The 60,948-nt window shown below is 45.1% G+C and overlaps 2 protein-coding genes across 4 annotated transcripts; one reads left to right on the forward strand and one right to left on the reverse strand.

Moving 5' to 3' along the window:
- The first annotated feature begins 955 nt into the window (after positions 1-955).
- PAIP2B (poly(A) binding protein interacting protein 2B) lies at positions 956-41,393 on the forward strand. Of its 3 annotated transcripts, XM_045979250.1 has the most exons (5): positions 26,319-26,418; positions 28,106-28,172; positions 28,589-28,765; positions 29,662-29,745; positions 41,099-41,393. In XM_045979250.1, the coding sequence occupies exons 1-4, from the start codon at positions 26,345-26,347 to the stop codon at positions 29,716-29,718; spliced, it is 375 nt and encodes a 124-aa protein (XP_045835206.1). In that variant the 5' UTR covers positions 26,319-26,344; the 3' UTR covers positions 29,719-29,745; positions 41,099-41,393. The 3 variants fall into 3 exon arrangements, with proteins under 3 accessions (XP_045835207.1, XP_045835206.1, XP_045835204.1); XM_045979251.1 differs by lacking the exons at positions 28,106-28,172; positions 41,099-41,393 and adding an exon at positions 956-1,124 and having other exon boundaries at positions 26,270-26,418; positions 29,662-31,372; XM_045979248.1 differs by lacking the exon at positions 41,099-41,393 and having other exon boundaries at positions 29,662-31,372.
- On the reverse strand, positions 38,827-48,423 carry NAGK (N-acetylglucosamine kinase). Its single transcript, XM_045979241.1, has 10 exons — positions 48,037-48,423; positions 45,951-46,035; positions 45,698-45,796; positions 44,759-44,900; positions 43,864-43,974; positions 42,844-42,956; positions 41,400-41,487; positions 40,366-40,463; positions 39,807-39,885; positions 38,827-39,152 (listed from the first exon to the last, which is right to left on the reverse strand). Exons 1-10 carry the CDS (start codon positions 48,063-48,065, stop codon positions 38,962-38,964), a joined length of 1,035 nt encoding a protein of 344 aa, XP_045835197.1. The 5' UTR covers positions 48,066-48,423; the 3' UTR covers positions 38,827-38,961.
- Between the last annotated feature and the right edge of the window lie 12,525 nt (positions 48,424-60,948).

A 60,948-nucleotide genomic window follows, 5' to 3' on the forward strand; every position in this document is an offset into this window, starting at 1 on the left:
AGGAGACGCCCAATAAGATTTGTTGAATGAATGAATTTATTTATGTATTTGCTTTATTATTTATATTAAATATATATTTAACATTGTTATTTAATCTGAGACTTTATTTCACTCTCCTCATTTTTATCATTTATCCACTCATTGTGTAATCACTTACAAAGCCTCTACTTTGTGTTATGTGTGCAGTTCGCATGAGAGGTGGGGAGAGACAAAGATGTATAAAGATATCCATAAAGAAATCCCCACTTCTGAGGGATACGATTCAAAACCCTTAGCAAACAAAAATGGGATACCCTTAATTTAGGGGGAAATTTAAGAGCCCTCAAGAAGTTAGGTTTGTTTCTACAGGTGCGAGAGAGTCCTCTGCTTCTTTCCAGCCCTTCCAAGTAGCCCAGCTCCCCAACTTCCTTATTGTGAAGCACAGCGAGTCCTATCCAGTTTAGCTCAAAACTCCTCCCTTGCTAATGGACAGTTAGGGAAATCCCATTGAGGCCCGCCCCCATGCTCCTCCTTCTTAGATTGAATGGCGCAACCCAGTGGGAGGGGCCGCTGGCCCAGCCAATAGAAGGAAGCGCCAGCAAGATCCTGTGTAAACAAACCCAGAGGTGCGGCGCCTAGGGCTCCTCCCCCACGTGGGGGCTGGACTCATCGTTGGCTCCATGCCTATCCAGGACCAGCGTCATATCCTTTCAGCCAATCAGAGCCGATGTCTCCCGAAAGGGGACGCTCCACCCTGAGAGAAAGAACGAAGGGAGCGAAAAGACAGATGTTTATGCCAATCGGAAGCTGGAACTTCTGAGGGAGTGGGCGGGAACTGATTCACATTTAGACCAATAAGCAACACACATGCCCTTCTAGGTGACTGAACGGCATCATCTTCGGTCCAATAGGCGAATGGGGCGGTGCCCAGCAACCAATGGCTTGGGTTCGGAGGCGGAGTAAGGAGCCAGTGTGCTGTAAGAGGTAACCTGGCGAGTGCCAGCGGCTCTTCTCCCGTGCTGTGGCTCACGCTTTGGTACTGGAGGCCAAGACTGTCCTGGCGACCGCGACCTCTGCGGCGACGGCTAAGACTCTTGGAGGAGCAGAGGAGTACAACCTGGAGGAAGGGCTTCTGGTCAGCCCAGGTGGGCTCGGGGACCCGGGCTGCCGGGGAGGGGACCCGCGGGAAACGCCGCTCTCCAGTCTCTGGGGGCGCCCTGCGCCTCCCTTTCCGCAGCCGTCGGGGCTGTGAGGGGCGACGCGCGCCTGTCCGAGCTCCAGTGGTGAGGGTAAGCCGGCGGGTCCCACGTCGTGGCCATTGGCGAGAAGGGGCGTCCGCTGGTGTTACCCTCTGCCTGCCGCTGGTGTTGGGGGATCTTAGTCCCTTTTTCCCTGCACAGGCGCGCAATTCTTCCCCGCCCCTCAACTTCCCAGAGCCCCCTCAGCCTCCTTCAGACTGAAACCTCTGGCTTGCGAGTCCCCTCACTACCCCAGCGCAACACGGCGAGGCAAACTGACCGGTGTTGCATCCCCGGGTCCCCTCCCCAGGCGAGTAGGGGGAGGAGTTGCGCATTTTCACCCCTCTCCCTTTCGCGGGCCGGGGTGCGTTATCTGCGTTTCTTTTACTCCCTCCACCTCCCACTTTACTCCAGCTTTCGTTCTTGATACCTAATTTGAATTAGTCCCGGTCACTTCTCTGCTGCCTTCCATTCTGCCAGTGAGCCCCATTACCCCACCCACCCCTTAAATTTCATCCACATTTCTCATGGAAACTAACATTTTCCGCTTGGTCCTTCCAAGCAGCTGGAAGGTGAACGCAAGAGACGCAGAATACACAGTACAGGGAGCTTTGCAAGGTTGGAAAGTTTAATCGGTTTTGTTAATGGTAAACTATTCTTGCCTTCCTTAAAGTGGCATTTGATCATAATATTCTCTCTGAAATCTTTGTCCCAGTACATTTGTTTTGGTGATAGTTCCTGAAAGTGCAGGTGGGAAGGGTTCACTGGCCACAGGAAATTTAAAGTGTATTATTTTAAGTAGGCAGTTTTCATTATAGTTTTTTTTCTTCCTTTTTTGCTTCATTATGTTTTAAATAGCCTAACTTCAGTGGCACAGAGTTTGCAGTGTAAAGGCCTGTCAGTTATCATAAAATATCCAACATAGTTTAGCTGTGTAGCCCAATGCCATTTGCCCACACCAAGACTATGGATAATGTAGCATTGAATCTGTTTAAAAACAATATTCTCTTTTCCCCATTCACGGAGGGTTTGTATTCACATTTATAGTATATCAGTTTGTGTTTTAATGGTGATGTTTCTGGATAATAGTGCAAACTATGTTGTGCCTAAATGAAATTATGCCAAGAAATTTATGGGGAAGAGTCACTTTAGAGTTTTGAAAATATTTATTTAGATATTGGACTGTAGAGGGTGTTTTTGAGAAAATGGAAGTATTGGATTAAGTGTGATGGGCCCCTTAGGCTGCGTGTGTTTGAGAAAGAGTGTGCAAGAGAAAATACTCATGTACAAAACTTTGTAGGTTCTCAAAGTACTTAGTTTTGTGACTTCATATAAATTGGAATTGTTTTTTTAAGTTTACAGAGGTGAAATGTAAGTAGTGAATTTAATATGTACACTGTGTTTTGGCCCAAATTTTGCAAGTTTTTGTGAAAAATTCTCATTGTTTTCTTTAGTTGTTATATTTATATATATATATACATACACATATATATATATATATATATTGTATTTTACTATGGTTTAAGACTATACCTTGTATATAGAGAAATAAGTCTAGTAGAGTGAATTAAGAGGAATCTTTACTCTAAGGAGCCAGCACATTGCATTGTCTATAGACCATATGTTTGAACCCTGTTAATAAATCATGTGAAAAGAGGAAGATCTTAAAGCCATTCTAACAAATGCCTAGGTACTAAGAAAAATAAAAGTATTAATTACAGAATTATTAATAGTCATCAAAGAAAAGTCCCGGAAAAACTGTAAATCTCTGAGTTGGTTGCTATTTTGAGTTGGTATAGGCTGTGGTTGAAAACCAAAGTTATTTTTTTTACAATCTTTTCAGGTGTATTTGTGCTTAGTAATTACTTGTTTGCAGATTTAAAAGATCATAACTGTGATTTTTCCCTAGAGATCTTGTCTTTAAGGAGCCCACAGTTTAAAGGGAGAGAGACCTGTAAACCAAGAATTAAATGCAGAGGGAGAGGTTCTGCAGTGCAGGATTGTATGGAAGGCACAAAGAAGCACTGTGACCCCCTGTTCTGGCCTCATCACACGCTCCAGACTTTCTGCAGGGCCATTTCCTAAACCTACCTGTTTGTGTTACACACTTGGGTTTCTCTCTGTTTGTGCTGTTCTCTCTTCTTAAAAGCCTTTTCCATACCTTATATGCCTGGTGAGGTTCTATTTCAGAATCTCTTGAACCCTAACACTGGCCTGAACTCCATCCAAATAATTGTGTTCTGTATCTTTCTGTTATTTCATTGCAAATGATTGTTTTTGGTTCTCATTACTTTCAGCAATTTTGGTCTATAAAATCACCGAGAACACTAAATTAGTAAATACTGAACCACTGTTTCTAGGGAAAATATGTCCATATATACATCTTACATAGATTATAATCTTATATAAATACAGTTCATCCGGGTAAATTCTATTTTCTTTTTTAAGATTTTATTTATTTATTTGACAGACTGAGATCATAAGTAGGCAGAGAGGCAGGCAGAAAGAGAGAGAGGAGGAAGCAGGCTCTCTGCTGAGCAGAGAGCCCAATGCGGGACTCGATCCCAGGACCCTGAGATCATGACCTGAGCTGAAGGCAGAGGCTTAACCCACTGAGCCACCCAAGCGCCCTCTATTTTCTTTATTTTACAAAAGAGAAAAGAGGTTCCAAAGTGTTGAGTGACTCCCTGAGGCTGCCCTCTAACAAGTGCCAGCGTTAGGCTTCAACCCTGTCTGATTGATTGGCCGCAGAGCCAGAGTTCTTTGCACTGCACCGCACTGCCCCCTACCATCTGTGTCCTCTAGTTATCCCTGTATGAGGCTGGAAACACAAATGCAGAGCCCTGCCTTGTTCTACTTAGCTTGGAATGTGTTGGAGAAGTGACTCAATTTTTTTGCACTTTGGGCATGTCTGTGGATGACTGAGAAAGCACGGAGAGTGTTGATTTTGTGGTTACAAAGACATTTTAGCAAGGAGGAGAACTCGCAAATACAGGATCCATAAAAAAAGTGAGGAGGGGCACCTGGGTGGCTCAGTGGGTTAAGCCTCTGCCTTCAGCTCAGGTCATGATCTCAGGGTCCTGGGATCGAGCCCCACATCGGGCTCTCTGCTCAGCGGGGAGCCTGCTTCCTCCTCTCTCTCTGCCCGCCTCTTTGCTTACTCGCGATCTCTCTCTGTCAAATAAATAAATATTAAAAAAAAAAAAGTGAGGATCAACTATACCTATAAATGACCTCTGGAGTCTATTTCATGATAACCCTTCTTGGAGTCCACTGTAGAATGTTCCTATAGCTTCTTTGAGAATTTGTTCACTTACTAAAATATTTATTAAGCATTTACTGTAAGCTAGGCTTTGTTTTAGACTCTGGTGAACAGACAGATTAAGCTCTTGCCCTTACTGATATTATATTTGAGTAAGAGAAACAGACAGCTAACAGCTCAGGGGAGAGGGCCAGGTTGGAATGAGAAACTAACTTGACCAAAGTAAAATCTGATGTGCCCCCTCTCACTTCACATTTCCTAGCATATTGACTTCCAGAACATTTCTGTTTTACTCTGTGCATAAACTCTTCCTTTTAAGCCTCTCTCCAGGGGCGCCTGGGTGGCTCAGTGGTTTAAGCCGCTGCCTTCGGCTCAGGTCATGATCTCAGGGTCCTGGGATCGAGTCCCGCATTGGGCTCTCTGCTCGGCAGTGAGCCTGCTTCCCTCTCACTCTCTCTGCCTGCCTTTCTGCCTACTTGTGATCTCTCTCTGTCAAATAAATAAATAAAATCGTAAAAAAAAAAAAAAAAAAAGCCTCTCTCCATTAACCTTCGTCAACTTGTTAAGTGTCCTCAGTTGATTTTGAGGCCATTTACCTAGCAGTTTTTTCAAGAAGAATCAGTCAAATTTGGTCTTTGATTTCTGGCTTTGCCACTTACCAACTGAGGGACTGTGGTCAAGTTGTAGAACTTTTTTTTTTTTTTTAAGGTTTTATTTATTTATTTATTTGACAGAGAGAGATCACAAGTAAGCAGAGAGAGAGAGGGAGAAGCAGTCTCCCCACCAAGTGGAGAGCCCGATGCGGGCCTCGATCCCAGGACCCTGAGATCATGACCTGAGCTGAAGGCAGAAGCTTAACCCACTGAGCCACCCAGGCACCCAAGTTGTAGAACTTTTAAGCCTGTTTCCTAATTTCAAGCATAGTGATATGGTATGTTAAGCCTTTGTCAACTGAAAGGAAGAGGCATGCATGTAAACCTGATGATGAGGGTTTAATGTAAATTTAAATAGGAAATCATCTCAGTAGCCATATTGTCCCTTGGCCCTATTGCTTTCAAACCCTTAAAAAAAACAGTAACTAAGCATTATTTAGAATAGGATTTGGACCTGGAAGTCTGCCTTCTTTTACTTTGCTCACCTAACATTTGTATTTCCCAAGGGGAACTTCATTGGGTTGGTTTGTCAACTGAAATAGAGGACCCCTATTGGGCAGAATTTTGAGCCAAGACATGTCCTAGGTGTTCTCTCTCAAGTTCAGCTTGTAGATTGTCTTTAGTTAGGGCTCTAAGTGCTAGTCTGTTTGCTTGTGGCCCAAGAAGCAGGGCTGGTTTCACGCATTATCTATTGTATAGATCTTAGCATATATAAAAAGAACCGCTTGGAGACAGTTTCTTCAGAAGACAGTTGAGAGTACAGCAGTCCTTAGAGCTTTAATGTCTAATGAAGACTTCCATAAGTCTTCCTTTCGATATTACATTTAGTATTATTACAGTGTGGTTATTTGTTTATATGGCTATCTTCTTTCTTACTAGACTGTGAGCTCCATGAATGTGAGGTCCACATCTTCATTTTCTTTTTCTTTCTTTTTTTTTTGAAGACTATTTGTTTGACAAAGCAAGAGAGTGAGGGCGCAAACAAGGGAAGAAGCAGAGGGAGAGGGATAAGTCCACACTGAGAGCAGAGCCCAACATGAGACTTAATCCCAGGATCCTGAGATCATGACCCAAGCTAAAATCGAGAGTTGGATGCTTAACTGACTGAGCCACCCAGGTGCTGCTCCACATCTTCATCTTTCTGTCCATGGTGCATATGTAGTAATAGATGCATAAATGTCTGACTTGAGAAATTTCCTTACTCTTCCTGGAAGGATGGGAAGATATGAAGGCTTTCCCAAAGAAGGTATTGTTTAACCTGATTCTTAAAGGATGAGTAAGAATGTTTTCGAGTTGCATAAAACTTTGAGACAGCATTCTGAGCAGGGACCAGTGGGTACAAAGGCACAGAGATATAAACAAACAAAAATCACCTCAGGAAAAAACTGAATGGGCTTGACTAGAGGACATGTCACAACTGAGTTAACGCTGACCACTGCTGCTCAGTAATGGATGCAAGTTTTAGGGAGAGAGCATAATATTCTCACGCTGTTGGCAAGGTTTCGCTAACGGTATAGAAATACAAGAATTGAATTCTGGGGAACTGTTACACCTGAAGAAGTGACTTTACTTGCTTATCATGAAGCTTGTATGTGCCCTACAGTGTTCAAGGTGCTGAAAATACAATCAAACTTATTCTCAAAGAACTCACCATCTAGCAAGGAGACAGATGAACTGATTTATCATGTGTTAAGTGAGATAATAGAGATATAAATAAATGCTGCATAAACCAGGAGGAAGGAGCAGTTAGTAATAAGTGAACACGGGGGAAGATTTCTCAAATGAGATATTTGAGCAAGGCTTTGGTGGGTGATGAAGAAGGAGTTCACTAGATTGAACCTAGGAACTTTTTAAAGAATTAAGACTTCTGTTGGGAAAGATTTAAGAACTACCCATTTTTGGTATTGACATTTGGATGTCTGTTGCAGGTGTTCAATTAATAGCTACTTTTATTCAAGCAGTTAGTCTAAACATGAGATGTAAATAGTTACGCACAGTAGAAAAATTCTGTGTCAAAATAAACTGGGTTAAACAGGTTTCTGTGACACAGGACTTCTCTAGTACCTTTATTATATTAATGTCCACTGTGTACTGTGGATCTCCAAAAGGGGTGCATTGTATTTAACTATGGTCTTTCCTTTCCACCTTTCTGAAACATATCTAATCATATTTTGGAAAAGAATTATATGAGACATAGTTTGAGGAATGATGAATTAAATATATTTTGGGGTGCCTGGGTGGCTCAGTCACTCAGGCATCCAACTTTGATTTTGGCTCAGGTCGTGATCTCAGGGTTGTGAGATTGAGCCCTGAGTTGGGCTGGGCTCTGTGCTGAGTGTGGAGCCTGCTTAAGATTCTCTCTCCCCGGGGTGCCTGGGTGGCTTAGTGGGTTAAATCTCTGCCTTCAGCTAAGGTCATCATCCCAGAGGGCTGGGATGGAGCCCTGCATTGGGCTCTCTGCTCAGCAGAGAGCCTGCTTCCCCCCTCTCTGTCTCTGCCTGCTTCTCTGCCTACTTGTGATCTCTGTCTATCAAATAAATAAATAAACTCTTTAAAAAAAAAAAGATTTTCTCTCCCCTATCTCTCTTGCCCCTCCCCCACTCCCTCTATTAAAAATAAAGGAAAATAAAAAAATAAAACCTTTCAAAATGTACTTTAACAAACTAAGATTTATCAGTGGTCTCCATGTATATTATAAAATAACCTGTATAATTTTTTTAAAGTATTTTATTTATTTATTTATTTGACAGAGAGAGAGCACAAGCAAGGGGAGTGGGAGAGGGAGAAACAGATTCCCTGCCAAGCAGGGGGCCCATCGTGGGACTCCATCCCAGAACCCTGCAATCATGACCTGAGCCAAAGGCAGACACTTAACTGATGGAGCCACCCAGGTGCCCCTACACTTATGATTTTATAGGAAAGAAGCAGAGACAATGAGGAGAAAGAGTACATCCTAGTCAACTTATTATCATCTTGGTCAATAAGTCCCAAGCTTGAAAATATGTATATTTTATAATCACCATCTTGAAAATACGGCTTACTCATATTTTGAAATTCCATGAGGGATTTGGAGACCAGACTAGAGCAGGAGTCAAAGACAAAGGTTGTCTTGAAGGTGAGAATCTTCCAGCTTAAAAGGATGTTACTTTTATTAGGCATTTATTTGGGGCCATATTAGACATACACTTTGCCAGTTAGGTAATTTATTTATAAACATCCCTCTCCTAACTCTGGAGTTTTGGGAGTTGTACGCTAACATTCTTCCTTAAATAAGATCTGATTATATGATCTTTAGGAACTGAGGCCTTATACTGTATAATTTTAATTCATCTGTCAAATTCTGATTATGTGAGTAACTCCTGAAGTATTATTAAAATTAAGGAAGCAACAGTTATGTTTTTAAAAGTACACTGAATCTGCATTCCGAAGATCTAGGTTTGAAATTTGTCTCTGCCAGGCTTTCTATTTGAATGACCTTCAGCACAACTGCCTAACCATTTGTTGCCTCCTTTTCCATTTTGATAGAATGAAAATACATAGGGTTAGTGTAAGAATTAAATGAGGCACATAAACATACTTCAGGAACTCTGAAGCACTCGCTGTACAAATATAAGACAGATCAAAGAAATGTATCCAGATTAATTTGAATTAACATTTTACTTAACATTTTAAATTTTATATTACAGAACTAGTACATTACTTTTATAAAATTAGAAAGCACTGATGGGCAAAGAGGTGGGGGGGGTGAGCTACAAAGCACTCTAGATCTACCATACTAAGGCAGTGGTTCACATTTTGATGGGTATATTTTACACTTTTTATGTACATTCATTGTTTCTTATAGAAATGTGTTCATTTGCATGTTTTAGTCATTTTATTTTTATGAGATGAATCCCCTTAGAGTACAATTGCTTGATTCATGGAATCGTTTCATCTTTTGCTACATAATGCTATGTATAATGAGAACTAGAAAAGGGGCTAACTTCTCAGCCTGGTGAACGGGTGACCTTGTAATCATCTAATATCTTGAACCATTCCAGAAGCTTCATCAAGGCACTTTCATGAACAAATTTGATGTACACATGTGATTATGGTTGGTATTGTTTGTAATAGCATGGTAGGGATGACCCCAGTGTTTGTCAGCCGGGTGCTGGTTAAGTCAACTGTGGCCCATGTAAACCATGGACTATTGCATAGTTGTAGAAAAGAATGAGGAAGCCTATGGACTGATGGGATGGAAAAGAGCTCTAAGATATATTGTGATTTTTTTAAAAAGAGGCACAGCATGCAACCGTGCATTTCATATGCTACTTTCTGTGTTGAGAGAGAAAGAAGGGTGGAATAAGAATATACACTTATTTATATTTGCTTATAATTGCAAAAAGAAGTTCTGAAACTATAATATAAGAAACCAATGGGAGATAGAGAGCGGAGATAGGATTTCTCCATATGGCTTTATATATATTAGAACATTTTGGGGGGCACCTGTGTGGCTCATTCGCTGGATGTCTACCTTCTGCTCAGGTCATGATCCCGGGGTCCTGGGATTGAGCCCCGCATAGGAGTCCCTGCTCAACGAGGAGCCTGCTTCTTTCTCTGCCTGCCCCTCCCCTATCTTGTGCTCTCGCTCTCAAATAAATAAATAAAAATCTTTCCAAAAATTTTTTTAATAACAGTTTTTTGAATCATGTGCTTGTGTTTGTTACCTTTTCAAGAAATGTGTGAATGAATGAATGAAATGGGGTTATGAGAAAGAAGAAAGGGTCTGAGGGGCTGCCCATTTTCTTGATATCAGGTGAATACATAGCAACGGTAGCAAAGATTGAAAGAGTGGCCCCAAGTAACAAGGGTTTGGCAGGGGTTTTTTTTTTCCTTACTTTACTCCTTTGTATATTTAAAAAATACTTTGAACACAATAAAACAACTGAAAACAGTGTTTCCAGATGGTCACCCCATGGCTTCAGTAGCTGCTTTCTTTTTCATGTTCACTTGTAGTATTTTTTAATGCATACATATTCTTTTCAATTGTAATCACACTTTTCGTATTTTGTAACTTACCTAATTTTTTTTCCTGTGTTGCTACTAGAGGAACTTTAAAAATAATGAAGATAAGGGTGCCTGGGTGGCTCAGTTGGTTAAGCATCTGCCTTCAGCTCAGGTCATGGTCCCAGAGTCCTAGGATCACATCAGGGCTCCCTGCTCAGTGGGGAGTCTGCTTCTCCCTCTCCGTCTCCCCCCACTCTTTCTCTCTCTGTCTCTCTCGCAAATAAATAAATAAATAAATAAATTAATAAGACTAATGAAGATAGGGCAACTTTGTCCTGCGCACATCCCAGAAGTTTGCTGTTTAACCTCAAGAGGCAGGAATTCAAGCCCTGTTGTCTATGTGTGACACACATACATGAGGAAAATAATAAAGAGATTTAAATGTGTATAAATGAAAACATTTTTCCCTAACTGTAAAAGAAGCCATACTCTTCTTTATAATAATTAGGAAACAAAATATAAAAAAAAAAAGATCTGTAATTTTGCTACCCAAAACATTCTAGTTTTTTGCTTTTTAGTCCTTTATTTAAGCATAGAAACATCTTTGAAGGTAGACTTGGGATATATATATTTCTGGCAACTACTGAGATTCTCATGTAGATTTTTTTTTCCCTTGCCTGTTAATATGAAAAAATACATTTTTATATTTGGTCATTTTAGACTATCCTTGCATTTCTGGGCTGAACCCTATTGATCAGTGTTATTGTTTTGTTTTAAAATAAATTGCTAGACTTTATTTGCTCTTGTTTTATTTGAAAGTGTATGTCTATAGCATGGAAATTGGTCTGTGGTTTATCTTTTGTGCTGTTTTTGTTTCTGTTTAATGTATTGAGCTGTAAACTAATCATTACAAGGCTCACTTCACTTGTTCTCTGAAACGGTTGCATGGGAACTGTCCGCTTTTTGAAAGTTGGTGCTTTGTGGACTATAGACTGTGTTGCCCCCTTCTTTAAAATGCAATAATATTAGGGCAAGTGAAGTTTTAACATAGTGGCTTTAATATCAACAAGAGCAAAACAGGATGTAATTGGATTTGTGCTATAGTGGTATTCTTGGTGTCTTTTTATTACCTAGGCAAGTGCCGAGGTATTAACACTCACTATCTGAGTGTTTACGGGACCTTTATTTCAGTATGGAACAGATGTGACTGTTTTATTCTGCAACCTTGCAGATATGCAAAATGGCCCTCCCAGACTCTGCTTTATCCCCACTGAAAGCAAGAAGTAATGCTGTGAAACTTTGCCTAGCTAGAACCTTTTAAAGAATGGGGTGTTCTGGGGCGCCTGGGTGGCTCAGTAGGTTAAGCCTCTGCCTTCGGCTCAGGTCATGATCCCAGGGTTCTGGGATCGAGCCCCTCATCAGGCTCTCTGCTCGGCAGGAAGCCTGCTTCCCCCTCTCTCTCTCTGCCTGCCTCTCTGCCTACTTGTGTCAAATAAATAAATAAAATCTTAAAAAAAAAAAAAAGAATGGGGTGTTCTGGTTTAATTGTGTTAACTTGGAAGTATAAAAGTGAAAAGAAATCCCCCAATTCCCTGTTGAATACAGTTCTGAGATGTTGCAAATAATTCCACTTTTTTTCTCTAATAAGTTTGATATATTCAGACCTAGTTGATGTTTTATTATACAAATCCTGAAGTGTCAGAGGCTTACATTATGAAGATCCTTTTTTGGAACTTTAGATGTAAGAAGATGTAAATGGCATTGTGTGAAATCAAGCTGGAAGGGAACTGATGCCTGTTAAGTATATGTTTTTTACTAAATCTCAGATTGCGGCGTGTTTTCTTATTTAGCTCACAAAAATAAAATATTCAAATGAGGATAGGAGTTGTGGGGAGAGTGTGTCTTTTAATTGGATGTCTTTATTTCCTACCAAGATAGAATACGCCGCACCTCTGGCTTTGGACCAACAGAAGGAATCACATGTTTTTTACTTGTTGTCTATCACTGGTTCTCAAACTTGAACATGCTTCAAAAGCACCTGAGGGCTTATTTCAACACAGACTGCTGGGCCCCACCCAGAGTTTCTGATTCTGATTCAACAGGTGTGGGGTGGGGCCTGAGAATTTGCATTTTAGCAAGTACTGGTGCTGCTGGGCTGGGATTAAATTTTGAGAACCACTGCCGTAAACTAACTCAGTATTAGAATTCTGGCTCTAGAAGAAGGCTGAATTTGGTCTGGGAGTATAAGAAGTAAACTGGTTATGGAGCAAATCATGAAAGATTCACCTCTCTTGCTGCCAGCATAGTGTTGAATTTAGGTAATCAGCAATACACAGTGACATAAAACAATTCTTGTTTTGTGATTGGAAGTCCCTGATGAGTATCAAATGAGAGATGCTGTTTCATTTGCAAAGTTTAGAGACCAAGGGATTCTGGTCAAATAGGGCTTAGTGATTAATCCCATCACAATAGGAGTTCTTTATACGTCCTGTCACCGACCATTTAGCCTTACTTTAGAAGGTTCCACTAATTTTTTTAGCTGGGACAGAAGCTTGATAGCTTATTGAAAGTTTTGTGTGTTTTTCAAGGTATTGTAATAGCTATGTGTGTTCTTAAGAATTTTTAAAAACAATAGCGAGAGAGTAAAACTTCTTGCTAAAAAAAGAAGATATTATTGGAATTAGCTTTACATTTTTGAAGTTTTTTTGTGTTTTGTTTTGTTTTGTTTTGTTTTAGAGAGAGAGAGACACAGCAGAGGGGGAACACAAGTAGGGGAAGTGGGAGAGGGAGAAACAGCCTTCCTGCAGAGCAGGGTGCCCAGTGTGGGGCTTGATCCCAGGACCCTGAGATCATGACCCAAGCGGAAGGCAGATGCTTAACGACTGAGCCACACAGGCGCCCAACTTTTATCTTTTTGGAATGTTAGAGAATGTAGCCTGCTGCATCAAACATCAAGCATGCTGTGGATTTTCAGTTGTTTTTATGATTTGTCATTGTGTTGTTTGAGGTAATAGTGATTTTTGTAATCCCTCTAAAAATGAAAATTGAAAGTCAAAATCATAGACCTGGCACAGCAGCTGGACACAGAAGACAGCGATGAAGGATTAGATAGATACAGACATACACATACATGTATAAATACATATTCATACACACATATATTTTTTAAATTATTATTTTTTCCAGCAAAGACAAATACACCTGTGCTGAATTTAGGCATCATACAGGATCTTTGAGTTAAAGAGAAAGAAACTCTGGAACCCACACTTTTTCAAAGAGAAGTTTTGCTTCAGCAGGCTTTTCTTGCTTGTCTACTACCTAATTTCTGTTGTTCTCTGCTAACAACCTCAGTTTGCAAGTTGACGAGCTGGTCCAGCATTGACTATTGGAGGAATAACTGGTATTATAAAAAATAGGTTGGGCAGACTCCCTACTTGGAAACATTTCTGTTTTCCTCTGCTTACTCCCTCAGAAAAGAATTGAGGAGGTGCGGGGGGAGGGGGAAAGGTGGAACTAGATCCTACAGACCAGACCAGTGATTCTGAAGCTTGGCTGCACATCAGAGACAACACACAGGCTTTCTAAAACACAATATAGTTGCGGCCTAGACTTTCTCGTAGGATAGATCTGCAGGGATTGCACTCTTGACCATTTCCTGAAGCAATTTTTTTTGTAGTCAACTGGGCTCTATGCCTCTAACCAAAACGGTGCTGGTCTCCCATGAATTTTCCCCAGCCTGTGGTGAAATAAGAAAAATTAAGACCACAGAGTGTTTTCCATCAAGTTAAATTTATTCAATTTAAAGAATTGTCTTTTGCATTGAATTGAGGCCTACCTGTGTTTTTTGGTGTTGAAAATATCCTTTTATAATCGATGAAAATATCCTTTTATAAAACGATGTTGATAGGATATTTTTTATCATCCTTACTTAGTTTTTAAAAATTGTAACTCTGTGTTATCTTCAAAATAGTTATAAAATTTACTGGCCTGTGAAATCCTGAAGATCAAGTACCTCTGATCTAATCATTCTGAGAAATTGTTTTTAAAATGCTTTGGAATACAAGTTTTAGAAGGTCTAAAACCTTTGCCTATATGAATTTCAGAATTTAGAATTGTTCAATTTTTAGAGAGATGCTTTCTGTGTGTGTTATGTAATGCCCCCATGGTCTGTTGCAGCAGCCTTAGTCACACACATTAGTATTTCTGAGCAAAACGGGAGTATTCATGCTAAGTGGGATAAATGCAGGCTATATCTAGCTTCACATCAATTCAAGTTTTAATGTCATCTGAGTTTTGACATAAAGCATATGGAAAATTTTTAGTTTTTAAAGCTTTGTAGATGCTTGGAATTGTGCATAAGGGATTATATACATGTTTGGGGATCTGCTTCCTCATCCTAAAAGGACTAGCAAGCTTCAAATTAAATGGAGCTTTGTATGTTTATGGTAGAGAACACAATTTATTTTTATTTAAATGCACCAGCATGTGGTATGACCTTGTTCATAGTTTCCTTCCAAAGACCTAGTCCTTTTGTAGAATAGAATTTTTCTTCAGCCTGGTTCCCCCACTTCCATTAGCAATATCTGAGAAAATTTCGAGTTTTATATCGTAAGCATTCTGGGGCTAAAGTGGGAAGTATAAGAGGGTAAGGTAGTAGCTAAGAGCCTGAGCTTTAGGAACAGAAGACCTAAACTTAAGCCCCAATTCTGGCTCTTACTACATTATCCCTTAGGCAAGGTATCTAATAAATTTCTGAATGGTGGAGAATCCATTTGAAAAGCAGGGATAATGTCAGCACCTACCTCATAGAATCTTGTGAATATTGAAGAGAGAAAGTGAAGTACTTAGAAAAGCTGTTATTTTATTCTTATCTTTTCCCCTTGTATTTGGGTAGACTACCTGTTTCCTCTTTGTAACTTAATTGTCCTATGGTGCCCTTTTTCTCCCTTAGACATCTGGGTAAACTTTTTTCAAGTACTTTCCCAGTTCACAACTGACTTCTGTTCTGCCTCTGTAATTTAGGCATCAAATCCTACCTCTTCAATTGTTCCCACACCAAAAAATCCATCAGCTCCTAAGCTTTATATGGCCCTAGAAGTTTGCTGAACATTGAAAGTCTTAGAGTGGAGACCACATTATGCAGGGTAAGGCCTCCCACTCTCTGAAATGTACCACTCTTGACTCATTTTTTTCTTCTTTGTTGTGTTCCAGCACTGTGTCCCCCTTAGTCCCCCTAGGGAAACATTCCCCTCTCTCCTGTGGAGCAATTCTCTTACTCTGGTCCTTCAAGGACTCTCCTTCTACCCCAAATTAATTTTCAAGGACTTTCCTCACCCAAAATGATACCATTCCTGAAAAGTCTTGTAGTAAAGACAGTTTTCTTAATCTCATTACATATGTATTTAGAGTGGTTGGCTCCTTTCTTCCCACTTTGCTGGGGCAGACAATCCTTTTTTCCAAAAATATATCAGATTAAATGAGCACGTGGTCCCTTTTGGTGATACCTATTGAGAATCCATGATATGGATTTCTTCCAGTTTAGATAATTGCACTGTGGCAAGCTTTTATGCCTACTCATGAGGAGACTATTATAGCCACCTGGTGTTACTAAATGCTAAAATAGTAAACAAGAACGTATAAAAATACTTCCTAGAATAGAAATAAGAATTTTTTCCACCTCAGGAGTAATTTAACCTGTCAAAAACAGATTCCTGAGTTATGTTGTCACTGGCTATGGGGAATATCTGTAACACTCAAGGAAGAATGCTCAACCATGGATCATAGTGCCTAAGGGCTTCTCCTAAGGTAGCCCTTCCTAGGAAATGAGATTTAGAATACAGCACTCTGAAAATGGCACTTAGTCAACAAATTATGTATTGAGGAACTGGTGGGCACACAGCATGCTAAAAGCTGTAAAGACTTGATGATTCTTGCCCTCAAGAAACTTCTGAGGTTATAAATAGATTGGTCTCAAAACAGATGAATAATAATCACTCAAGTATAGGTATAATCAAATGTGAAATGGTGGAGGTACGGAGAGACTGTAGGCAGAGATTGTATTCAGGTTTCTACAGTGGCATGTCTGTATTACTATGCAGTTAAAAGTCAAGTAAAAGTGGCATCAGATTAGTCTAAGACATTTAAAGTCCTTTATCTTGGGGGCGCCTGGGTGGCTCAGTGGGTTAAAGCCTCAGCCTTCAGCTCAGATCATGATCCCAGGGTCCTGGGATCGAGCCCCGCTTGGAGCTCTCTGCTCAGCAGGGAGCCTGCTTCCTCCTCTCTCTCTGCCTGCCTCTCTGCCTACTTGTGATCTCTGTCTGTCAAATAAATAAATAAAATAAATAAATAAAGTCCTTTATTTTGTGATTGGGAAAAGTTACACCTATTTCATTTGTAATAATTTGCCCATAATAATGTTTTCAATTAGCGTAATCTGCTAAAGTCTTCAGTTTGCATTGTTTCTGCTATTAATAGCATATATCCCTCTGGAGCTGGTTATGGAGAAGTCAGCGTCCCTGTGATGACCACCATTTGATGTTATTCTGGGAAGAAAATTGATGGCCTTTACCCGGGGAAGGAGAACTTGAGGGTAGACCTCTGGGGTACAGAGAGCTTACCACTGATGTAGGCAAGTAGGTAGGCAAGTCTGTTGATTCTACCTTAGAAGTGAGTTTAAATGTTTTATGGAGTGCATTTTATATCTGTTTCATACATTTCTAGTAGGATAATATCACAGGCATCCTTGAGGCATTGTTTCTAGAAGTTAGTGGGTCATTAATAGGTGCCAGATTAAAAATGTAATAAATGAATAATAAAGGCAATTAATTGATTAGGGAAATGCTTGGTAGTTAAAAAATGGGTCTTCTCAGAGAAATGAATTCACTTGACTGTGTTTTGGGGCTCTTCGTTTGTTTTTTTGAAGAGCATTCACTAATTTGGGAGCTGCTGATGTAGGAATTAGGGTATTGGGATTTGGATTATTCCATATAGAATTTGCAACTTTATTGGAGGAATTATTCTTAGTCTTTAGTCTTTCTATACTTGTAATAACCTATGGCAGTTAACAGGCAAAAATACAAATGTTGGGTGTTTGCTTGGACCTAACAAATTGTAATGTCTGAAACGTATGATGCAGAAAAGCTTCCAGGTGAGTCTAATGTTCAGACTAGAGATTGAGAACTACTGGATAGAATTCAGTAGTTCTAGAGATACTGAATTCTAGAGAGATTGAGAACTACTGAAAAAGAACAGAGATTGAGAACTACTGAATAAGAATATGCCTTCTGGATATTTGCTGACTGCATTCTTAATCCTGTTTAAGTATGCTAATAAGCTTTTGAAAGCATCTTGTCAGCTTCTAATTGCAGGTTAAGTTTTCTGCATGCTTAACAGGCACATTGACATTCTATTTGTAAGCCGTTTTCTTGCATCAAAGGGGAGATAACTATTGGAGCATTTATGTACTGAGGTCAGCATAGGAAAGCTTAGCAAGGTGACTACTTACTTATTTTTTGTTAAAGTTTGTGCAGCTTCTCCAAGAACAATGAATTGGAAATAGAAGGGACAAGATCATTCTAATTAGAGGTTGACTTGGAACCTGTTTTTTAACCACCATGTACATATTCTACATGTTCTTCCCACCTCACTCCCCCCACAAAGCTCAACTACTCATCCTGCTTCTTTCCACCTGGATCATCCACCAAATAATGGGGGGAAACCGATGGGTTTATTTACTTAGTAGAAGAAGGCTTTGTTGAACAAGGAAACAGAGAAACTATTTTAGTGCAAAGTATAACATGGTATTCAAAAATATGTTCTACGTGAATTTAAAAGGCTTTATGAAACTATTTCTTGTACTGTTTATGTATCTTTAAAATAAAATACACATACTCACATGCACTCACAACCCTGCAAAAAATTAGAAAAAGAAACCCAGAAAGTTGGAGTTTGGTAGGTTTATCCATCAACTGTGCAAGTAGGGAGACTTATACTTGGGGAATGAAAGGGAGCAAATTTAGTCACCCCAAGATAGCCCTTTGGCATCTTAGTTATTTCAAGCTGTTTATTTTTAAGAAACTGCAGATCCAAAAGAAGCTCTGAAAACTGAGTAGAGACATTTACTTTTATAAGGGAAATCTCTATTTGTTGTAGTTTCCCTTAGTACCAGGAAGAAGGGGGATAACTCTAAATCTCTAGGAACTATTATTAGTGGAGAAGGGATGGACTTAAATCTGTATAACAACCTTATCCCTGTTTACTGTGCTTTTCTTGTAGAATTCCATAACTGACTTTCCACCGCCAACATTTTCTTTTGTCTTTAGCTGGAGGTGGTATTTAAGGCGACGCCTTTAGGCATTTTGGTGAGTTACTGAGTTTTCCTGGGTCTCTTCCATATCTACAAGAGGTATATATATTAAATTTTTTATTTTCTCCTACTAATCTGTCTCATATCAGTTTGATTCTTAGACCAGTTAGAAGAACCTTGATAGGTAAAAAAAATTTTTTCCTCCCCAACAAGGGCCTAAGCATTCTTGCCACCAGGGAAGTAAAATATCCTGCCATGGAGTAAGGATGTTTCATATGCCTTTGTGATGGATAAAATCTCTTTCCTGATGCTTTTCTTCTCTCAGCTCTGTCTACATGCTCATCTTGTAACTATCTATTACTAATTAAGAATCCCTGGCATTTAGATTTTGAATCAGGGAATGTATTAACTATTCAAAAAATGAACAGTTAAGTATACCTTCCTGGCCTACACAATCAGTCATTCCTTCTTTCTCCAGTTTCTGTAGCTTCTCCCTCTCCACTAAACCATTTCTATGAACATTTAAACAATCTCTAGACTCCCTAGTCATTGAAAATAGTTTCCAGGGATCTCTCACCCCCTAGTTTCTGTCCATTTCTTTCCCTTTCCTCAGCAGCTAGACTCCTTGAAGGAGTTATCAAATATTTCCTGTCACATACAACTCACACGCCCTCCATTTGGCTTTCTTCCTTATTTCTGTTCATGGAAACTGCTCTCATTAAGGTTATCAGAGATTTCCAGGGTCCTAAATTGTATGGATGTTCCTCACCTTCCTCTTGACCTTTCAGAAGCCTTCGAAACACTCACATTACTGGATTTATTAGTTTCCTATGGTTGTTTCAACAAATTACTGCAAACCGGTAGTTTAAACCAACATAAATGCATTCTCTTGCAGTTCTGGAGGCCAGGAGTAAAAAAATACAGGTGTCATCCAGACTGTACTCCCTCTGGAGGCTTTAGGAGAGGGAAAATCTGTTCTTTGCTTCTTTAGCTTCTGGTGGCTGTAGGCATTCCTTAACTTGTGGCCACATCACTCCAATCTCCACCTCCATGGTCATATTGCCTCCTTCTCTTCTCTGCTTTTCTTTAAGGACACTTGTCATTGGATTTAGGGCCTACTGGGATAATCCAGGATGATGTACTTATCTCAGTGTTCTTTATTTAGCCACATCTACAAAGACCCTCTTTCAAATAAGGTGGCCTCACAGGTTCTAGGGATTCGGATGTGGACATATCTTTTGGGGAGCTACCATTCAACTCATTATATGGAGTTCTATCTTCCCTTGATTCCTTTGATACCATACTCTTCTTCTGGTTTCCTTCTTAACTCTATTGCTTCTTCTCACTTTCCTTTTCTGTATTCTCCTCCTTTTCTACCTGACTTTTGAAAATGTTCATATGCATCAGATCCTCTTCTCATCTTACTTGGATCCTCTTCTCATCTTACTTTGCCCTTTCTCTCTAAGTAATATCTTCTAACCCCATGATTTCTATAACCATTTATATAAACAACCACTCCAAATTTCTTTATTTAGCCAGAACTTTCCTATTCTTGATGCATATAGATAACCTACTTAACATAGTCACTTGAGTGTTTCAGAGGCTTCACAAATTTAACATATCCAAAATAGAACACATCACCCCTTTTATCCCCCACTCCTTATCACCACCCAAGAAAAGTTTGCCCTTCCCACAGAATTCCTTAGCTCAGTGAATGACATTACCATCCATCTAGTTGCTTGTGCCAAAGTTATCCTTGATATTTCCCTCACTCTGTCTCCCCACATCCATCACCAAAAACAACCTACAGTAGTTTCAGAATCTGCCTACTCTCTTCTTACTGCCATTACCTTAGTCTTAACCAGCCACCATTTTTCCATCTGGATTTGTGCATTAGCTCCCATTATCCACTGTCAGTCTCTCCAATCCATTTTCCATATGGCAGCCAGAGTGGTTTCAAAATATAAATCGAATCATATCACTGTGCTGCTGGATACCCTTTTTGAAGGCTTTTATTGCTTTTAAGATAAAATTTTAAATCTTTCATGTAGCCTCTAATGTCCTGCATGATCTGGCCCCATCTGTCTTAGCAACTTCATCTCTCTTCCTTTCCATCTTCCTTTGACCATTCAACTGTATGCATCCCTACCTTCTTGTGTTTCCTGAGAGTTCCTTCCTGCCTCTGAATCTATCCACATGTGTTTTCCTCATTGGGAAGGAAGATATTTTCCTTGGTCCAAGGTTCTTCTGGCTGGACTAAGAATTAAATTCACATGAGGCAGATAACAGGTGAAATTAAAATTAGTTTCATATATATGGGAATCCACACAGACAAGAAATTCCAAAGACAGTTGGGTGACTTGAAGCTTATATGACATCCTGAGTAAGAGTCTGAGAATGCAAAGGGGAGGAAGACCTTTAGCACAATAGGGAGAAGAGATATTTTGGAAACAAAGGTTGCCCTGTTATACAGAAAAATTTCTTAGGTAAAGAGGAATCTTTGTTAGTAGCTCTCTTCCTGGTACAGGCTCTTCTTTCCAATGTAAATTTAGGCAACTGAGGGGGAGGTAAAGAGCTTTTCCTGAATCTGCTGCATTTCAGCTGCTTTTATCTCAAAATAATCTTTATGCCAAAGTGGCCCATCTTGGGGTTCTTACACTTGGCCCATACACCCTCTTCTCCCTATTGCTAGCTAACTTATGTTCTTTAGGTATCAAAAAAAGTGTTGTTTGCTCACGGAAACGTTTGCTAACCATCCCCCCACTCTCAGACTTGATTAGGTCCCTCCCACCATCCCCATTGTTTTCTAGATTTACTTTGGCTTTTATAACATGGATCATAATTATCCTTAATTATTTGTCTCTTTCCTGACAGAATGTGAATACCAACAGGGCAAGGACTATTTACGCTGTCAAAGCACCAGTCAAGTACAGTGTCTAGGGTAAATAGGCACCTGATATTAATGAATAAGTGCGTCTAATGACCTGAATGGACCAAACCAGAATCTAGTACCATGTATTTAAGCTAAAATAACATTTTAAACTGTTATTCACAATATTTAATTTTAAAATGGTATTAACCAGACTGAACTAAGTTCACAAAACTATAGGAAACAGAATAGTAGAGACTAGTTTTTATAGCAATTGCTCAATAGACTTTTTCCAGATAATTCAGCCAAAAGTACCAAGTATTTTTCAGAGTCAAGCTGTTAACATAGGCACAATCCAGGTTTATAGCTTCTAAAAAAATCTCAGGTTCAAAGAATAGCTAGTTTCTAGTATGAGCACATTAGATTTAAGAGCTGTGGGTATTCAAAGTGTTAAACTGATGAAGCATGTATTGTAGATGTCCTAGGCACATTAAAAGTCCCAAAGTTCTTAATAGTTGGGAACTGAGGCCCCTATTTCAAGCCCAATATTTTAGACAGGAACTCTTGATCCCTGTAAAGTGCTAAATCAAATAAATGCCTAGCAGGCCTTAGCACCCCTATTTTGACTCTCTGCCAGCTACATGCTTTCCCATCTTAATCCAAATGACAAGTCTTATTTTTCATTTTCAGGATATTTGCCAAGTAAGAGAGAAACTGAGGTAGAGAGGGGCAATAAATTTCAAAGAGTTCTCAGATTTCATAGTGTAATATAGAGGCACGCCAGATATAAACTCTTTCATCTGTTGTTGATGTTTAATTCTTGAGGAACTTCTCAAGCCATGACCTACTTCAAACTGCACACCTGTTCTCTAGATAGATAAGAGGAAAGAAGTGACAACTGATGGTTTGTATGGCGGAACTAGTTGTCATTGTTTATCGAATGCCTGTATTTATTGCCATGTGACAACTTACTGCAAAGCTTAGCAGGTTAAAACAGCAAACATTTATTATCTCACAGTTTTTGTGGGTCAGGAATCTGGGAGCAGCTTAGCTGGGTATGCTTCTACCTCAGAGCCTTTTACGAAGTTCCAGTCAAGTTGTCACTTGGGATGGCTGTCTCATCTGAAGCCTTGACTGGGGAAAGATGAATTAAGCTCACTCACATGGTTGTTAACAGGATTCAATTCCTTGTCACGTGAGCCTCTCCATAACATAGCTGACAACATGGCAGCCATTCTGATTTGTGATCCTACTTATGTACCCAGGCATTTCCCCCATCTCTGGAAGCTTTGAGGGTATTTTCTTTGGCCCCACTACACTAGGATGACACATAATATACTTTGATGTGGGTGAAGATCAAGTGAAATAATGAACATCAAATGTCAAAATAGGATAGTTGGGGAAATGCTAGGTACTTAGAGGGCAGGTGTAGTGGATGGTGAACATAGAGAGGAGCTGGGAACAGGAAGAAAATGTTACATGAAACTCTTGAGGCAGGAAACTCAGGGATGTTATGGGCAGTGGTCCTGTCTTACCTGGTGTTTTCCCTGAGTTGGAAGGCATTCCCCAAATGCCTTACTTAGGAGTTACCACTATCCAGCAAAATCTCCCCATTCCCACCCCACTACTAAAGTCTAGGGGCACATTAAACACCAGTGTATTGTCACCCAGTGGGCCCACAAACCAGTGTTATTCTTGAGCTAACCCAGCAACTCAAGTTGCTTAACCCTTGAATCTGGTACCCTCTTTGGTCTTACATATAGCACTAGCTTAATTTTGTTTTGTTTTGTTTAGAATGAAGTCGGACAGATTACGTACCTGAAGTCAGAGCATAGATACGAAAGTACTAGGGACAACTGGGTGGCTCATTTAGTTAAGCATCAGCCTTCTGCTCAGGTCATGCTCCCAGGGTCCTGGGATTGAGTCTGACATCGGGCTCCTTGCTCAGCAAGAAGCCTGCTTCTCCCTCTGCTTGCCACTTCCCCTGCTTGCACGCGCTCTCTTTGTGTCTTTGACAAATAAATAAAATCTTTAAAAAAATAAATTGTTAAACATTATACAAATTAAGTTGTTGGATTGCTTCTATTTAGGGTAACCTCAGCTTTCCAATTGTGTAGAAAACACAGGTAGAATGGTATAAACTGCACATCAACACTGTATATAGCCTGCTGAGAACCACTTTCCTGGTATTAACAGTCCCATATGTCAGTGTTTTCAACTTCTCCCAAATGTTTGCATTAAATTGGGTAACGTCCCCATGTTGGGATTATGGTATATTTCCATTCCCTTTCTCATGAACGACAGCATCCTGTGGCTTGCTCTTGGCGCTCTACCTCACTCTGGAATTAGACGGGTTATTCTATACTTTGTTTGTCTGCCTTCTCTTTTCCCTATGGTCATGTGCACTAGGATTTATTTTTCAGGCAGAGGCAGATATTCTAGAAAACTGAATACTGGTTCTCTCTGGGTGATTTCCATACTGATGGGGAGAAATCGCTGTGCTGGTTGTGACCAACTGCCAAATCAGTCTTTGGAGATATAATTCTGTTTAACCTGCTACCCAGCAAGGGTCAGGTCCTTTAAGAGTCTCTGGGCTTAGGTATACCCTACTTAGTCATGCAGTTGCCCTGGCATTTAGAGCAGGCTTGCTTCTGTCATCATTATGTTGCAAATGGAGGTGGTAAAATTAAAGAACTGGTTTCCTACCTTCTTTAGGCTTATAGAATTATTATTATATAGCAGTATTTGGAGTAATCATTGATTTCTTTTGTCTCTATTTAAAATGTGTTAAACCAATATGTTTTATACTAGGTATGCCCTATTTAAACCAGTAGTGAATTAAATGGGTTTTGTCAATAAATGAAATTCTTTTTGAAATATCAATGAGTTGGTTTTTCATCTAATTCTTCACTCATCACAATTCTACCTTGTCCTTTTTTTCCCCCTACCTTGTCTTTTAAGAAGATCAGATTTTCTAATGTTCGTAACAGGTTAGGAAATTGAAAGAACTTTAAAGGGGAGTAAGCAATAATTTTTTAGTGTACCCAGAAGCAGAGAAAGAAGACTTTTTCATGAATGTTGCCAAGATGGAAATGAGTGAGGAAAAAAATTGTTAAAGAAAACTTAAAGATGCCCCAAGGAGGAGAGAGGAAGAGATGGAATTGAGATTGAGATTATAAACCTCCATCTTGCTTTTCACAAGTCGAAAATCTAAGTGGAAAGAGAAAAATTATACAATTTTGAATTATGAAACAGAGTAGTTAAGTAGTATGAACTCCAAGCTCGCAGGTACAGGAACATAGAGGAGGAAAGCAGTGAGTAAAGACTACAGTGATTTTTGAAGAATGGCTAAGATTTAAATCAAGAACAGAAAAAAGACACATTCCAGATGATAGCAAACATATCAGTGTGAATTTGGAAGCCAAGGGTAAGCAATTTAAAAAGTATATATGTACTTTAAAAAGACAATAGATAGGCAGACACTCACACAAGATATAGACAGAAATTAAGGCCAGCAGAAACTGCCATCAAAAAAATTAAGCAAACAAAACAAATATAGTATTTTTAATTTGTAAGTTCTTTTATGAAAAATAAAAATTGTGACGAATATAATAAAAGTCCTTATAGCAGATAAAGAAAAGATACATACCCTGTGACAAATATAATAAAAGTCCTTATAGCAGATAAAGAAAAGATACATACCCTGATAGAAAAATGGTCAAAATACTTCAGCAGAAAAATGACAAGATAAGAACTCAAATGACCAGTAAGTATTATCTCAAAATATTCATTCTTGGTAAAAATCACAGAAATGGAAATATAAACCATATACGACAATTTTTCTCTTAGGAGATTGGCAATGTTTTAACAGACAATAATAATAATACTCAGTGCAGAGGAATAGGCACTGATATCCTACTGGTGGGAATTTAAATTCTCATAGCAATGTGGTAATAAATCAAGAGCCTTAACAAAAGCAAACATAGTTTCCAATATAGCAGTTCAGTTTCTAGGATTATCCTAAGGAAAACATTGAAAAAGATGAACATGAGAAGTTCATCTATTCTTTATAACATGGAAATATTGGAAATACTCCAAAAGACAATATGGTGGTATTAACACAGAAATGAGAAAAAGCAAATGATAGAGCATCCATACTCTTAAGGATGGATGCTTGGGGGGATGTGTGTGTGTGTGTGTGTGTGTGTGTGTGTCCATGTGTCTGCATACACATAGGGGAAGTCAGAAAGGTTATATACATTACATTATTATTAGTATTTAACTCTGAGTAGTTGAGTCACTCTGGTAACCTTAATTTTCTTCTTTTTGTTTATCAATACAATGAACATGTATTATTTTTTGAAAAATGTTTTATAGAAAAACAGCTTGAAAATCAGAATAAGGGGCAGTCACTCACAGTGTTCATTAAGAATGCATTTCCTCGGGGCATCTGGGTGGCTCAGTTGTTAAGTGTCTCTGGCTCAGGTTATGATCCCAGGGTCCTGGGATCCAGCCCCGCATCAGGCTTCCTGCTTGGCAGGATGCCTGCTTCTCCCTCCCCCACTTCCTTGCTTGTGTTCTCTCTCTCTCTCTTTTCCTGTGTCTCTCTATGTCAAATAAAGTCTTTAAAAAAAAAAAAAAGAGTGCATTTCCTCTACCTATTCCTTACCATTAAGGAGGCCATGTGACCCTGATTAGGTTCTAGAACCTGCAAAAAATGGACTTGAAAAGATCTCCTCCTCCCACTTGCCTAGGATGGCTAACTGAGCCTGGACTTTCTTTTTTCTTTTAACTCATAAGAATTCTACATCTGTTTAGTTGATAACTGCAGAATATGGTTGGTTTTCTAACAGTTACAGACCAATAGTTTCTGTTCATCTATAGTTAGAATTTTAACTTAGAACTTCAGAAGCTTCTGGAAGAATCTGGATGTTCCAGGTTTTCATTTCCTTGATCCTTTCTTTTGGTTCTGTTTAGGTTCTGTCATAATGAATGGATCCAGTGTAGCAAATACATCACCTAATGTGAAATCCAAAGAAGATCAGGGATTAAATGGGCACGATGAGAAGGAAAACCCATTTGCAGAGTACATGTGGATGGAGAACGAAGAAGATTTCAACAGACAGGTAAAGAAAGAAGTGGAGGGCTAAGACGCATGTATCTCAACAGCTATATTTTACCATCCATCTGTAACAAAAGAAATGAGTCTGATGGCTTGAGAATACTTTAAGAATGCATGGAGGCCTGATCTGGGCTGACCAAGAAGCCCCTTTAGCTGGTTAGACATCAGAGTAGGGTACTTTGGAGGAAGATACTGATCTTTTCCATCACATTGTTGCAAGAGAATCTCATGCCATGGTGATGTGGTATAGACCTGGGGAACAGCAGCTGTGTGCAGACGGGCCAGCCTGCCACATTCCCCACGTGGGAATGCGGGGACTGGCAGAATGTACGTCTGAGATGGACAAGTGTGTTAGGTGGGGAAAGGCTAGAGAGTCTGAACAAAGAATCAGCAGTAATCCATTGTCCTGCATCTCTGTGACATTAATAGCTCAAGGTGGGCACTCCAGGTAGACAGTGATGTGGCAACCACATGGTTCTCCAGTGGTGTTTCTCTGCCTCTGCCAGGGCATTGATCATCTGAATAACTGAAGGGTAACTGGAATTCTAGGCACTGGGAAAGGGGGAGAGCTAAAGGCCAAAGAAGGGATCTCCTTTTAACCAAGTGATGCCCAAGCGTTCACATCCATCAGGGAGGACATTACATGATGAATAGTTCCGTGGCCATTGCCAGCATGGGAGACAGGAAATGCGCTTTTAACTGAACAGCCTGGTGCTCTGGGAACAAGGAAACAAGTTTAGCAGGGTGGCCAGCAATTCCGCTCCCCCCCAACCCCTTAAGCCCACTGTGTCATAATTTGTGTGACTGGCGCACAGATCATGCTTGCAGCCACATCACTGAGCCCAGGTAACCATTTCTGTGGGTTGTACCTGTGAATCAAGGTAGATTTAATAAGGAGGAGCCCACTGTCATGCTCTTGGGTAGAGGCAAGGCAGATCTTGAGCAGTCATGTTAAATCTGATGCCTTGGAAATATTTTGTGGTGGTTGTTACTATAAGTACTTCTTAACTATCTAATTTGCTTGAGATCAATGTGGCTTATTGTAATGTTGAAGACTATTTTTACATCTTGTGCTACTGGTGACTTTTGAATTCATGAATAAGTGTAGGGGCTAGTTTGGGTGATGATGATGATTATTATTATTTCGATTTTACTTTATTTTATTGACAGAGAGAGACACAGGAGGAGAAGGAACACAAGCAGGGGAAGTGGGAGGGGGAGAAGCAGGCTTCCCAACAAGCAGGGGGCCCGATGCGGGGCTCGCTTCCAGGACACTGGGATCGTGACCTGAGCCAAAGGCAGACACTTAACAACTGAGTTCCCCTGGGTGATTATTTTTACTTGACTTCCCCTCTCATGGTGATGCTAGTGAGCTATGAATCTGTCCACCACTAGCCTGTAGGAAAGGGATGGCCAGATGTGAAGCCGAGGGCCTGTTAAAACCACACTTAATCTGCAGCCTGGACCGTTCTCTTTAGGAAGAGTTAATGATGTCTGCAAAGAAGTGTATAATATCCTAGATCATAGTGCTCTAGTTTAGGGCAATCTTTAAGTAACACAGAGCTGTTTAAATATTCATATTTTTCCTTGTTTTGGAAGGATACCTACATTGATGACATCATTTTCTGCTGGTTTGCCAAAAAGTGTTCTTTATATCTTTCTTAGGTTCTGAAAGTATTTTTTTCCTTTAGGGGCCTCATTACCAGAAAAGAGGGCCAGAAGCTGAGAGTTGATTTTGATTTAATCTCCACTCTCCAGGTAGCAGTCTAGTTCTGTAATTCCTGTGCCTTTTTCATACTTGCAAAATGAGAAATTTAAGAAGTGTGGCTTCTGAACAAGATTGAGAAAAGAATCTTAAGCTTTAAAATGATTTTCTGTAAGTGCCATCTGGATGGAACGTGTCTTTGTCACATAGAGATGTTGGAAGAGATGTGAAGGCCTAGACTTCCTGCTCTTCTGACGGACTGTTTCCTTAGTCTTTTTGTGGATGGAATTTGGTTGAAAAATCTTAAATTTGTATTATCTCTAGCCAGTCATTTGAAGCATCTTAACTCTTAGTAGACAACATTATTCTGAACCTCAGACTAATAATCTCTGAAAGAAAGAGGTAGGAAACTGGAAGGGGCAAGTCATACTGGGACAGTAAGTGTGAGCTCCTCGCCTTTGCTTGCTAGGTGGAGGAGGAACTGCAGGAGCAAGACTTCTTAGACCGCTGCTTCCAGGAGATGCTGGATGAAGAAGACCAAGAGTGGTTCATTCCCTCACGGGACCTGCCTCAGGCCATGGGACAGTTGCAGCAGCAGTTAAATGGACTGTCCGTCGGTGATGGTCATGATTCTGAAGATATTTTGGTAAGAGATATACGTAGTTGCACTTGAGACATAGTGAAAAGAATATGGGATTCGGAGTGACAGACTTCCTTTCTGGCCCCCTTACTTTGGGCAAGTCTCTGGCCCTTGTTTCTTCACCCATCATCCCATGGGCTTTGATAAGAGCGTGCATGGAAGACGCCTTGCACCACGCATTGCAATGGGGCAGCATCACCAGCTTTCATTTCCCACAGTGGGCCTTTCAAAGTAGAATTGGGATCAAGGATAAGAATTTGAACACAGAAGAGGTCTGGTTTCAAATGATCACTTGCTGCTGTTCTTTCCTTTTACTGTTCCTCAAATCTGTATTTATAGTTTTGAATGGTGCAGTTTTGGAAGGAGCATTCTCCTAAGAGGCCATCTTCCACTTAAAATTAGAAGACTGGATAAACCAATTTCCTGCCTTTCGTGTTTACTTAAAGTCAGAACTCTGTGAGTGACTTAGTTCTCACAGAACTCACGTTCCAGATGACTGTGCCCTGCGGTTTGCTCAGGTTTTGGACATTCACTAGAGGGTTGATGACCCAAAGAGAATACAGCGAGGTGGGAAATAAAGGGACTGTGGCCACCAAACTGCTTTGGCGGAATACTCAGATTCTCAGCGCGTTAAGGTACTCAGTGAACTAAAAAATTCTTTTTGGAGTCAGACTTTCAGGCCTCTAATGAAAGCATCATGAGGCAAACAGGAGTCTAGAGCAGGAAGGAGAAAATGAGGTTGGTCAAGGCTTAGTACGTCAGGAGCCACTGAGAGAAGCCTGGCAATAGCAACCAGAGCTTTTTTCCCTCTTGGTGGGTGAGAGGAAGGTGCTGGTAATAATGGAAGCAAGGAGTAAACAGCTTTTAAAGTGGGATTTATTATCTCTTGGTTCTTCTTTCAGAGCAAAAGTAATCTGAACCCGGATGCCAAGGAATTTATTCCAGGAGTGAAGTACTGAGCTGACAGAAAGCTTTGAGGAGAACTTGTATGTCCCCACACCGTGGGTTAGCGCTGCACAAAGAGGCAGAGTGGAAGAAGGGGGTGGGGCGGGCGAGGGGTGCACAGTGGGGAAGGGGGATAGTGGTTTAACTTGACACTGTGACTGGAGTAACTAATGTGCTCAGTCTTACTCTATAAGCCTCTGAGTCTCTGAGTATTTCTCTTTTGTTCTACTGACTTTGGTTTGGAGCAGTTTCCTATCATTATTATTGTTATTAGCTTTTTGAGTTAAGAAAATCGCAGTCTTTTTTTCCCTTCATCAGGAATGTTCTGCTGTGTGTGTTTAAACAAAATAAGCTGATCAAGAAAATATGGGTGTTTAAGAATGCCCTTCTCACCCTACTGTACACTTACTGAGGGCAATGTTCATTGCCTGGAGAATTACTTACTGAGTCTGCTAAGCTGGATGAGAAGAGGTACGAGTGGAAGAAGGAGGTGTTGCAAATTAGGGTTCGCAGCCCAGCTCCCCTGACCCCGAGGGCTTTCCCGTGATGAAGCAGATTACCATGGCCTGCCAAGCCGGCGTGTCCTTGCCTGGAACCCCATTCAAGAAAACCCAGACTTCAAAGACTGGTTTCTGGTTACACTTCTGACGGTTCATGAAAGTTACAAACCAGCATTGGTGGGCTGTGACAGTGATTGCCATGGGGGTCACTCTGTCACTGCTGGCCTGTTCTTAAGTCTCTGCTTACAGCCACCATCAAAGTCATTATTCATTATTTGTGAGGTCAAAGAGCTCTAGGGTGGGTTTGTCACTTTATCCCTCATGGCATCTAGTCCCCTGTCTCCTTTCCATCCCAACCCTGTTCTGTTTTTGAGAAGAGATATTGTTACCAAAGGGGAAGGAGAGGCATGCTGTGCTGGCCATCAGCTTCACTCTGAAGTAGCCAACCCTGAATCCTATTAATTGTGTCTTAAGAGTATTTTGGCAATTTTTTTTGCCAGCTCCATGAAGACTTGGTCCTCCTGGTATCTTCCCTTAGTAAATTATTCCCAGTGATTTTTCCCAAGTAAACATATTTTTCAGGACACCAGCAAGAAGCTCAGTTTATAATTTGGATGCTTCTCCCCACCTTACAGATTTCTGCAAAAGAACTCAAAAAAAGCCTGGGAGAGTGAGTCCTGCTTGACCATGTGACCATGTGACCCACTGGGACAGTTTCAGTAATTATAAAAATTTGCTGTTGCCATATACCCAGCTCTACGGGTTTTCTAGGTTGAGCTCTTTGGGTATATTCCTTTTGTTTTTCCTGACTGTAAATCAGCTGATACTCATAAGGGATTAAACTGGGGACCAGAAGGTGCCTTTGTGTGATAAGAATATATGTGGCAGAGTCAGGTCTAAAGGAGACCATGTATAGTCCTGGCTGTTCTCCTAGGATGGGGGTTTGCAGAGGCCTGAGGGGGACAGTGGCTTCTGTATGACTGCTGCTGTGTTGTGTCAGGCTATCAGGAAAAGACCATGTAATGAAATAAAGTCTGAGTAAATTCAGTATGTGGATATGGGACAGAGGTTGGAAGGAAAGGACCGGTGTCTAGAAAGCTTAGGAATTTCTCCCTTTTCTTTCTTTTTTTTTTTTTTAAGATTTTATTTATTTATTTGACAGAGAGAGAGATCACAAGTAGGCAGAGAGGCAGGCAGAGAGAGAGGAGGAAGCAGGCTCCCCGCGGAGCAGAGAGCCCGATGCGGGGCTCGATCCCAGGACCCTGAGATCATGACCTGAGCCGAAGGCAGCCGCTTAATCCACTGAGCCACCCAGGTGCCCCTCTCCCTTTTCTTAGGTACTCCCTCGTTGACTTTTTGAACAGCCACAGGCTAATGTCAGATTTAAAATAAGAACCCACATCTCTTTCTCATTTGAAGTCTATAGGATGGCATCGTTTAAAGAATGGCCTTCCCTGTTAGGACACATGTCAGAGGAGAGTAGCTTAAGGAGCTCCTATTGCTAGGTGTGCACATTAATTCCCAAAGCCTCTACCTCAAGGGAATGGAACATTTAACTCGTTTCCAGGGAGGACTATGAATAAAGAAACTAGTTTATTGCACCTTCTGCTTTCTTAAAGATTTATTTATTTATTTATTTGACAAAGACACAGCGAGAGAGGGAACACAAGCAAGGGCAGTGGGAGAGAGAGAAGCAGGCTTCCCGCGGAGCAGGGAGCCCAGTGCGGGGCTCGATCCCAGAGCTCTGGGTTCATGACCTGAGCCGAAGGCAGACGCTTAACGAGCTGAGCCACCCAGGCACTGGGGTCATCACCTCTAATAGGGAGAGAGTCTTGGAAGTGCAGGAATAAAGAGGTCTGTCTGTCCCAGGGGCTCTGTTTCCTCCTCCTGTTAGCTTGTCCGAGCTCAGAGTCCTGAAGGTTGCGCAGGGAATATATTGAGACTGCAGAAAGAGTCATTTTCTAGAACGTGGGCATCTCCGTCAGAAAGATACAAATGATTGTAGTGTGGCTCCCAGTCTGGAGAATCCTATAGGGATCTGGATGGAGCCGTTTCTTCATCTTGAAGAAGGCTTGCTCTCCTGACCAGGATCGGCTGAGATGTTGGGTACAGTGCAAAGGGCTTGTCTGTCTGCTTTGGAGTTCCATTTTGGATATCAGTCTGGGGTTTCACCAGGCTGATTTCGTCCGGAATAAGAGAACTTCCTGCCAGATGAGCAGCAGAACCTGAGGGCTGGACCTTCCAGTCCCATTCAGACCTGAGAGTCTGCTGGCTCTAGGAGCAGGAAGCAGCTAGCAGCACGACTCTTTTCTTAGCCAGTCGGCTTGCGCTGCAGACAGTTTCTCTCTGTAGCCCAGCTGTTTTCTCCATTCTTTGTGTGTTGTGAAGCGGGAGCACAGTTGTTACCCAGATCATAGGCTCAGCTAGAGAGTTTGCCAGCTCCTCATTAGAAAAAGCGGGGAGGGGCGCCTGGGTGGCTCAGTGGGTTAAAGCCTCTGCCTTCGGCTCAGGTCGTGGTCCCAGGGTCCTGGGATCGAGCCCCACGTCAGGCTCTCTGCTCCGCGGGGAGCCTGCTTCCTCCTCTCTCTCTGCCTGCCTCTCTGCCCAGTTGTGATTTCTCTCTGTCAAATAAATAAAATATTTAAAGAAAAAGAAAAAGCGGGAGGTCTTGTTGGACCTTCGCTGAGGAAAGACTGGGGGCCCCTGTCTCCGACCTTTCTTCCGTAGAAACCAATCTGGGTACATGCCCTCTGGGCACCTTGACCCTTTAAGGGCGAGACAGGTATTTATAAGTGGTTATTTTGATGTTGAATTTGAGCCACCACTCTGTTTAAACTTGTTCGGTTGGCAAACTGGAAGTTTGAGAATGTGTATAGCAATAGTGTGTGTGTTCTCTGTAAGTGCCAATTCTGGCTGGGCCCAGGGTAGAGTTTCTCAGTGACTGGTTTCTGAGTTTTGTGATTGTTGGACTCTAAAACTCCAAGATGCAAATTATTTTATCTCTTACTTTTCAAGAGAAAAAAAAAAAAAAGTCAAGGAAAGGCCTTTTCAGCTTCTCCAGGTCTTTGAACCGCAGGAGAAAACTTGACAGCTACAGCCCAGGCCTGAGCACCTGCAGCTGTGGGGCCCTACGCATTTCTGACTGCAGCTGTGGACTTTTGGGGTCACGTGTGGTCAAACCAAGACAGATTGTTAAGGGAGAGGCAGGACTTCAGTTTTCAAAGTCAAAACAGCTGGAATCTCTTTAATTAAGGTTATAACACTAACTATGGCTTTAAAAATATTTTTAGGGAAATACTAAGCAGGATTTTTTTAATTGTGTATTGTCCTACCGTCAGTTTTGTCTTGATTTGGGGGAGGCTAGGGAGTAAGGAGGTCATTACAATACTCTAGCAATTCTAGATGTCAGGAAAGTTGTGCGAAGGAGCTGAAGGAAACCGTCGGCTGAATCCTCTCGTGTTAGTGCTGTTGCAGACCCCACGTCGAAACCTCGGGTGCCCAGCAATCGACCCTGCTGTGATTGGAGAGGAGAGATGAGCTTCGATAAGGGTCCCAGTATCACAGGTTAATAATGGTTCTTGGTTTAGACAATGTTTAGGTATGGGAAAGAGCAAACACCTCACAAATTCAACCAAGAATTGGGCATGGCCACCTGTTGGGGAAGACTCTGTATCCCCAGCCCCTCTCCCCTGGAATAATGCATTCATTTGGGAAATGAGTGGCGAGATTGACCCAGTCCTGTGGGCATTGGGAAACTCTAAGTTATTTACTAGAAAATAGTACAGTGTTTTCACCCTATAACTTGATGCTAAGTGATAATCCCGCCCTATTGATTGAGCCTTCGGAAATGTTCAATGCTTGATGTGTGGTTTGGGAAGCAGGGATTTTTTTTTTAACAACTTTATTGAGGCATATTTTACATATAAAATTCACCCATTTCAAGTGTACATTTCAGTTATTTTAGTAAGTTTCCTGAGTGGTAAGGCCATAACCATACTCAGTTTTAGACATTTCCCATCCCACACCATGAGATCCTTCGTGTCCATTTACGTGATAATCCCCGCTCCCAGCTCTGGGCAACCACTTATCTTTCTGTCTCTACAAATTTCCCTTTTCTGGGCATCATATCAGTGGAATCCCACAAACTGTGGTCTCTTTTGGCTGGCTTTTCCCCTTAGCATATTTCTGAGTTTTATCCCTGAGCTATAACTTGTGTTGGTAGTTTATTCTTTTAGAGCACTCAGTAGTGTTCCACTGATGGATAGGCTACATTTTGTCAGCAAGGAATCTTGTAAACTTGGACTTCGGCCCTCTGTGGTCTAAATAGAACCCTCAAACCAGGGGACTCCTGGGCGAGCTGCTGCGAGTGTCCCAGGAACGACTCCTCAGAACCAGCTGTCATCAGAGGCTCTGTGCGAGGAGCCGAGACTGCTGCAGAAATTTTTATCATTTTGCAACTTTGTTTTTATAAGGAATTCTTGTGCTGTCTACACAACAGGACTTTTGAAGCATCTGGTAATTTAATGAGTCTGTTTTGAGTGGACACAAAAGGGAAGCCATCCGTACCCTGTTGGCTATTTTACCCTCCAGAACTGGATGGAGGGGAATCACTGGACTTCTGGATACAGTATTGTCTCCATTACAAAGCTGAACACGTATTAAAGATTGTGCTGCCTTTGCTGGATGGATTTGGAGAGAAGGACAGCCAGCAGAGAAGGTCGAGGGGAGAAAGGGAGTGGAGCCTGTGGGACGAGAAGCCCCCGAGGGCCTGTGTGTGTCTTGCCGGTCGGCCAGCGCGGATGGCGGCCCACAGTGGCTTATGCCTCCAGTGGGCCTACGTCTTGACGTTCGACTTTGATCCCTGTTTCACAAGTGTTTAACAGCTATTTTTGTTCCCTTTTTCTCCTCTGAATACACATGATGTGGTAGTTATTAATATGTCTTTGGGGGAAGGGCAGGGCTTTTAAATCGAAGAAAATGATTTTCATAAAAATAGCAAAAATGGGGGGAAAGTTACTTTTTAAGAATTTTGCTATATAAACCAAATGGCAGCTGTGGAAAAAAGTCTCAATAAAATGAGAATAAAATGCATTTACTTGCCAGCAGTGCTACTGTTTTTCTTATGGTTGGGTGATTGTGTGTGTGGTGTGTTTTTGTGAGAGATTTTTTTTTTTTTTTAAGATTTATTTATTTGAGAAGGGGCTGGAGGGGTCAGAGGGAGAGGGAGCGAGAAGCTCAGGCAGACTCCCTGCTTAGCACAGAGCCTGATACGGGCCTTGGTCTCATAACCCGGAGATCATGACCTAAGCTGAAACCAAGAGACTGGGCCACCCAGGCACCCCTCATGAGAGATTTCTGTCTCAAGATGGATCATGGTTTTAGCTGCATCATTTTCCATTCTAAATAGTGTTACAAAGTGGTAAAAGCATTGGTTTGGAAGCCGCAGGCCTGAGTGAATCCCATCTCCAGCACTTTCTTAGTGCCTTCAGCCTGCACCTCAGTTTATCTATAAAGACACGGCTCCTCCCTCCTAGGACTGCTGTGTAAATTAGACTGAATTTTATTCCAAAATACTGCCCGGCACAAGTAAGGTGCTTAATGCATAGTGGCAGTAATGTGCACAATCATGTGTACAGCTTTGAACAAAGGTCGTTAACAGGAAATCCTTGGACTTGGAAGGAAATTGGATAGCTGTTATCTTCTGGCTTCAGGGGAAAATGACTCCTATCCGGAAAACAAGGAAAGGTTCTGAATCTGCCTTTCAACTACTACACAAGGTCGAGAGCCTTCTAAGTACCAAACACTGTCCTAGGTACCCAGGCTACTGGGTTAACAAGCGGGCATCATCCATTCTGTTTGGGGGTATGTTTGGTAATTCATTATTTATTCGGTTTACACCTAGCTTGAACCTCCCAGGGATTCTCGGAGGGACTTTATCATATGGCAGAAAGATCATGGGACCAGACCATGGCCTGTGCATTTTGCTTTGAGTGCTATTATTTCTTCGCTGCCTTCCGAAAACCGGGAGCGGGGGGGAGCTGAGCAGACTTGCCTGTGGAGAGCTTTCTGAGATACTCTAGTTATGTATACACAAGGTCTGGACTATTCACATCCTTGAAGACGTGTGTCTTACTCATTCACTTAAAACATTTCATTAACCTTCCCTGAAGTACAATACATTACAGAAAAGCAGATATTGTAAATAGGCAGTTCTATAAATTTATGCCAACTTCTCAGTTGGGATAAGGTACTCATTTTTAATCCTCAGAGCACCCTTTACAGCCGTATGACATTCTGTGTTTGCTGAATGGGTGTGACAGATGAGGAAGGTGTGCTGTTCATGAAATCACCGGTGGATTATTAAAGCAGCGTTGGCTTCGAGTCCAGTTCTTGTTCTAAGCTCTTGCCTCTGTCACAAAGCTCATCTCTGATGCCTTGATAGGATGGAATCCCATTAATTGCTCCTTTTATCCAGAAAGTTTAAGTGAAAGGGGGAGAAACTCATCAAAAATGACTTGGGACTTTCGACACCACAACCTCTGGTAACAGAGCCTTACTAACTGGAAAGTAAGCCATTTCATCACATCTCTGGCTAAAGGAACTAGGAACACATTGGATCTTGTACACTTTTATATTATTTTTTAAAATGATTTATTTATGAAAGAGAGACAGTGCGTGCTCAAGTTGGGGGAGCGGCAGAGGCAAAGGGAGAGAATCCCAAACAGACCCCCAGTGAGTGCAGAGCCCGGATGCGGGACTCAATCCCATAATCCTGAGATCATGACCCAAGCAGAAATCACAAGTTGGGCTCTCACTAAATGAGCCACCCTGGCACCCCACTTTTTTTTTTTTTTTTCTCAACTCATATGTATTTAATACTTACGTACCAGGACTAAGGAAATCAAAATATGCTCCTTGCTCAGCTCTCCCACTGGGATAGTAGAGCCTCGACAATGGTAAGGAAGAGAGATGGCCATATTCTTGAAGAATATTAACTCTTTGTTTATATTCTATGTATAAACTGTCCACCAATGAGATTTTAGACTCTAAATCCAAAATACGGCTTGTTCCTGGTCCCAGGATCACGTAAAAAAACTTCTCCAGGGGCGCCTGGTGGTGCAGTTGGTTAGGTGCTCAAGTCCTTTTGTGGCTCAGGTTGTGATCTCAGGGTCGAGATCAAGCCCCACATCGGGCTCTGCACTAAGCATGAAGTCTGAGATTTTCTCTCTCCCCCACCCACCCCCCGCTCCTACTCAAGCATTCTCTAAAATAAATAAATAAATCTTAAAACAAAACAAAATACCTTCAAAGTTCCCTGCACATTAATAAGTGTTCTTAGGACCACGAGATGTAGCAAAGACCCCTCCTCTGTGTCTTTCTCCTCACTGCAAGATTTTTACCAGAAGATGTATAGGACTTGCTGAGAGCTGGCCCCTAGTAGTCTGGACTGCAGGAGATGTGAAGATGGTTGGCTGTTTCCTCAGAAGGGACTTGGCTTGAGTTCTTATTGCTCAAAATCCAGCTTGTTGGGTTGGGCTAGGGCCAACAGGAGGAGAGCCACTGCCACTCTGTTCTACACTGTGAAAGAAGTGTCACTTGACTTGAGAAACAAGCATCCAGGACACCTTCAAGGGCTTAATCAGCACCCAAAAGGTCTAGGGTAGAGCTCCCTCCAGTGCAGACCCTGGACCTCTGCAGCCCAACTCACCCAATGTATTTGGCAGAAATGAACATTTCCACCTCTTCTTGACTTACTGAATCAGACACCTGATGGCGGAGGAAGACAAAGATCTTAGCTGAAAACAAGACTGAGACTAACTGGTGCATATGTTCCATGCCTTCGAATACCTTACACTCTGAACACCCAGAGAGGCAGTTGTTGTGGGTCAAGATTCTGTCTTCAGTTCACCAAGCATCATGTGCCACACAAGAGGAAGCTTTGGGCTTGTTGACTCGTTAAACCAGTAACAGTATCCAGAGGACAGGAGTCACGTTTGCCCTTCACCAATGTTCATCATTCGTGTCACACAACAAATGCAGGATGTCGTATTATATAACCAGAGCCAGGCTGGAAGTCACGAGGAATAAACAGGCCACCGAGTTGTGTCTAATTGGCCTTCTTAGATCTCAGCCATCTTCCCAACCTCTCAAGAATGCTTTCATAGGGGAAAAACTGCAACACGTACCTATGAGCACCAAATCCAGCGAGGGAATGTTCCCAGACCAGAATGGTCCCCTCTCCTAAATCCTACTGGGACCATCAGGAGAGGGTATGAAGTATCTAAAGTTACTCCCAGTGATGCTCTCCACAGAGAACACTCAATTCCAGGAAAAACGGCTGGGCAGGAATCATTACTCACCTGGATAGGAGAAACTGAGGTCACAGTTAACTAGCAGCAGCGCGGCATAGAGGTGTATGCTAAGGTTGGGGGCAGTGGGGAGGGATGGCACACAGGAATTCTCTGCCCAGCTGTATGGTGAGCAGATTGCAAGTCAAGCGCCAAGCAGCAGAGCACAGGGCTGTAAGTTCTGACCTAGAACTGTTCCTGAGCTCTCTGGGGTAGCCACTGGCCGATGCACTCAGGATGTACACAGCAAGTGTGCTTGACAACACAATCTAACTAGGAAATGGATAAAGTGCATTTATTTTTTTATATGTGTTTGTTTGTTTGTTTGTTTAAAAAAAGAAGATAAAAGCCTCCTTTCCAGAACCCAATGTCCACAGGACTCGGCAGGGTGGAGCCAGGGCCAGCCCCCCTAGGAGAAGGTGTGGAAGTAGAAGGCAACAGCGTTGGCAGCATAGTCCATGGGGAGGCAGTGCCCGATGTGCCTGGCCCCGAGGCTGGCCCCACCCAGGGCAGAGGAATGTCGCAGCTTCAGCAGGGTGAAGCCAGAGAAGGAGTTCTGGGCCTGGGTCTCTCGGCCCTGGGTCAGCGCCAGAAGGAAACCTGAAGGGAGAGAGGGCAGAGGGCAGAGGTGAGAGTAGACCAGCTCTCCCTGGTCGAGACCAGGAGAAGGTGGGACAGTGACACAGAGGGAAGGGAGAAGCCCAGGCCCTGAGGCATTCCTGTGCAGGTCCCCAAGAGGCCCACGCACCAAGTCCCTAACAGGCAGGACACTAGCAGACAGGAACCCGGTAATGGCCTTGGGATACTAGAGCCTACAGCCAGCAGGTACCCAGCGCTGGGAACTCCAAGGAAGCAAGGGAGTCCTCCCAACTGCTTCAGAATGTCTAGTGGAAACCACACAGCTACGTGAACCAACGCTGCAAGGGTGAAGAAGGCCCCTCTTCTCCCTTTTGGCTGCAACCGTGTTGACTACAAAGGTCACCACATGCTGGCCAGAAGCTCTGATCTCAAGGGAGGTCTGTCTTTAATTTTTAAGAAGTGGTGTGTATTTAATAAATCCTTTAAAAAGAACATCTTTTAAGAGTTCAAGGAAGCTGGGTGAGACACCGTAAAAGGGCTGCCTGGCAGACTGTGGGCGGAGGGCTGTGGCCTGTGCAGGCCTCAGGACCCAGGTCTCAAGTCTTCCCCCTGGGACAAGCAGCTTTCCCGAGTAACCCCCACCCTCGACCCGTCTATCACCCACCCCAGGCTCACCTTTCTTCAGCAGCTCCCAGCTCTTCCACACAGAGCCCACACACAGGATGGGGAGGCCCATCTCCCCCTGGAACAAGACCTGGCGAAGAGCAGAAATGGACACTGGGGGCGACCACACCTCTCCAGCGCTGAAGCGGAGAGTCTCTTAAGTCCAGCCCACCCGCCCCCGGATACTCTCCCTCTAGCCAAGGTGGATTGAAGAAAAGGGTTGAAAAGGAAGGAAAACGGGGAGACTCAGAAAGCCAAGAGAGAGAATGGAAAGGAAAAAGGGGGAAGCAACAATACAGAGGCAGGAAAGAGAAGGGAGGGAAATGGATGGAAACATGCACCGTGTTAAAGCAGTGGACTATATATAAACACAGGCTTCGGGCCAGCCAGAGGGGAGTCACCAGACCCGAGAGCTCTCATGTGTTCGAGATTATACAGAGTTCTTCTCACACCCTAAGTTCATTTAAAATCATGCCCCTCTTTACAGAGTTCGATGGGACAGTCTCATCCCTAACGGGAAAGAGCCAGATCTGGCCCGGCAGCATCCAGATTTCGTTTCCCATTGACTTACCGGGTCGATCTCAGGCAACACTGCCACCACGTGTCTGCCCAGCATCTCCCCAGCCTTCCTGAAGATAAACCGAGAGAGGGCATCCCCCTCCCGAGCACCTGGGATGGGATGGGGGGTGGGGGGAAGGGAGCTGGTGAGTACCTGTTGCAGGGGAGAAACAGGAGGAGCACCTAGAGCTAGCAAAGCTCTAAATTAGGAATGGATGCCCACCTCATGGAATGTAGGGATGCAAGCCTCCAAAAGCGGTCCTCCAACCTTACTGCCCTGCCCCCACCGGGTACTTCCACCCGAGAAGGGGCGTCCTGCCCTGAGGTGGCTCACTCCAGGCGCAGAAGGGCAGCCCCCACGAGAGGAGCACAGTAGCATCTGGTCTGTACTCCAGCTTACCCAGTCCGTCCCTGAAGGTCTCTCACCTCTGGGGACCCTACTTGAGCAGCTCCTGCCCCACCCACCATCCAACAGTCTGCTGTCGGTCTGCCCCCCACCCAGCCCTGCTCCCGAAAGGGCCTCAGTACGGCAAGATCTAAGAGAGGCCTACAATGCTGTGAGGCTGCAGGAATTCAAGTGAGGGGAGTACGAACCTTATAGTGGAGAAACAGCACCGTGGAGACAAGCAAGCCCTACGGTTTAGCTTTTCCTGAGCATGAGTCCCCCCCAACCCACCACACCAAACCTCTATGATCTCCTAGTTCTTCAGATATCATTAGTTTTTGTTTGTTTGTTTTAATTACAGATTTGCACAAAGGACAACTGCTTCATATATTTCTCGGACATAGACACACGGCCTCCCCAAGCCATGAGAGCCATCAAGAAAAACAGAGATAATATAAAACAATTGTCAGTACACCCCACATATCCTTCTGGCTCCAGCCCAAGGCCTCCTAGTACCAAGCTGCATGGGGGCAGATAACTGAAGTCACTTGGTCAAAGGGAAATTAGCTTCCAGTTCTCATATGAACCCCATTCCATCCCATAATGAGGGAAGCCTTTGGGGAACAAAACCAAATAAAACCTTGTACCCCCCTCTCCAGTACCTTCTGCAATTTTCTGGCAAAACCCAGCAAATCGGCATTTATCAAAGTCCCTATACAGGTGGGTGAGGATTCCTAGCCGGTCTGACACCTGAGAGACAGAGAAAGGGGCACAGAGAGTCATCAGAACAAAGGAAAATGTGCAGTCTGCCCACCCAAGTTGATCTTCCTGATGTCTCTGAGAAGCTGGAATAATGTTCGTTTTTTGAGCTCTAGAGAGTACAAGGATTTGAGACTTCTCATTTGAGGGAGATTCTTTGTTTTCCCCACATGGATTCCATCGCTCCTTACAGATGAGCCTGGATACATACAGCACGGGGCACAGATCGGTGAGCAACAAAGTGTGTTCTGTAGTTCTTAGAGGTGCTCCTGAAAAGATTTCTTTGGCAAGAGGAATCTACGGACTACTGCATGTCGCAACTCTCCAAGTTACAGGGTGCATTTGCAAATTAAAGGCCCTGTGAAGTCCTGCACCAAGAAATCTGCTCGTTTCTCCCAAACTTCTCTGACCACAGAAAGTCCTTCTCTCACTCTAACAAATGGCCTCTGCAGGTCCTAAGGGATGGGCACTTCCCCAGAGCACATACTAAAATAAAGAAGGGGGGCTCTTAATGTGAGTGAGCACTTACAGCAATACCGTAAGTATATTCTGTACACAATCTCATTTAATCCTTGTAATGATTTTGTGAGAACGCCTAAGGGTAACAGATGGCGTGGCAGACTGACCAACTGGGTTTAGAACCAATCTGTTGGGTTGGGGTAGCTTAACTGCACCTCCCACAGCAGCTACTATCGAAAGTGATTTGTCTTCCTCCTCCCTCCCTATATAGGTCTACCTTCCAGCATCTCTAATCTCCTTCCTTGAGCGCATCCCCAGCACACCTAAGCAGCTGCCACGCACAGAGGTCTATCGGGTAGACTTGCCTTCCTTCTCCTCTTCCCTTTTACTTTGGGTCCAGCTAAAAATAGATGTTTCCTACTCCACTACAAATAAGCATGGCCCAGACTGAGGAAAGCCCTGGGTAGGAGGCTACACCTCCCCCAAGAACCCTCCTCTTTAACAGGCTCTCCTCCCTGACCCATACCGGCCAGAAGCAGCTCAGTCTGAGTACCCTGCCTCCTGATCTCACCCAGCACTTCTCGCTCCAGGCTGAAACGGCATCTACCTTCACCTCCCAACAGGGCCTAGCTGCCCAAGCACGAATTCTAGCTAACCACTTGCCCCCAGCCTGCCCATTCCGCATGCCTGACATCCTCCTCTTGGTACACACCACCCACGTCATCATGAATCCTGTCCTCACCTAGAAATTCTCCATCCTCCAGCTCTGACCCACAATTCACCCCAACTTCCCTTCAGCTCACCCAGTTCTTCTCCTACATTCACTCCTGCTCAGTATCCCACTGCCCTATCCCGGGGCGCATGTTCACCAGAGGCAAGGGGAGGTACCTGGAAATAGTCGAACATGATGTATTTCATGTAGCCAATATCATGAGGAGCCGCCTCCAGGTTGTCGATAGAGTCAAATACTATTTTCACTGCTTGGTGTGCAATCCAGTAGGCTGTGGAGGGCAGAGAGGGCTAAGATGGGGCGATCTCCCTGAGTCCACAGATCAGGAAACTCAGACCTAGACAGGTTAGTGACCAGCTTGGGTATTACAGCAAATTAGCCCCGATTTCAACTGTATGACCAACCCACAAAAGGGAAGCAAGGGGGGGCGCCTGGGTGGCTCAGTGGTTTAAAGCCTCTGCCTTCGGCTCCGGTCATGATCTCAGGGTCTTGGGATCGAGCCCCGCATCGGGCTCTCTGCTCAGCAGGGAGCCTGCTTCCTCCTCTATCTATCTGCCTGCCTCTTGGCCTACTTGTGATCTCTGTCTGTCAAATAAATAAATTAAAAAAAATTTAAAAAAAAAAAAAGGGGGAAAACAACAAGTAAGGCCAGGTCACACCAGCTCCTACCCAAAAACAAAGACACGGAGAGTCCGCTGTCACAAAGACCACTGCAGTCACTGCCATGAGCTGGCCCCAAAGGCCCCTACGAAAAGGTAGACCTGCTACCTACGAAGAGGTCATGCGGGAAGAGTTTCTACAGCCCTTTCCTATTAGCAGACTGGTCCAGCATGTCCCGGCATCTCTGGCCTTAACCTTCATAATGTCAGTTCCTCCCTAAGAATTCCAAAAGTCAACACAGGTGGGCAATAACTATTATACCGAGGCCTGAATCTGAACCTGGATACAGATCACTGCTGCAGACCAAGGTCAGCCACTCGTCCAAGGTCAACCACTAGTCTGCCATCTGCATCTCTATGTTCTCTCAGTCGTTACCCTGGACTCAGAGGATCTTTTCAGGAGCTATCCCCAGAGAGCCACAAGGGGTTGGTGGCCAAGGGCAGGGGAGAGAAGACGGAGAGCTGCAGGAAGGGAAGGGTCCAGGGCCCCAGAGCCAGACCTGGCTGGCAGGAACTCACCTGAGCCCTCGTCCCCCATCATGTGGCCCCAACCACCACAGCCACTCTCCGAGCCATCGGGGTTGATGAGCCTGCAGTTGGAACCTGTCCCAGAGATGAGCACGATCCCACCTGGGGAAAGGGCACAGGGAGGCTCAGTGTGGCCAAGGCCCTGCACAGAGCACAAAGCTTCTGACTGAGGAAGGAGGACAGAAACTAGCCCCGGGATCACCACCCAGTCTTGTAGAGATAAGTGAGCCCAGCTAGTTTCCCACCTGAAAGTGGATGGCTTGAGTCTCAAAGAAGCTCCAATCTACACAGAGCCCTTCTCTGAGAGACGAAGAGGAACATAAGCCAGCTTCCTTGCCAAGCGAAGTGACTACCTGCCTTACCACGTTATCTATTAAGAGCCAGAGATTATGCTAGACCCTGTTCACACAGTGATATTCATTCAACATCCTAAATCTCATTTGTGAATACAGTTGCCTCCATTTCAGAGGAGGGAATGGAAACCCAAGAGTTCCGTAACTTCTCTAAAATGGTACTGCTCGTCAAACAGGAGCAGAGCTTCAAATGCCGAGCTCAGGATACCAGGCCTTTTACACTAGCACAGAGCTCCGCCCAGTTTTCTTCTTGGCCCTTAACTGCTCTCCTAGCCAGCCTCACCCCCGCACCACCCCAGGGGCTCCCTCCTCTGGAGCAGAGTCTCCGGGCTGACAGATACAGTTCTGCCCTCCCACCTTCTGTCCAGTCGGTGCTCTGGCAGGGAGACTTAAGCCAATAAAAAGAGCAGGGAGAAGAGAGCAGGGTATGCTGGAGGCCACCTTCCGCGTACTGCGGGACAAGTTCCATCAGCTCCAACTAAGGGGCTTTCCCCAGAAAACCAGTTCTCAACCTCACCCGCCCTCCTCCTCACCAGCCTCCGTCGCTGTGGCGATGGAGCCCGCGGCGTCCGAGGTGATCAAGTAGCTGTCGCTCAGGTGGGGAAATCGGTTCTTCAGCTCCTCTGTCAGGACCCTCAGTGCGTCCTCCTGCTCCCCGCCGCTCAGGGACAAGCCCTAGGCCATGTGGGATGGGAGCAAGTGAGCAGAATGACCAGATCCAGCTCCCTTCTCCACCCCCTCCCTTCCTGGTATCTACCCCAACTCTCTACATCTGGGCACACGCTGCTTAGCCAGCTCCAGTCCTCCTGCTGCCCCACACGATGACCCACCAGGTGTTGCTGGCGGCAAGAACCTGGTCTAGGAATGAACCCAGAGAGGGGACTCAACACTGCCAAGTTTGGAGGGTGGGAGGGTCAGCAGTGCCCTTAACGGAAAAGTCAGGCAGGAGAGCAAGCAGAGGAGGTGGGCTTGGGGTGGACTACAAGGGGCTTAGTTGTGCCTGCAGAACTGTCACTGAGGCTACCGCCAGGGGGCAGTCAGAGCCCCACCAACTGGAGAGAAACATCTGAGCTGAGACATTTAAGGAGTGCTTACTGGTCAGGCTCTATGCTAAGCACTTTGGGATGTACCATGCCATTATTCTTACCTGACCACTGAGGTAGCTACCGTTACCTGCATTTCCCAAATGAGACCGAGGCTTGGTGGAGGTAAGCAGCCTGCTAAGGGTCTCAGAGATGTTGAGTGACAAAACTGGGATTCAAACCAGGGTCTCTGTGGTTCTCCAAAGCCCTGGGCTCTTCCCATCCTTATGGCTTGTAGGTGACAACTGAAGCCATAAGAATGAGTGAGAATATGTGTTTCTAGACCAGAGACTAAGCCCTCAAGGCCTTTCAACCTGCAGTCCTCAGACTCACCTAGGCAAAATCGCTGTGTTTCTGTGCCTTCATTCCAAGGATCGACCCCAGACTCACCAGGCTTCGTAGAGGGACCAGAGGATCCAGCCCTGCTTCCAGTTTGGCCCTGTTCACCATCTCGTTGATCCTCTCCACACACCTGTCTATCCCGATTAGCTGGCCCCAATCAAGGGAAGGAGGAGTTACAAAGTCTTGCATGACCCATGTTGCCCCTACAGGCTATTACACGTGGCCCCAGCCACCGTCTTGATGGGAGTTACAGAGAATAAAACCACAACCAAACCCACCGGTCCCTCAGTGTGGTATTTACCCAGTGATTTGTGCTGAGTCCATCTGCTTCTGCCACAATCTGCCCATCTTCCGAGAGTAAAAGGACCTTGGACCGTGAGCCTCCCCTAGAGAACACAAGGGGGCACTCAGTCTTGCTCAGACAAACCTGCAGGGACGGCTAAGCTCCAGGGGTCCTAGTCCCAGGCAGAGCCCAGGACGATGGAGACAGCTTTGCCAAATCCAATTCCCATTCCCAAGCCCACTTCTTGGTCTGGTTTGATGTGCTCCTGGACTGAAGTGTTGCTTCTGCTCAGCTTCCCTCCGGGATGTCCTACTTACCCTGTAAGACCCTACTTCTCTATCATCTAGTCCTTGAAACCTCTGATGCGTGGACTACCACCACAGCTCCATTCATTGGGCCACATCAGTGTCCCCATAAATTGTAAAGATTCTGATAAGAGCCTATAGTTGTTTTTCTGTCTGCCTCTCATGAGACTACAAACTCCACTGTGCCAAGCTCCAGATCCTTCATCTATTTTCCTCCTTGGCACAGGCCAACACTCAGGAAATGTGACTAAAGGGAGTGGCACATGTCTCTGCTTCTTTCATAATAGCTAAAGGCCGCCTTTCAAGATCCAGCTCCAGTTGCCAAGTTCTTCAAGACACCCTCAGGAGAAACAGTGACGAGAGGGCAAAGAGAGTTTATACCGACCTAAGCAACCAAATGGTGAAATGCTTATTACTGGGGGAAATGGAAGTTTGGATGGAGGTCTGTGGCGGTGGGATGTATGTTTCTTTATTGATCAGAACTCTTGCGAATATCAGAAAAGGACACTAAAGACCTGCTGATCAACCTCAAAGGTGACAAGAAGTTTCAAGGGGTAGTTAATGAACAAGGCAGCAGATTCAAAGTCCAAAAGAATCTCTTGACACAAATCTAGAAAAACGGGTCATATCCTACACATGAATATAACAGCAACGAGCCCAAGCTCCTGTACTGATTTTTTAAAAAGTGCAACAGATGCAGGATGGGGGGAGATCAACCTTAACAATTTACATTAAAAAATAAATAAGTAAAAAGACATGGGGGTCTGTGAGTCTGCGCAGCACACAAGTAATCTTAATCTCAGATTCAAAAGTAAGTGTCCTGGGGTGCCTAGGTGGCTCAGTGGTTTAAGCTTCTACATTCGGCTCAGGCCATGATCTCAGGGTCCTGGGATCGAGCCCCACATCGGGCTCTCTACTCAGCAGGTAGCTTTCTTTCCCCACCTCCTCTGTCTGGCTCTCTGCTTGCTTGTGCTGTCAAATAAATAAATAAAATCTTTTAAAAAAAGAAAAAAGAAAAAAGTAAGTGTCCAGGCTGTGACAAGAGCCACTCTCTAGCTGTGACAAGAGCCACTCTCTATTTGCCCAGATTTCACACCCAGATTCACAGAATGCTTTCACTGGCAGGGGACTTGTCATTCATCCCTCTTCTCACTATACACATGAGGTAAATGAAGCCCAGATTGGGCAAAAGCCTTGCCCATAGTCCTAGGAAGAAGCCGTATTACAAAAAGTCCAGTAAACAAGTTTCTAAGAAGGAAAAATATAAGAATGACAGAGGGTTCCATCTGGAATGCTGACAAGAACGGGGTGTTCCAGGCATTAGGGCCGGCTAGCACTTGGGCTCGCTGTTGTAGCTACCAGGTCCCCTCTGGCAAGGGTCTTTGTCCCCCGCTTCCACCACGCTCCCACTCCCCACCCTCTCCAGCAACTTCACACCTGACACCTGTTCAAGCTCAACTCTCTCAGCGATCCGGAGCTTCTAGATCTGGCGGGGCGGGGGGGTGAAATGGGTCGTTCGTGGGAGAAAGGGGTGTGGTTCCGCCGTGAAACATAAAAGACCCCCCCGCGCGCGCCTCGGGTAAGGCCGTGCACTCCCAGAGTCCCCGCAAGCCCTCGGGCACTGCCGCGCGTGCACACACCCCTCCACCGCAAGGCCCCGCAACTCAGAAGCCCAAAGTTGCCAGACCCTAAGGTGGGAGATCACCAGCATGTCAGCCTGGCCCCGGGCTTCCCGCCTTTCGCCCTCCGGCCGTTTCTCAGCCGCACCTCCCGGACTCCCTCAGCTGAGCCGCACTCACCCCTCCACGCCGCCGTAGAGTGCGGACATGGCCGAGCAGCTGCCGCCGCCCAAGGTGCAGCGGTTTGCTCTTCTCCCCACCGCCCGCTCGCTGGGCGCCGCCCTCCGTCACGTGCGGGGCCGGGCCTTGCCGGTGACTGGGTACAGCGTGTGCGCGGGGCGGGGCGACACTCCCAAGCCGGCAGAGCGCGGTCCCCAGCGGCTCCTCTAGACGCCGCCGCGTCGCTTCCGTACCTCTTGCACCCTGCCTCCGGAGATGGATGCGGGATTCCAAGCGGAGGAGCCAGAAGGGGGTCTCCGGCTCCCACCCACTGGACAAGTCCCTGCCTTGCCCACGCCCCACCCCACCAGCGCCGGGAAGTTGGCGACAGCTCCGCCTTCCGCGTTCGCACTGCTCAAGAGCACTGCGGAGCCGGGGTGATCAGTGCCTGGTCGTGCAGGAGGGCGCTCCGCGTAAGGGATGGGGGAGGAGCTACCTTAAAAACTCGGCTATGAAGGCCGCCTGGGTGGCTCAGTCGGTTAAACATCTGCCTTCAGCTTTTGGCTGGGGTCATGATCCCAGTGTGTTGGGATAGAGCGCTGCACAGGGCTCTTTTGGGTTGGGGAGCCTGCTTCTCACTCTCCTCTGCCTCCTGCTCCTCCTGCTTATGCTCTCTCATTCTGTGTCAAATAAATAATTTTTTTTTTTTTTTAATTATGGGCGCCTGGGTGGGTCAGTGGGTTAAGCCTCTGCCTTCGGCTTGGGTCATGATCTCAGGGTCCTGGAATCAAGTCCCACATCGGGCTCTCTGCTCAGCAGGGAGCTTGCTTCCTCCTCTATCTCTCTCTCTCTCTCTCTCTCTGCCTGCCTCTCTGCCTCCTTGTGATCTCTCTCTGTCAAATAAATAAATAAAATCTTAAAAAAAAAAAAATTAGGCTACTGGGGCTCCTGGGTGACTCAGTGGCTTAAATCCTCTGCCTTCCGCTCTGGTCATGATCCCGGGGTCTTAGGATTGAGCCCTGCTTCCCCCTCTCTCTGCCTGCCTCTCTGCCTACTTGTGATATGTCTGTCAAATAAATAAATAAAATCTTTAAAAAAAAATTAGTCTACTAGAATTGAACCTTGAAAGGAGAAGAGCTCTGGAGGCCGCCCTTGCAACTCCCTGAAGTAGCCATCAGCTCTTAGCACCTGCTTAGTTCAATTCTTTGTGCTGTGTATTTGCAGGGATAAAGAAGAGAAACCTTTTTTTGCCCTCCAGCCGTCATCCCACCCTCCTTCCTTCCACAGGATTGGGAATGGGGGAAGGGAGCGAGAAGTGGGCTAGCCAGGTTCAGAAGCCGGGCTGGGGCTCCTGAAAGCCTCTGTGGTCTGCTCCAGGCTGTTCTGGGCCAAGGGTGGGCTCTTGTCAGGCCAGGAGGGAGGTCAGCTGCCCTTTGCATCTCTTAAGGAACTTCAGCCTTCTCGGCCAGTCCTTCCAGGGCAGTTCTCAAACTGGCCTGGTCTCTGCTCCGCCTGCTCCCCAACCCTGGAGGTAGCTTCTGTCTTCTTTGAGAGAAACCTTGCACTAGTAGCTTTCTTTCCCTGATAGCCACTTGGGTCTGGTTATGTTTTGGTGTGAACCTTTGGTATATATGTGCTCTCTTAGACTGGAAGGAGTCTTTACCACACGAGATACTTATTTGGGACGCTGAAACATTACAGTGTAACCCTCAAGGGTAGTTGAAAAGTAAATCACTACTCATAGAAAATACCAGACAGAGAGGCAGGATTTTTTTTTTTTTTTTTTTTTTTTTTTTGATGCCCAACTATGTCATTTACGTCTGCAAAACATCCAAGCTAGAAGGTGCTTAATCCAACACACATGTTTTTAGAATAATGGAACTCCTAGGTTCTGGTGAGCTTAAACTGGGCAGGATTTTTAGAGGAGAGGAAATGGTAGGTTGATTTAGAAAGGACTGTGCTTTTTTGCACACTAGCACAGTGAGCCCTGGGACCTCTCATAGTTTCCCTTTGTATTGCTTGTTTAGAAAAGGAAGCAAAAGGAAACAAAAAAGAAAAAAAAAAAAAAGAAAGAAAGAAAAGGAAGCAAAAGAGAAAGTGCCCAGATTCAAAGACAAGGATTGAGTTCACCACTTTACTAACTTTACTAGCTGAGGACCTTGAATGAAATATACACAGTTGCTGCTGCTTTTCATCTACAAAATGAAGATGATACACATCCACCTCCCCAGACTAACACAAGAGTTAAATATCAGAAAGATTTTGGAAACCTTAAAGTACTACACAGATTTAAAAAAAAAAAAAAAAAAGTACTACACAGATTTTAACTGATTTTACTTATATTACTAATTACTGTGTGCTGCCCAGCACAGTGGCTCACATGGGACTACTAAACACTTGAAATGAGGCTAGTGTGCTTGAGATTGTAAAAATACAGAATTGCAAAAGAAGCTAACAGAGATCAGCCTTGAAAACCCTTTGAGTGGAGAAACCCAGCCTAGTCACACACACAAGGCTTAATTTAGCTACTCTTGCTAACTGTACTAACTCAAGACTGACTTGACCTGGGTCATATGTTGCTTAGGCCTCTGGAAATCATTAGCACAGCTGAATTGTTTCCCAAGGTTCCTAAGAGGTAATCCCTGGCCAATTCCTTATCATTTAAGAAAATTTTAAGTTACCACTGTACAGGCCGCTTTTAGGCAAATAGGCTCAAGCGGTGGGATGTAGGAAGGGCCCCGCAGCGACCATTTGGTTGAACACAGGCAAGCCCATCCGCTGACCATTGACCGATGAGCTACTTAAAACCAGGCATACTTACCAAAGAAGGGAGGATTCCGAATGTCACCACACCTCACCTTTCACCTTTAAAAACAGCCCCCACTCACTGCCTCACTGTTGACCGCCCCCCCTTCTGTACTAGGGCCCCTCCCTTGCAATGTATTCAATAAACTACTACCTCCTTCGTTCTGCCTCACTTCTCGGCCACCAGCTTCCATGGGATCCTCCCCTACCACCCGATTGAGATATACCCCATTCAGACACGACAATAGACAATAACCAGTCTCAGTGAAGAATAAACAGTCCCTGTCTTCTCACTAAATAAGCTGTTTTATAACAATGTATCTATGAGCCTCATTCCACATTGTGGCTTGACTGCCCCTGGTTTGCAAACTGTCTTTTGGGGGTGTGTGTGCAGTAAACTTGTGTTAATTACTACTTCAGTGATTCATTGGTTTTACCTCTGTTATTTCTGAACCTTTAACAGCATTGTCCATCATAGTTCTATAAAACTTTCGTGTACTTTTATCTCGTTTCATTATTTTCTTGAAGATTTTATTTTTGAGAGGAGGGGGGCAGAGGGAGAGAGAATCCAGAGCCGACTCCTTGCCAAGCACAGATCCCCAGGTGGGGCTCAATCTCACAACCCTGAGATCATGACCCGAGCCGAGACCAAGAGTTGGACACACAACCAACTAAGCCACCCAGGTGCTCCTTGTTTGATTATTTTAACAGCCCCATGAAAATACCAGCAAATTTTAACCACCTATTACAAGCAAGGATGCTGAGGCTGTGAAGTCAAAGCCATTAGCCAAGGCTCACACAGATACATGTTCCTCACTGTGGGTGTGCTAGTTACAGGAAGGAAATAAAGATGTTGCAATACATACAAGTGTTAACCTCTATTTAGCTTTGTACATTTTAATGGCCCCTTTTACTGGGCTTGCAAAATCCCCACAACTGCCCCTATGATGCTCATGTGGTTGGTAAAGTCCTCTTCTTGAAGCCACAGTCTTGTTCTTTGTCCCCAAGGCCCCAGGGAGGCCAGATTTCCAATGGGGGTGGGGGTGGGGCAGGCAAAAGGAATTGCAGGAAAATATCGTCCCTCCCAAATCCACTTGATTTGGGTCAGAGGTCTTTGGGTCTTTGGGACCCAAGGTCCTCTACAAGTTGTGTTGACTTGGCTCATGAAAGCACAACCACATCTGTTTTCACTCATTGTATTTCCAGGGCTAACCTCAGTCTAGGGCACAGGAGAGGAGGTCTGTAAACAGTTCTGAGAGTTCTTATAAACCATAAAGCACTGCATCACAGTCCTAAGAGGTAGTAAATGCCCCACCGTAAATTAAAGGGGGGAACAATAAGATTCTGTAGCAGAGACAATCTGCCGAAGAGATTGGGGAGGGAAAAAACGTTTGGGAAAACAGTAGGGAAACTGGCCTGAGGAAGCAAGAATTGGAGAAGGGGTCAAGGGGCCTCACAGGGATCCAGCCCTAATCTGTCCCGAATTGGGAAGTTGTCAGCACAAGGGCGACCTCAGCACTGTGCCCAGGATCCTTAATCTGGCAGGTTCCTTATAGCAGCACAAGTAGAAGGGAAGAGCCTGAAGCAGGGAGATATTCAGAAGGCTGGGACAATGGCGCCAGGCAAGAGTGAAATGAACAAGGAAGTGATGAGGGACAGGGCGGAGCAGAAGGCAGGAGGAGGGATCCAATTGGGGGGGTCATGCTGACCTTTCCCTCTGTTGATCTGGAACGAGGGGGCAGAGATGAAGCTGGAGCTGACTTTCCGCCAGTGAAAGGAGAGGGGTAAGGAGCTGCCTTACTAAAGGTGGAGATGGGACTCCCGGGCTGGCAGCTGGAATGCAAGAGAAGGGTTCTTCCAGACCTGCAGAACGACCAGGAGTAAGACAGAAGATGTGAGGAGGGATGTGGGGGGCAGAGTGCAGAAACAGGTATAGGCGGGTGACTATAAATATAAATAGTGTTGTCTTCTAGTCTCCTGCCCCTGCATCAGAAGGTGTGGGGTCTCAGGCCAGTGCAGCAACCCCAGAAAATCAGGTTGGCGTTGTTATGCCAAAACAGGCTCACACTAGCTTACAAAGAACTAGCTGGGCACATCTTTCTAACTTCCATTATGTGATATCATATTGCAGCTCAAAGTTGTCATGGTGGGAATATTTACAACACAGAAAGCAGTAACCGCTCTAAATCAGGTGATAGTTGGCTTCTGGAAAGCTGGCTGTTAAACATTTACCAGCCCACACTGGGCACATATGCTTTATGTGTGTGAGACGTCTGTGCCATGGGTGTATCAGTGTACAAGTACATATATGAAAGTGTACACCTGTGTGGTGGGTCCACGTTTTTACAGATCAGAAATTCAGGGGTGTGAACCTGCATCTATGTTTTACCGCCAAGCTGAATTTCTTTTCTTTTTTTTTTTTTAAGATTTTATTTATTCATTTGACAGACCGAGATCACAAGTAGGCAGAGAGGCAGGCAGAGAGAGAGGAGGAAGCAGGCTCCCTGCTGAGCAGAGAGCCCGATGCGGGGCTCGATCCCAGGATCCTGGGATCATGACCTGAGCCCAAGGCAGAGGCTTTAACCCACTGAGCCACCCAGGCGCCCTGCCAAGCTAATTTCTATCTCAATCCTCCGCTCCTAATGGAACCATGTACAGGGGAGCTCAGTCATTCAGGTTTCAGTCTAGACCTAATGCTTGGCCTCCTCCTCCTCCTCCTTGTGGCTCTCACATTTGCATCTGAGGGCCAGGATCACACAGCAGACAGCCCCAGGAGAGGTGACCAAGGCAGCTGCTGAGATGCCCAGTTCGCCTGCCTGGGCCTCCAACCATCTCTTGTAGTTTTTAGAACTTGTCCACTTGTCAGGTTCAGAGGAGTGTGTGTTTCCTTCCTTCTGCACTCCTGGACTCCCCTCCAGGCTGCTGCCTCCAGGATTAAGGGATGAAGGGGAAGGAAGGAGCATCATGTTGCCTAACTAAGATAAATGGCAAGCCCATCTTATAGAGACCAGAACGTCCCCAGGTCAAGGGCCTCATAGAGGGCCAAGCCAGGGTTTGAACTTAGTTCTTTCTGACTCTAACGCCTTTCCACTCCACCAGGCTGCCTCAGTTCCCGGTGGATTAGGGGCACTTGGTACATGCTTTTGTGTAACTGTCCCTCAGAACAACGTATTACTTAAAATATAACCCATGAGAAATTCTGCTAGTTACCAAGCATCTTTAGATATAGCCTCAAGAAAAACTCATACTGGCAACAGGCCTCTGGGGGAGAGGACGATATAGGTCCTTGAAGCCGAGCAGCTGGGAACGCCTGGCCCACTCAGGGCAGACGCCCCCTGCTTCATTTTTCCATTATCTCCCCTCCCTCCCAGCACCTGTGGCTAATTAGATAAGTCCTTTAAATGTGCTTGCTCAACTATAAACTTTCTGCTGCTTGACCAGATGTATTTTGCCTTCCTTCTTATTTATCTACAAGGCATCTAATTAATGCGTAGCCTTCTTCGGCTCTTCTGTTGATTACTGTCTATATCTAATAAAAACGGAGCTGAGGAGTTGTTCAGGGCAACAGTCTTTTCTACTGTTGTCCGCTGCTCCCTTTCTCTCGCAGCTGACTTGTTTGTGCCTCATTCTTCTCCCGTGCACCGTCAGGAAGCGGTACTTATGGTCATGTTGGGTTAGGCCACTGATTCTCAAAGAAATTCTAGAATTCCAAATGCCATCATCTGACCCTGAGTCAACTTTTCCCTGCCCTGTCACTGAGGTACAGCAGGAAACCCAGACATAAGTGTGTGCAGAGGGTGGGCCGGGAGGCTGACCTTCGTCTAGTGGATCTGTGACACAGCCAGGGGACCAAGTCTCACCAGCTTCCGCTCCCCAGCCTGTCCCACTCCCTTATCAGGATCTCTTCTTCAGCACCTAGCGGGAGCCCTGGACACAGAACTTTCTGAGCTATGGACATTCTGGGTCCCAGGAGAGAAGGGCAAAAGGTCCAGGGTTAGGATGGGCTATGCGGGTTGGTCAAAGGCTTCGTATGTGAGGAGCCACTGAGAGCAGCCCGGCAATAGTAGTTTTTTCCCTCTTTTTTTCCTCTTGGCGGCTGAGAGGAAGGTGCTGGTAATAATGGAAGCAGGGAGGTGAAGAAGGCCCTCTGCCCACACCACCCCCTTTACAGCGGAGGGACCTCTTCCAGAGGCCTGTTCTGGGAGCATCCCACCGCAGGGCTGGTCTGCCCCCTGCCAACCACTGATGTGTTCTTCATTTCCCACATCCTGTCATTTCGAGAATGTGATCTACATGGAAGCTTTTTGCACCTAGCACAGGTCCCCGGAAGTTCATCCCGGTGGTGGTACATCTGGAGAGCTCCTTCCCATGGCTGAGCAGCGTTCCACCTGTGGATGTAGTGTATTTCTTTCTGGTGAAATAGTTCACACATACAAACATCTATATAATGGCCATAAAAGTTCTAAAGTTGTGACTCCTTATCTGTGAACCCTTGAGCCTCACAAAAGAACCTGGAAAATCAGGAGAAACTCCATGTTTTGGCCCTCCACCCTTGAGCTCTTGTGGCTGAGTATCCCTCTCCAGGCTGGGGGGAGTGTCTGCTGGGAAAGGGGCTGATAAGAGCCCAACCTCCTGAGTCTGCGGGGATTAGGACCTCAGGAGGGAGGGAGATAAAGAGACTTCTGCCGGACTAGGGCCTTTCTCGACTAGGGCCCCATTTCTGCTCAGACTTCTGGTGGACAGAGGCTGGAGCAGACAGCTGTCAGTCGAGACTGGGCAGGGCCCCCTCCTCAGGGCAAGTCTTCACTGTTCCAGCACCAGCTTCTACACAAGGATGAGACAAATGCGAGGGCAGTCCAGGATCAGACAGGCCTCTGCCAGCAGGGCTTCTGGAAGGAGGTGGGTGTTCAGGACAGATACCTCAGGGGCTTTGTCTCCTGGAGGGGAGCCTGGCTAGGACCCCCTTAGCAGGCACTGAGTGTCTGCATTTGGGCGTATGGTAAGCAGCTCAAGCCTTGGACTGGGTCCCGGCCTCCAGGAAGAGGCCACACAAGAGAAGGGACAGTCCCTAGAGTCAGGTAAAGGGAGAGGAGTGAGGAAAACAGAGGCTGGGAAACTTGCTCCAGGGCAGGCAGCTATCCGGACTGGTTCTGCCCCTCCCTACAAGGTGCCTCAAAGACTCCATTTGCAGCTCAAGAATCCTGAGCATTTGCCACCCCCTCCCCAGCATATCCTTTCCACAGGCCAGGCCAGAGTTGTGTCTCTGTGGGAGAGGGAGGCTGCTCTCTCTCCCAAGGGTGGGGACCTTTCCTGAAAATCTGAGGTGCAGAGGGGAGGGAAAGGGGCTTCAGCAGCAACAGTGCACCACTTCTGAGCATCTCCATGTCCCTGGCCCCAGTAGATGAATCTGATAAGGACCTCAGTGGACTCAGTACAAACAGATAAGAGGAGAAAGGGGTTTGAACGGGCTAGAGCACTCAGGAAGACTTCCTGGAGGAGGAGTGCTTCCTGGGTCTTCAAAGCCTGGTAGGAACTGATGAGAGGCAGAGAGAAGGGGCAGGAAGAGCCCTGTGAGTGAAGTAAGAGGGGCGGGTAGGAGAGTGTGTGCAAGGCAGGAGCTAGGATGAGGAGGATTCTTTAGGGTTCCAGAGCCATCGCTCAGAGTGCCTTGTGAGGCAGGCCAGGCAACTTTCCTCCCCTTCACTGGCCCAGGAGACCGGGGCAGTGTGACCCACAGGGCGGGGGGCTAGGCAGAAGGAAGAGGAAGGGCTGGCCAGTAGCCTAATCAGTAGAAACAGTCCCTTACAAAAGGCGCCCTACGGGGCTTGGAGAGCTGCTTGAGCTCCTTGAAGCCAATCCCCGGTGTTGAAATACTTGCAAAGAAGCAGTGAGACCTCTGGTCTGGTTTGCTCAGGACTGAAGGAGTTCCTGGGATGCGGGACTTTCAATTGTAAACACAGTTTGGGTTAGTCACCCTTAAAAAAAAAAATCCCTTCTGGAGAGGAGCCCTAGAGCAAGTCTGGGGGCGGTCACCCCAATGACCCATGACAGGTTATATGACCCAAGTGTTTCTTAGGAGGAGAAATGTTCAGTTTTCAGTTCTTTACAATTGTCTTCCCATCATTTAGGAGAGCGGGATTGACATGGGACAGCAAATAACAGATTGAGGTTTTACCCACAGAACAATTCAGCAGGGTTTCCCAAATGCTGTTTCCCCAGGAGATGTTAACTCCGGGGGGACCCGGTGAGCCTTGGGAACACTGAGTCCTCTACCATCCATCCACCTGCTGTGTCTCAGAGTTCTGCTGCCCAGCAGGACATTAACGCTCCCAAAAGCCCCAAGGGAGAGAACCCTGTTTTATCTTGTTTAATGGCTCAAGAAACAAGGTTATTTGCCCAGAGGGAGTTTTCTCTTTACCTGCCTGCACACTCTTTCACCCAACACACCAATTTTCTTGCGATTCCAATTTGGAAAACTCTGGAAAAAGAACATCGGTCTATAGGATCACCTACTTCACGGTCCTGGAAGGCCTATATCATTTCAATAATCCCATGGGTAGACTTCAAGGATAACCCAGCTGGAAGTGTCATTTCCATTCTTGTTCAATTCAAAATTCCCCCCCTTTTTTTTTTCTTTAATAATCCTCTGGCTTTGGGGCGCCTGGGTGGCTCAGTCAGCTAAGCTGATTCAGCTCAGGTCATGATCCCAGGGTCCTGGGATGGAGCCTGGCGTCGGGCTCCCTGCTCAGTGGGGAACCTGCCTCTCTCTATTCCTCTGCCACATCCCATGCTTGTGTTCTCTCTCTCTCGCAAATAAATAAACAAAATCTTAAAAAAAAAAAAATAATCCACTGGTTTTCTTTCTTTTTTTTTTTAGATTTTTTTAAGTAATCTCTACACCCAACATGAGGCTTGAACTCTCTACCCTGAGATCAAGAGTCACATGCTGTATGCACTGAGCCAGCCAGGCGCCCCAGTCCACTGGCTTTTAAATGCTGGACTTGGAGCACCTGGGTGGCTCAGTGGGTTAAAGCCTTTGCCTTTGTGCGACGACGTGGATGGAACTAGAGCATATCATGCTTAGTGAAATAAGTCAATCGGAGAAAGACAACTATCATATGATCTCCCTGATATGAGGACATGGAGAAGCAACATGGGGGGGTAGGGGGATAGGAGAAGAATAAATGAAACAAGATGGGATTGGGAGGGAGACAAACCATAAATGACTCTTAATCTCACAAAACAAACTGGGGGTTGCTGGGGGGAGGTGGGATTGGGAGAGGGGGAGCGGGCTATGGACATTGGGGAGGGGAGACGAACCATAAGAGACTATGGACTCTGAAAAACAACCTGAGGGTTTTGAAGGGTCAGGGGTGGGAGGTTGGGGGAACAGGTGGTGGGTAATGGGGAGGGCACGTTTTGCATGGAGCACTGGGTGTTGTGCAAAAAGAATGAATACTGTTACGCTGAAAAAATAAATAAAATGAAAAAAAAAAAAAAAAAAAAAAGCCTTTGCCTTTGGCTCAGGTCATGATCCCAGCATCCTGGGATCAAGCCCCACATTGGGCTCTCTGCTCAGCAGGGAACCTGCTTCTTCCTCTCTCTCCCTGCCTGCTGTTCTGCCTGCTTGTGATCTATGCCTGTCAAATAAATATATACAATCTTTAAAAAAAAAAAAAAAAGAATAAACACTGCACTTTTCAGTTCTTCCAGGGCCTTCACCATGAGGCCTCAGGTTTGGGCTTTGTTTCCGTCTGGGCTGGAACCACTAGCAGCCTCAGGTCACTCTCTTGCCATGCCTCCGGGGGTGGGAGGACAGCGCTGCGAGCACTCCTCCACTCCTCCTGCCCTGGGGCAGCCCAGAATTCTCTCCCAGATTCTGGGTCTGTAAGACCTTGGCCTGCCCTAAGCCTTTTCTTCCTAAGCAGGAAGGGCAAAAGCAGGTTTCCGGGGGCACCTGGGTGGCTCAGTGGATTAAGCCACTGCCTTCGGCTCAGGTCATGATCTCAGTGTCCTGGGATCGAGCCCCACGTCAGGCTCTCTGCTCCGCAGGGAGCCTGCTTCCTCCTCTCTCTCTGCCTGCCTCTCTGCCTAGTTGTGATTTCTCTCTGTTAAATAAATAAAATATTAAAAAAAAAAAAAAAAAAAAGCAGGTTTCCGCTCTCCAGACCCAGAGCAGGGGTCCTAGCCGGCCTCGGCGGTGTTGCCCACAGCCTCTTGCGGGCCTTCCCTAACATATTTCCTCTCCCTGAGTAACGGACTATGTCAAAGGAGGCCCCTGGAGTTTTTGGACAGATAGGGTTTACGCAGTCATGAACCCCCAGCCGGGGCCCTGGAGGAAGAAAAGCAGGAGAGGCATGGTACAGCCCAAATGTTCCCTGAGCCCCATAGCCCCCTCAGTGGGACCGATGGGGCAAGAATGTAGCCACCCGTCGCAAAACCAGGCCGGAACAGTCCTAGAGAAGCCTTCCTGGAGGAGTCGAGCGTTTGAGGAAGGCTGAGAGTGGGAACTATTCTAGTCCCAAACTGGAAGGAAGCCTGGGCTCTGGCAAACCTGTTGAAGGAGATAAGTTAGGCTCTGGAAGAAGGAAGAGTGGGAGCAAGGTGGCACCTCATAGAGGAAGCCGGGTCTGGAGATTTCTCAAGGCCCAGGCACTGCCCCGCCCTCTACCCTCAAACCTCACTGGGAGGAAAGTCAGAAAAACGAGCACCCACCAAGGATCCCAGACACGGCTGAGGAAAGACCACTTCACCTTCCCCTGAACCCTAATATCCCAGAGATGGGGTGTGGTGGCATGGAGCCAGGGCGGACACTTCCACTCTAAAAACAATCCAGTGAAAATCCCTGCAAGTGGGGTGTAGAGAGCATAACAGTTTCAAGCTTGGAGCCCTGACGGATAAAAGTAAGGATCGATTGGAACATTCGAGTTAGTAGTGTTTCCTCTTCCCACCTTTCAGGACTGCCCCACCCACCCCCATGAGGGGACGTGCGGTCTAACAGAAACCCTGTGGGAGAGCAAGGCTTGACCTGGAGGACCCAGTTTCGGATGGCGGCATTTCAGGCACCGGAACTTAGCTATCTGGGCTTCGGTCGTCCTCATACCCTTGCTACCACACCACACCCGTTGGGTAAATGTCCATCCCAGGCCAATCCTGTTTGCCAGCTCTCTCTGCTCCCCGTCAGGAGTGAGTGGGGCGGGGGCCACGGTCAGAGGGGCCCGCTGGCCCAGCCAGTCCCACGTGGCCAGGCATGTGCGGTTCAGTGGCCAGCTGAGGCCTAAGCAGAAGGGACAGCAGCGCCTTTCCTGAGACAAGTGGGAAGAAGGTATCAGCCATGGCTGACCGAGCGGTGACCCAAGGCCTAACACAGAGCCAATTAGCGGCCCCTACAATGGTGGTGGGCTTGCCACAGCTTCCACAGAAAGCCCCACGTGCTGCCGGCGTGTCAGGCTGAGTTAGCACCAGGAGGGCTGAGTGGAGTCCTGCCGGAGGCTGGCTGGACGGGGGTGATAACACCTCCCCCTGGGATCTGGGGAGTAGGGCCAAGTGAGACACGTAAGCATGTCGGCCTCTGCCTGTGGCTGTGGCCATGTGCGCGGGGCAGGAGCCCACGTGCACCTTTGAGATGGGACGAGTCGTGTGTCCCTTTGCACATGTGTGCCCGCTCATGCCCATTTGGCATGTTTCGTCCCTCTGGCATACTTTGTGTATCTACTACTTCCCTCCTCCTTGGTGTGTGCACTTGGAACTCTGGGACTAAAAGGCCCAAGAGTCTGCCCTAGTGGGGTCTCCATTCTAGTGGCAGAGAGGGAAAAGAAAGAAACAAACATTTATATGGACGTGGAATGAGTGCCTGAGGAAAGTTACAACAGGAAATGGGATTGGAGAGCTTCTTCCAACACCATCGGGGAGGGCTGCTTGGAGGAGGTGATCTTGACCTAAATGATAAGGAGGCAGCCTGTTGAATATCAGGAGGAGGAGGGCTGTAAACAGAGGGCAGGGAGCGGGGCCAGAGAGAGAGGAGATGTGATTCTACCATGCTGCCAGTGTGTGTGGTGTGACCAGGAGGAGGAGGGGGAAGCCACAGCTGGGGACACCTCTGATGGTCCAGGCAGGGGACAACCTTCA

The sequence above is a fragment of the Meles meles genome, chromosome 15 (genome assembly GCF_922984935.1).
Source record: "Meles meles chromosome 15, mMelMel3.1 paternal haplotype, whole genome shotgun sequence".
NCBI lineage: Eukaryota > Metazoa > Chordata > Mammalia > Carnivora > Mustelidae > Meles > Meles meles.

Coding starts and splice junctions, on each gene's coding strand:
- NAGK (XM_045979241.1), bottom strand. CDS start 48,065: ATGTCCGCACTCTACGGCGGCGTGGAGGG. Junction 44,901..45,697: donor TGGTCCCTCTACGAAGCCTG/GTGAGTCTGGGG, acceptor CACATGGCCTAG/GGCTTGTCCCTGAGCGGCGG. Junction 43,975..44,758: donor CGCCACAGCGACGGAGGCTG/GTGAGGAGGAGG, acceptor CCCTTTCCCCAG/GTGGGATCGTGCTCATCTCT.
- PAIP2B (XM_045979250.1), top strand. CDS start 26,345: ATGGGCACGATGAGAAGGAAAACCCATTTGCAGAGTACATGTGGATGG. Junction 26,419..28,105: donor AAGAAGATTTCAACAGACAG/GTAAAGAAAGAA, acceptor TTTTTCCTTTAG/GGGCCTCATTACCAGAAAAG. Junction 28,766..29,661: donor ATGATTCTGAAGATATTTTG/GTAAGAGATATA, acceptor TTCTTCTTTCAG/AGCAAAAGTAATCTGAACCC.